Here is a 72,089-nt window from a genome sequence, read left to right on the forward strand (position 1 = left end):
CCGGTTTCAACAGGTTGAACACCCCTACGGATTCTGCAGACCGAACTGACCTTTTGTGCATTTGGCCAGCTAATTTGGTCCAAACGATGAGACAAATGAGCATCATTTAATATAGGTATCTTACATCCGTCCCGCTTTTAATAACTAAAAAGTATGGCATTTAATTCTTAATACATAAATTGTTAATATTTAATATTTTAATTATTAAAAATTATTATTTTAAATTTTTATTGTGATAAAACATTAGCACGCCTATAAAAATATTCATGTCACGTGAATGATTATTTGTCAATATTTAAATGAGTTAACTATTTTCTTATACTCGTATCAACAATTAAAAGATATAGTATTTGATTCTTAATATACAAAAAATCAAAATATCGTATCCTAACTATTAAAATTGTTTTTTTAAGTTTTTATTCTGACTAAGAGTAAACAAATTTGTTATCTACGTTATGTAGAACATACATATGAAAAGAAAATATTTTGTGTTATATAAAAATTATGTCAACAAGAGACATTAGATTAAAAATTATCTTGATGGGAAAATACTAAATTACCTATAGCTTTAAAAAAAAAAACTCTAAATTACAAATATCTTGAATCATTAACCCCCAAAATGCTATATTTTTCTATTCTCAATCACAAAATATAATAAAATTAATTTCTATTATTTCTCTTTCTTGAATTCAATTCCATCACTCTCTTGTTTATATTCTATTTTGTGTGTCAGTATAAGAATTAAAAATAAAAAATTTTAATAATTAAAATATAAAATTTTGATATTTTTGTATATTAAAAATCGAATTATTTAATTGTTGAAAGAACACAACAAACCAATCAACCTAATCAAATATTGCCAACTGGTCATTCACATGTCGTGTTATTTACAAAAATAAGAGTGTTTATACAAGTTCTAATATTTCATCATGATAAAAACTTAAAATAATAATTTTTAATAATTAATATATTAAATCTTGACATTTTACATATCATGGACTGAACATTAAATTTTTAATTGTTGAGAAGACATTGTATGTATTAAGCCTTTAATATATAACCATGAAATATTAGTTTACATACATTAATAAAAAAAATATTAGTTCAACTAAGTGAGATTTACTATGTTAGTTTTAAAATATCAAATAATATATAAAAAAAATGATAAGAGTTGAACAATTATGATTAAAATTATTTTAACATGAATAAAAGTAATTGTTTATCAAAATGTAATAAATGTACATTATTTTTAATTATAAATAATTTTATTAGTTAAATTTATATTAATATATGTCACATTAATTTTCTTAAATAGAATTTTATAAAAAATAATAGAAATTAAAATTTAATCATTTTTTAAAAAATATTATTTATATACTAACATCTAATATTATAATCTTATATTAATATATTATATTTATATCTAATTAATATAAATATATAATATATTAAAATAAAAAATATCACATCAAATATCTAAATAATATTTTTGATATGACTTATAAAAAAAATATGCTTACAAAAATCGCGTGGACCCACCAAAAGATGAGTCAAAAGTAGTGAACTTAGTTTGTCCTCCCTCTCCGTCCGCGACAATGCCATACGTCTTTAAACATGAAGAATATCAAACACATGTCGATATTATTTATGTCTACATATAGAGAGAGAGAGAGAGAGAGAGAGAATGAAGAAGAAAAAGGGTCAAAAGTAGGCCGAGGTGAGTGAGGGATGAGAAATTCCTCAGAGCTTCGTCATGCTTTCTCTAATCGTTCATGGCTCTGCATCTCCGCCGTCCTAGCTCTCATCCCGATCGCCGCCACCGGTTTGGACGCCATCACCGCAACCCAGCCACTCAAACATGGCGAAACCCTCGTCTCCGCCGGAGAGGTCTTCGAACTGGGCTTCTTCTCGCCGGGAAGTTCCGGCAAATGGTTTCTCGGGGTCTGGTACAAACAAATTCAGGCGCGAACCTATGTCTGGGTCGCTAATAGAGACAGCCCACTTTCAAATTCATCACCGGTTTTGAAGATCGGCGAAGATGGCAACCTCATCCTCACCGATGAGTCTTCAATTCCTGTTTGGTCGTCGAATTTTCAAAGAGGGGCAAGAAATTTAACTACGGTCGCACGGATTCTGGACTCTGGAAACCTTGTTGTTCGGCAAGAAAATGATGAAAATTATCTGTGGCAGAGCTTTGATCATCCGACGGACACGTTGTTGCCGGAAATGAAGCTGGGATGGGACGCTAAAACCGGCCTGAACCGGAGCTTGACATCCTGGAAAACCGCCGCCGCCGACCCATCCTCCGGCAATTTCTCTTTCAAGATGGATATCAATGGCTTTCCGGAGTTTTTTCTGTGGAACGGACAATCTCGAATCTACCGAAGCGGGCCGTGGAATGGGCTGCGATTCAGCGGCGTGCCCGAGATGAACACAAGCGACGATCTCAAGTTCCATTTTTGGATGAACTCAAATGAAACGGCCTACTCTTTTTCGTCGGGAAACAAGTCCGTCTATTCGAGGCTTGTGGTGGAGCCATCTGGGAAATTACAGCGCTATGCTTGGATTGAAACTGCCAAACAGTGGAAACCTTACTGGTTTGCGCCGAAAGATCAGTGCGATACTTACAGGGAATGCGGAATTTACGGCGTTTGCGACAACAGCGCGTCGCCAGTTTGCCAGTGCCAGGCGGGATTCGAGCCGAAGTTCCCTCGTGATTGGAACTTGAGAGATGGGTCCGCCGGGTGCGTGAGAAAGACGAAATTGAATTGCCGGGATGATAAGTTTTTGGCCTTGAAGAACATGAAGCTGCCGGACACTTCGACGGCGTTTGTCGACAAGAGGATGAGTCTGGAAGATTGCAAGAGGGCTTGCCGGAGAAACTGTTCTTGCACTGCTTATGCTAATATGTACATCGCCGGTGGCGGTTCTGGGTGTGTGATTTGGGGAGGCCATCTTCTGGATATGAGGGAGTACGCTGCCTCCGAGGGCGGCCAAGATCTCTTCGTCAGGGTGTCGGCTTCTGATTCAGGTATGTTGATTAAACTTCCTTTGGTATCATCTTCTCCTCTTTAATTTGAGCTTGAATAATATTTTTGAATTCTTATTTGACCCCTGAAATTTGGTCTCAGATTTTGGACAAGAAATCATGGTCCTTTGAGCTTGGATTTGTACATGTATAGCTTATCACATTGGATAGACTAGAAACGGACCTAAATCAAGATAATTGAGTTATTTTTGTATTCTTTTTTAGTTTCGTTTGAGTTTGGGTTCAATTTGCTTTTTTAAATTCAACCAGTGTCGATTTATGTCTAGGTCTAAACCTTCAGCTTAATGGACTTCATCTTAAGGTAATTCATGCTAGCAATGCCCCCCTATTTTCGAAGTGCATTTTTATTTTTATAAAAAAGATTTTATTATTATATCAATTATTTTTATTCTTAATCACAATTATTAATGATATTCAAAGATACTGCAACAGCAACCATAATACATGCTTCATACCCTACCATTGAAGAAAGCATTTTGACTAGTGACTACACGTTCCCAAGGTGGGGCAGCGAGAAAAGCGCCCAGCACAACAGCCTTTGTGCTTTGCACGCTATACGTTTCTGACTTTGGGTAGACTAGTTTGGTGAGGGCTATCCAATAAATAAAAGCAGCAAATACAAATACAAATACTGGAAAATTAATATTTAGTGCGTACGATGTAGTAGGGGACAACGATTATGTGGGGCACCCTGACTCAGAAATGTCAAATTCCAAGTCGTGTAATTATTAATTAGGGGCGGGTCTAACTGCATATTTGTTATCCTTAGCTCAAGAAAAAGTCTTCTTATAACCCTCTTTGAGGTGGTAGCTAGCTTATGTGTTGGTGTAGAGGCGATATGTTCTCTTATGGGTTTGAGGTTGGATATGAATTTTGTCGAGTTTTTCTTATTAATCAGGTAGTTTCATTTATATAATTAGTTGGTTTAAACAGAAGAGGTTGATGATGTTATTAAATATAACTTTTTAACAAATGTTAAAAATGAAAGAGATGAGCTAAGAGTTTATCACTGCAAAATTAACTTTAACAAGTATTACTTTTGATTGTAAGTAATAATGTAAATCAATTAGAACTGTTATTGAAGTGAGTACAGAGTGCAACTCAGAAGAATATTGTTTGTAACTGACTTAGTAATTTAGATTGATATATAACATTTTGAAAAATGATTTTGCCGCCATGCCAACCAATCAACTAATTGGGTTGGCCAAAATGGACAAAATTATAATTTTGTCCTGTTGATATTGAATATGGGGATAAAGTTGTAATTTTGTCCATATCAGTCAGCTCAATCAACTAGTTGGGTTGACACCAAAATCCTAAGAGTTCATTATACTAACTCAATCTCATGTCAACAATGGACTTGGAAGGTCATGATATATTATTTAGTTTCGTAATTAAACTTAAAAAAGAATGTTTGTAGTTTCAGTGGCTTTAGTTTTGTGCAATTAGTATCTGCCTACTCCTTCGGGCATAATGGTAGCATGAAACATTACAAATTATGGGTTGATTCTCTTTTGTTTATTTGTTTGTTCTTTACTCTCAGATGAATCAGATATCAACAGTTCCCACAAATCTAAAGGAAAAATCAAGATCCTTGGCATAGCAGTGGCAGCTGGCATTGTAATTCTACTACTACTGGGATTAAGCTTGTACTTCGTGTGGAGGAAAAAGATAAAGCAAAGGGATATACAGCCCAGAGGTACTACTTGAGCAAATATTAGCAATAAATTAGTGAGTTTTGATTGAATTTAGACATAGCGTTCATTCTTGTTTTCTTACTGAGTCAATCGCAATTGCCAGGTCCTCATGAGAGAAGTCAGGATTATATGTTGAACAAATGGAGTTTTGACAGCAAACGGGACTTTTCCGGTGAGGCTACAAGCGATGAGTTCGAGTTGCCTATGTTCGACGTTGCTGCCGTAGCAATTGCCACTAACGAATTCTCTGATGACAATAAACTGGGAGAAGGTGGCTTTGGCTGTGTTTACAAAGTGAGTTTTGGCATTGCAAATTCACACCAAATTGCCATGCATGCATACTAACTCATAATTAGATTGCAATTAAAATAATCGAGTACGTACTGGAGGCGCCTTGCCGCCTTCTTTCAAGAAATAATCTTATCATGATGGTTAATATTGTTTTTAATTGAATGGAATTACCAGGGCTTGTTGGCAGGCGGCCAGAAAATCGCAGTAAAGAGGCTGTCGAAGAACTCGGGGCAAGGAACAGAAGAATTCAGGAATGAGGTTAAACTGGTGGCAAGGCTTCAGCACAGAAATCTGGTTCGTCTACTTGGCTTCTGCATCGGCGTGGAAGAGAAGATGCTCATATATGAATACATGGAAAACAAAAGCTTGGATTTCTTTTTATTCAGTAAGTCGATCAATTGAGTTCTTTCAAGTCAAGTCACAGGGCAAATCGAGTTCATTTTCATGCTATCTAAATTAGATTTCTTTTTTGCCTCTTCCAGATGAAGAGAAGCGCTCACAATTGGACTGGCAAACGCGATTTGACATCATTTGTGGTGTTGCCCGAGGACTTCTTTATCTTCACCAAGATTCCAGATTTAGAATTATTCATAGGGATCTCAAAGCCAGTAATGTACTGCTTGATGGAGAAATGAATGCTAAAATATCAGATTTTGGCATGGCAAGAATTTTTGGAGGAGATCAAACTGAAGCAAGCACAAGGAGAATAGTTGGAACATAGTAAGTATACTATAGAGAGTAGTTGAAACTTAGTAAGTATACCATAGAGAGTAGTTGATCTCTTCTTGTAGGATTAAGACTTAATATTTAATTAGTCATTGAAATATTAATTAGTCCCAATACTAATTTGACATTTTTTTCTCTTTCTTTGTCCAAACGAAATTTTATATTTGACGGTTTTAGTGAAGTTACTAATTTAGTTATGACTTTTGTGTATCTTGTAGTGGTTATATGTCACCAGAGTATGCCATGGATGGGCTTTTCTCAGTGAAATCTGATGTATTTAGCTTCGGAGTTTTGGTGTTGGAGATAATAAGTGGCAAGAAGAACCAGGGATTTTATTATACAAACGAGGAGCTCAACCTCCTTGGATATGTAAGTAAAGCTTGAGAATTCCTTCCAAACCATTGATATTAAGCTTCCAACACTCTGCTCAAGAATTGCATTGAAATGGTGCAGGCATGGGGGCTGTGGATGGAAGGGAAGGGGCTGGAACTAATGGACTCGTCTCTGGGCGATTCATTCTCACCGGAAGAGGTGATGAGGTGTGTTCGAGTGGGACTCTTGTGCGTGCAAGAGCGAGCAGAAGATAGGCCGACCATGGCGTCGGTGGGGCTAATGTTGAGAAGCGAGAATGCATCAATGTCACAGCCGAAGCATCCTGGGTTTTGCCTTGGGAGGAAGCCTGTTGAAAATGATGCATTAGGCAAGCAAGATGAATCCTTTACTCTCAACCAAGTCACTGTTACAATTCTAGATGGACGGTAGCAAGAGGTTTGATCTCCAGCAGCCGCAAGGCTGTATATTTCATTGTTTGAATCATCAGCTCCAGAGATGTATGGTATAATATGGTGTTGCATCCCTTGGCTATGATTAGAAGCATTTACAACTATGACTTGTTCCGGTACCTTTTGGGTCTTGTAAATATATGGAGTCTCGTACAATGTTGATTCACCAAGAAGCATGGCTTTATTGGTTATTTGTAATTATATATAAGATTTTTGAGATCAAATGTTGACTCACCAATACATTTAAGATAAGATAGGGAGGTTGTCCTTAACGAAACTAGTTTCCGTGTTTTTAGTGTTACTAACAACAACAATAACAATATATCCAACTTTATTGGTTACATGAATTCTAGACTTTCATGTATTTTTGTCTTTTGTCATATCCTCATTTAGGTCCATACACTTTATATCAAACTTTAATGTCACTTCTAAAGTCTTTTTGGATCTACATCTATTTTTTTTTTGACTAAATATTTCATTTCATCAACTCTCATTGTAGGAGTATCTCTTGGTCTTCTTCTCACATGATCAAACCATCTTAATCTAATTTCTCTCATATTCTCCTTGATTAGCACTACTCATACCTTATTACAAATAATCTCATTTTTAATTTTATCTTTTCTTGTATAGCTGCACATTCATCTTAACATCCTCATCTCCATTACGCTGTTTTTTGCTTATACTAGTATTTGACTACTCAACATTCTGAGTCATACAATAAAACTGATTTTATAACTGTCCTATAAAATTTTTTTTTTAATTTTAATAATATTTTACTATCACATAATGCTCTCGATATATTTATCTATTTTAACCAATCTATCTTAATTTTATGAGTGACATTCTCATAAATTTCTCTATTTTTTTGAATTACTGATATCAAATATCGAAAATGGTCTTTTCTTTATATAATTTAGTCTTTCAATTTTATTATAATATTTTTGTGTTTTCATTGTTACTAAAAATTAGTTAGATTGAATGAGAAAACCAAATTTCTTGTAGTAATTCATATTTTTAATCTGTGGACTTTTTCCCCGAAAGAAACCACCGTACAAATCCAAAGAAACATAAACCAAATTAGATAAACATATCGTCTGGAACCAAAAAAAGAAGAGAAGAAGCACATGGGTGGAAAGAAGACCCAAGTAAACGAATATCTAAAGCCTACCAGATATTTAATTAATTCAAGTTGCAACCTGCACCAACCAAATGCAGGAGTCACCTTTATCTCACTGTCATTTGCAAGGCTGCCTACAGCTAACGACTTACTCAGTTGATAATCATACTTTAGAATGGTAAACAAAGCATTAAGAAGATATCATCATTAATTAGAGAGATCAACCACTCCTTTATTTTAGTTTCTTCTAAATTCTTTTTTTATGGTGCCAAGTCCTCTCTCATCTTTTCTAATTATAATATTCTAGAGAATCATGACATCCAAACGCCAAAATGATCAATTGAAGACCTTTAGGATACGATCCATGCATGGAAATAGGGCCGGTCCAACCCTTAAGTCATGTAATACCATGGCAATTAGGCCCTTAAAATTTGAAGTCCCAAATTTTAAAATTTTGTAATATTTATGTATATATTTTTATTTTTTTCAATTTTTATACAATTTTAAGACATTAAAATCAATAGATGAAGATATTTTAAAAGAATATTGTTTGAATCTTGAAAACGTTCTTAAATTTGATAAACTTTCTGAAATAGATGGTTTAGATTTATTTTTAGAATTAAGAGTGTTAAGAAAAAAATTTCAAAAAGAAAAAAAAAAAAGTCCAATGAAAATTCTTTATTCTATCAAAAAAGTCGATTCATTTTCGAATGCATATATTACTTATAGAATATTATTGACAATTCTAATTTCAAAATTGAAATTGATAAAATCATATTTAAGGCAAACTATGTCTTAGGAAAGATTGAATGGATTAGGTATATTATTTATTGAACATGATTTATTAGATAAACTTGATTATGGAGATTTAATTAATAATTTTGCATCTTAAAAGGCAAAAAAAATTAATTTTACATAAATGTGAACATAGTCAAATACATATTTGTAGAATGAAAAGTTACTCATCATTAATGAATTTTATCTTTTTAACGCTATCAGTTTAATGTTATGTTTTGTTTTATTTCTTTCTATAAGAGAATCATGAATATATAATTTTTTTGCTTGCATTATTTTTTTAGAGTTTCAAGAAAAATTAATTTTTATTTATTTATTTATTGTTATAAGTTGTTTGACTTTTTTTATTTTTATTTTTGAGATATTATATTTTAACTAAAAATTTATTATCATTAAGAGATTATTATATTTTATAATTGATTGAATTTTAATTTTTTTTATTTAATAAAATGATGAAATATTTATGTAAAAATATATATTATTTATTTTTTTATAAAAAGAATTAATATTCAAAGCACTCAATAAATCTTTTCGCCTAGCCCCAACTCAGTCGGGGCGGCTTTGCATGGAATTGACTCCCTTTTTGTCCTGTCCTGTGTGGACATTCATGCATCACACTCTTCGTTTTTTTCTTCAACTTTAAACGTGATCAGTTGACCGTATAGACACGAGACAGCGATGGCGTGTTTCACGATTCATTCTTTGATATTAGATTGCATGTGTATCGCACTGTGCCGCAAAAGTTTGGAAATAAATACAGCAACGGTAATGAACTTAAAAAGGCGGACTCCACACGTTTTATTAAACCCATTATTTCTAGGTTGTGACTAAAATAAAATTAAAATATTTTTTAAATTAAGATAAAATTAAAAATTAACTTAAATTTTTTATCAGATTGTTTGTTGAAATTTTTAAAATATACTAAAAGTTGTATTTTATGAGACGATGACATATAAATTATTTTTTTATCTATAAAATCTTAAATAAATTTATCTCATTCTATTTTCAAATAAATTTATTTGTAAAATTTTAAATAAGAAGTCATGTGAATTCTTTTTAGTGGGTAGACAAATAAATTTAATAAAAACACTTTTGTATAGAATATTTCTTAAATCTCACTTTTTTCTGGCGATATCTTAATTAACAAAAATTATCAAAAACAAATAAATAATTATATATTGAGTTTTAGGAATCCAAACATTTATTTTTGTTATTTAGCAAAAAAAATAAAAATTTGATGGAAGTAAGGTTGGCATTTCACTTTCACCCACTAATTAATTAACCCGAATTAGAGCACCTGTAACGCCCCGTAAATGCCAATTTAATTTAATTTTGGGGTAATTTAAATTAAAGGAAATATTAAAATAATTTGTTGTGATTTAATAAAATTTACTTATGTGATTTTAAGGAAATAAGAAATTAAAATAATTAATTAATTTGTTTTAGGAATTTCTGGAATTATAGGAAAATTAAAAGAAATTCAATAATGGGATTTTCAGAAATTTCGGGAGTTAATGTAATTAATTAAGTGGGCGTTAGTGCAATTAATGGAAGTTTAGGGGTGCTGGAGTGAATCGCGGAAGAGGCCAAAAGTCACATTAAATATAACTTAAAACATATATAGGTTAGATGCGAGCGTGGGCGCGGGCGGTTCGAGCGCGAGGCGGCCAGGCAGCGGATGAGGGATCGAATCGCGGGGGCTGCGCGCGAGGAGGGGAAATTTTGGCTGATTTAATTCAGCCATAGGCGTCAAAACGACGTCGTTTCGTCAATGGCGGTGGCTCCCAGTGGCTGGCCCGCGCGCTGCCACGTGGCCGCGCCTCAGCCGCTCGTTTTTGGCCGATTTAAGCCCGATTTCGGGCGTTCTTTTTGCATGCGAACAGTAAGGAATTACAGAAAAGAGCAGCAGCGTGCGCGAGAGAAATTTCTGAGATTTTGGGGCTTCAAAAATTGGATTAAACTCCGTTTAATCCCTGATTTAATTATCCAGGTATGTAGAGCAGTTAGTAATTAATATTCTGTACGGTCAGAATTTCGTTTTGCGTCCAATTTTATTAATTTTGGCAAATAATTGGGATATTGCAGTTTGTATAATTTTTACTACTTTTGGACCCAATGAGCCTAAGGATATCTCTGATAAGGCAAGTTCTTCTTACCTATCTCGTCGTTTCTGTCGTTGGCGATTTATTGGGCCTCCCTTCGTTTGTTTCGGCCATTAATTAATTATGAAGTTTTTAAACGGTTAGTTTAAGATTTAATTTATTAAATGGATCTCGTGGGTTTTATTCGTTGGTTGCCTGCGGGGGTTTGTGCCACCCCCCCTGCCTGTTGGGAATGATGCCGTACTCACCCGGGGCTAGGTTCTTAGCGGTTCGGGTATTAATTGGATTTTTGGTCATTTTCTGGCTGGAGCGGTTGTGCAGTGGGGGCTAGGATCGATGGTTCGGTGACGGAGTGACTGTCGTACGGACTACCTTAGGCCGCCGGCGAGTCTCTCCTACCCACTGACCGTTGACCGGTGCCAGGCACTGCTAACTTGCTTAGCCGTTATGTGATTATAGCATGCCTGCTTATATTTTATTCTCGTTGCATGGCTTGATGTGCACATGGGTACGGGCTGCATGTTGGGATTAACATGATTTGGTTATGCTTGGTCACGGGCATTTTAGCTTGATTATGATGCATCCAGCACGGGCATATGCATCGTGTGTGGCTTACTATATGGGCGGAGCATGGCCTGATGCTTGGATGTATGGGCGCCTGGTATCACGTTGATGCTCACTACGCCATTGCATTTTATGTGCATTGCATGGCTACTGATAGTATTTAGTTCTCGGACGGGAGTACCGTTCCGAGGGAGCCTATGGCTCGGTTGTCGGGAGTACCGACGTGGATACGGGTGACGGGAGTACCGCCCCGGGACAGTGCGCACAGGTTTGTTGAGGATATTGTTGCCTTCCAGGGCAGCGGCAGGTTGGTATGGGACTTGGGTGCCAAGTGTCTTGTGTGGGCCCCAAGGACCGGAATGTGCTTTCACTATACTGCACTGTTGTGTTGTAGCGTCTCATGACTTGTGTGTACTTGTGGGGCTGTGTTTGGGATGGTCTCTTCTTTTATTTATAGCCTTTCATTTCTTATAAACTTGCTGAGTCTTGCGACTCACCTTGCTTTCCATCATTCCAGGTAAGGGTAAAGCAAAGGCCGAGGGCGAGGATCGTTCCATTTAGCAGCCGGCCGTGTTGGTAAGGTGTATAGTTAGCTGCCCCCGTCATCTCTGATGTTTTGCTAGAGTCGTTGTCTTTTATTTTTGACTGTGCCAGGTTGTCATTTGTACCTCCTATTGTTGGCACAGAGTCTGTATGTATTTTTATATACTTCATGACCGCTGTATCAGCGGGGTGCTTGTGGGCATGCATGTTTACCGTTTTGCTTCCGCTGTTAAATTTCTTATTTATGCATGCCAGGGCATTTCTGTCTTTTGTCTATTCCTCTTCCCTTCTGTGAGCGCACTCGTTCGGATAGACCGGGTGGTTAGGATATCCGGGCGGGGGTGCTTACAATGTTGGTATCAGAGCGTCATTAAGTCTATTTGGGGGACAAGTAACTGTACACCAAGGCTGTTAGGTAGAGTTAGAGTGTTAGGACGTGTCTGTTATTTCGAAATGCGTTCTAATTAAATCTGGTTGTCTAGGTATCATGGACGCACGACGTGGGCGAGGTCGTGGTAGACCGTCGGCACGAGGTAGAGGACACCTTGTCCCTACTCCGGGGGTTCAGGCTACAGGTGCGGGAGAGCAGAGACAGCCAGGACCACCAGATATGCAGGAGACATTAGCGGGTATTTTACGAGCTGTAGATGTACTGGCAGCATCTCAGTTGCGACAGGAGCGCAGACATGATGATAGGACCGCTACAGCCCAGGCGTCGCATTCAGGTACGTCGGGAGCAGGGGACGGTTCAGGTGCTACAGTGCTTAGAGATTTTATGGCCTTGCGACCACCAGAGTTTAGTGGAGGCGCTGATGCGACGGTGGCTGAGGATTGGTTACTAGCGGTGGAGAAGCATTTGAGATCCATAGACTGTGCAGAGGCCCACAGAGTTCGACTGGGGACTTTCTTGTTACGAGGTGACGCCGAGCGGTGGTGGGAGACCACCAGACAGAGATATGGCGATGGAGGTCCGACATGGGCACAGTTCGTCGAGGCGTTCAATGAGACCTATGTACCAGCTTGGATCAGAGAGCAGAAGGTGTTTGAGTTCATTGAGTTACAACAGGGCAGTAAGACAGTTACGCAGTATGAGACTGAGTTCGTGGCATTATCTCGTTATGCTCCTGAGTTAGTGACCCCTGAGTCGCGTCGAGTTAGCAAGTTTCAGAGGGGGTTACGACCAGAGATCCGTCATGCCATGGCTGGTATTGAGGCCCCTGACTTCCCTACGGCTGTTCAGCGAGCCCACGCGGTGGAGAGGGATCGACTGGAGGCCCGAGCAGAGCAGTTAGTCTTGAAGGGTGCAGGGAGCAGCGGTAAGAAGAGGAAGTGGGATGCAGGCAGCCAGAGTTCGGGATTTCCACAGTGCCGGCAGTGCGGGCAGAGACACTAGGGGCAGTGTCGGGAGGTACGTCGAGATGTATGTTATCGCTGTGGTCAGCCGGGGCATTTGAAGAGAGACTGTCCACAGGCGCCTAGACCGACTACACCAGCCCCACCAGCTACACCGGCCACAGGGCAGGAGATTATTTGTTTTCGCTGTGGACAGAGGGGCCACCGAGCGAACAGGTGCACCCAGCCAGCACAGAGTGGAGGGCCACGGACTGGAGGTGTGGGGCCCAGACCAGTTCAGAGACAGTCTGCACCTAGGACGCAGGGTGCAGGAGCACCATTACCTCTTCCAGCAGCACAGCGCCCAGGACCTACAGAGAGAGTTCAGATGCAGGGACAGGCATTTGCAGTGTCAGCGACCGAGGCAGCTGAGAGCAGTGATATAGTGCAAGGTATACTTACTCTCTATGGCCATGACGCACGTGCCCTATTTGATACAGGTTCCACCCACTCTTTTATAGCACCCCATTTGTTGCATAAGATCCCAATCCCGTGTAACCCCTTACCATATGATTTATCTATTTCGACACCGGGAGGGACGGTGTTGTTGGGGAGTGAGATGGTCAGGGATTGCGAGATAGGGATTTACGACCAGGTATTTGTGGGGGATCTTGTTGTTTTGGCGATCCAGGATTTTGACTTACTGTTGGGTATGGATTGGCTCTCTCGGCACTATGCTCGGGTTGATTGTCGTCGGAAGGTAATATCATTTGAGCATCCGGGGAGACCAGTTGTTACATACCGGGGTGTGAAACCAGTGGTGACTACGCCGATGATATCGGTTATGCACGCCGAGAGACTTATTCGACGTGGGTGTGAAGCCTACTTTGCGTTCGTGACCGTGATAGCGGGGGAGAAGAAGGAGTTGGCTGCCTATCCTGTGGTGCGAGACTTTCCAGATGTGTTCCCAGATGAGTTGCCGGGACTACCACCGCACCGGGAGATTGATTTTGCAGTCGATCTGATGCCAGGTACGCAGCCTATTTCCAAGACTCCTTACCGTATGGCTGCCAATGAACTGAAAGAACTCAAGGTGCAATTGCAAGATCTTTTGGAGAAAGGTTTTATTCGGCCGAGCACATCGCCATGGGGGGCCCCAGTATTATTTGTGCGCAAGAAGGACGGGTCTATGCGACTTTGTATAGATTACCGACAGCTTAATCAGGTAACAATCAAGAACAAGTACCCCCTACCCCGTGTGGATGATTTACTGGATCAGTTGCGTGGTGCATCGATGTTTTCCAAGATAGATTTGCGGTCAGGTTATCATCAGGTGCGAGTCAGAGATGAGGATATTGCAAAGACCGCATTTCGCACGCGTTACGGCCATTATGAATTTGTGGTCATGCCGTTTGGGCTGACCAATGCACCTGCAGTATTTATGGATCTGATGAATAGGGTATTCAAGGAATATTTGGATTCTTTTGTCATAGTTTTCATTGACGACATCCTAATTTACTCACCGAGCCCTGAGACACACGAGGCGCATCTGAGCGTGGTTCTGCAGAAGCTCAGAGAGGAGCAGTTATATGCCAAGTTTTCGAAATGTGAGTTTTGGCAGACCCGAGTGGTATTCTTGGGACACGTGGTCTCAGGAGAGGGTATCTCAGTAGACCCAGAGAAGACTAGAGCCGTGATGGATTGGCCGAGACCGATGACAGTGACAGAGATTCGGAGTTTTCTTGGCCTTGCCGGATATTATCGACGGTTCATAGAGGGTTTTGCACGGCTTGCATCTCCCCTGACGAAGCTGACAAGGAAGGGCACCAGATTTATTTGGGATGAGTCTTGCGAGAGATCATTCCAGGAGTTAAAGCGGCGTTTGACTTCGGCGCCAGTACTGACGATACCCAGGTGTGGTGAGTTATTTACTGTATATAGTGATGCCTCGTATGCAGGGTTGGGATGTGTTTTGATGCAGGACGGACGAGTGAATGCTTATGCATCCAGACAGTTGAAGAGGCACGAAGAGAATTATCCCACACATGATCTGGAGTTGGCGGCTGTCGTGTTTGCCTTGAAGATTTGGAGGCATTATCTTTATGGTGAGAGAGTCCAGATATATACAGATCACAAGAGTCTCAAGTATTTATTTTCGCAAAAGGAACTCAATATGAGACAACGCCGTTGGTTAGAGCTGCTTAAAGATTATGATTGCGAGATCCTCTATCATCCAGGTAAAGCCAATGTGGTAGCAGATGCACTGAGTCGCCGTGGAGCATCAGTTGCAGCTATGATGGTGCAGGAGTGGTTCTTACTGGAGCAGATGAGCGATCTTACTATCTCTGTGGCACCAGACAATCCTACACTTTATTGCGCTGCCATGAGTATCCATTCGGATCTAGAGGGTCAGATTCGCGATCGACAGCGACAGGATGTGGAGCTTGGCGAGATTATGGCTGATATGGAGAGATTTGGGTCATTGGGGTACAGTCAGAGGGACGATGGTTTGCTATTGTTTCGTGGACGGATATGTGTGCCGAGGGACAGTGATATCAGGCAGAGGATCCTAGAGGAAGCTCATCGTTCTCCCTATACTATCCATCCTGGAGCGACGAAGATGTACCAAGGCTTACGACGTCAGTATTGGTGGAGCGGCATGAAGAGGAGCGTAGCAGAATTTGTATCGCGATGTTTAGTGTGCCAGCAGGTTAAGGCTGAGCACCAGAGGCCCGCAGGATTGTTACGACCTTTATCTGTGCCGGAGTGGAAGTGGGAACGCATAGCTATGGATTTTGTCTCAGGATTGCCACGATCCAGCCGGGGGTATGATTCGATATGGGTGATTATCGATCGGTTGACTAAATCAGCGCACTTCTTACCTGTCAAGAAGACCTATCCTATTCATCGACTGGCCAAGCTATACATTGATGAGGTGGTGAGACTGCATGGAGTCCCAGCTAGTATTGTGTCAGACAGGGATCCTCGGTTTACCTCACGATTTTGGGAGGCGTTGCAGAGTGCTATGGGGACCCAGCTGACTTTCAGTACAGCCTTCCATCCTCAGACTGACGGGCAGTCGGAGCGGACCATTCGGACTTTGGAGGATATGCTCCGCGCCTGTGTACTGGACTTTCATGGGAGCTGGGATGACCATTTGTCGTTGGTGGAGTTTGCTTACAATAATAGCTTCCAGGCCAGCATTGGGATGGCACCATTTGAGGCATTATATGGGCGGCCGTGTAGGTCACCGCTTTGCTGGACCGAGACTGGGGAGCGAGCGTTACTTGGACCGGAGTTGGTGGAGCAGACGACAGAAAAGATCCAGTTGATTCGGGCTAGGATGAAGGCAGCTCAGGATCGTCAGAAGAGTTATGCTGATAGACGACGCCGAGATTTGGAGTTTGATGTGGGTGATCATGTTTTCCTTCGAGTTATGCCGATGAGGGGTGTTCGACGCTTCGGAGTATCTGGCAAGTTGAGTCCTCGCTATGTGGGACCGTTCGAGATATTGGAGCGAGTCGGATCGTTGGCATACCGGTTAGCTTTACCCCCTCAGTTAGCCCATGTACATGATGTCTTTCATGTTTCTATGCTCCGCAAGTACGTGGCAGATCCCGGGCATGTCATTGATTATCATCCGCTCGTGGTGCAAGAGGACGCGTCGTACATCGAGTTGCCTACCAGTATCGTGGATCGAAAAGAAAAAGTGCTCCGTAGTCGCACGATTCCCTATGTGAAGGTCCAGTGGCAGCGGCATACCCCAGAGGAGGCTACGTGGGAGCTAGAGGAGGATATGATACGACTTCATCCTCAGTTGTTTGCCTAGCCAGGTACGAATTTCGGGGACGAAATTCTTTTAAGGGGGAGAGGATTTGTAACGCCCCGTAAATGCCAATTTAATTTAATTTTGGGGTAATTTAAATTAAAGGAAATATTAAAATAATTTGTTGTGATTTAATAAAATTTACTTATGTGATTTTAAGGAAATAAGAAATTAAAATAATTAATTAATTTGTTTTAGGAATTTCTGGAATTATAGGAAAATTAAAAGAAATTCAATAATGGGATTTTCAGAAATTTCGGGAGTTAATGTAATTAATTAAGTGGGCGTTAGTGCAATTAATGGAAGTTTAGGGGTGCTGGAGTGAATCGCGGAAGAGGCCAAAAGTCACATTAAATATAACTTAAAACATATATAGGTTAGATGCGAGCGTGGGCGCGGGCGGTTCGAGCGCGAGGCGGCCAGGCAGCGGATGAGGGATCGAATCGCGGGGGCTGCGCGCGAGGAGGGGAAATTTTGGCTGATTTAATTCAGCCATAGGCGTCAAAACGACGTCGTTTCGTCAATGGCGGTGGCTCCCAGTGGCTGGCCCGCGCGCTGCCACGTGGCCGCGCCTCAGCCGCTCGTTTTTGGCCGATTTAAGCCCGATTTCGGGCGTTCTTTTTGCATGCGAACAGTAAGGAATTACAGAAAAGAGCAGCAGCGTGCGCGAGAGAAATTTCTGAGATTTTGGGGCTTCAAAAATTGGATTAAACTCCGTTTAATCCCTGATTTAATTATCCAGGTATGTAGAGCAGTTAGTAATTAATATTCTGTACGGTCAGAATTTCGTTTTGCGTCCAATTTTATTAATTTTGGCAAATAATTGGGATATTGCAGTTTGTATAATTTTTACTACTTTTGGACCCAATGAGCCTAAGGATATCTCTGATAAGGCAAGTTCTTCTTACCTATCTCGTCGTTTCTGTCGTTGGCGATTTATTGGGCCTCCCTTCGTTTGTTTCGGCCATTAATTAATTATGAAGTTTTTAAACGGTTAGTTTAAGATTTAATTTATTAAATGGATCTCGTGGGTTTTATTCGTTGGTTGCCTGCGGGGGTTTGTGCCACCCCCCCTGCCTGTTGGGAATGATGCCGTACTCACCCGGGGCTAGGTTCTTAGCGGTTCGGGTATTAATTGGATTTTTGGTCATTTTCTGGCTGGAGCGGTTGTGCAGTGGGGGCTAGGATCGATGGTTCGGTGACGGAGTGACTGTCGTACGGACTACCTTAGGCCGCCGGCGAGTCTCTCCTACCCACTGACCGTTGACCGGTGCCAGGCACTGCTAACTTGCTTAGCCGTTATGTGATTATAGCATGCCTGCTTATATTTTATTCTCGTTGCATGGCTTGATGTGCACATGGGTACGGGCTGCATGTTGGGATTAACATGATTTGGTTATGCTTGGTCACGGGCATTTTAGCTTGATTATGATGCATCCAGCACGGGCATATGCATCGTGTGTGGCTTACTATATGGGCGGAGCATGGCCTGATGCTTGGATGTATGGGCGCCTGGTATCACGTTGATGCTCACTACGCCATTGCATTTTATGTGCATTGCATGGCTACTGATAGTATTTAGTTCTCGGACGGGAGTACCGTTCCGAGGGAGCCTATGGCTCGGTTGTCGGGAGTACCGACGTGGATACGGGTGACGGGAGTACCGCCCCGGGACAGTGCGCACAGGTTTGTTGAGGATATTGTTGCCTTCCAGGGCAGCGGCAGGTTGGTATGGGACTTGGGTGCCAAGTGTCTTGTGTGGGCCCCAAGGACCGGAATGTGCTTTCACTATACTGCACTGTTGTGTTGTAGCGTCTCATGACTTGTGTGTACTTGTGGGGCTGTGTTTGGGATGGTCTCTTCTTTTATTTATAGCCTTTCATTTCTTATAAACTTGCTGAGTCTTGCGACTCACCTTGCTTTCCATCATTCCAGGTAAGGGTAAAGCAAAGGCCGAGGGCGAGGATCGTTCCATTTAGCAGCCGGCCGTGTTGGTAAGGTGTATAGTTAGCTGCCCCCGTCATCTCTGATGTTTTGCTAGAGTCGTTGTCTTTTATTTTTGACTGTGCCAGGTTGTCATTTGTACCTCCTATTGTTGGCACAGAGTCTGTATGTATTTTTATATACTTCATGACCGCTGTATCAGCGGGGTGCTTGTGGGCATGCATGTTTACCGTTTTGCTTCCGCTGTTAAATTTCTTATTTATGCATGCCAGGGCATTTCTGTCTTTTGTCTATTCCTCTTCCCTTCTGTGAGCGCACTCGTTCGGATAGACCGGGTGGTTAGGATATCCGGGCGGGGGTGCTTACAGCACCTATCAATTCATGCAATGGGACACTAATCCCATTAATTAAGATCCATCTCATCTCTACCAAATCAACATAAAAAAAAACAAAAAAATAATAATAATAAAAAAAGAAACAGAAACCTCCATGGCACTTGTCTTTTTCATCAAATGTCTCATTCTTGGTGGCCTAATACTATTCTTAAGTTGTGATTCCCTTCATTTCCTTTTTCTTTGAAATCTCTATTCAATTTTTTATCATATCGTCCCTCTCTAGCTCGATTAAAATTTTATCTATACCAAATATGTAATATTTTATCGAATATTTAAACCCTAATCTTATCTTATAGATATGTACTATATAACTTTTAAAATCATGTGTATATAATAATAATTATATTAAAATTTACTTGTGCGATCAGATCAACTTAAAAAGATTTCAACTCCAATTAACAATAAATCGTCAAATGTTGAAGGTATCTCTCTAATTATTAATAGTATAAGATATATATATATATGTATATATATGTGTGTGTGTGTTTCAAAGCTATGCACAATAATTTATCAAAATTTTAATTTTTTAAGTAACGTTATTTAAGAGATTAAAATTTTAATTTATTAAATAAAAAATTTGTATACATAATTTAATCAAAATAACATAACGAACTTAAATCCTAGCTATCGCCTTAAGATGAAATTAAATACCCATCAAGATAATATATATATTTTAAAAATGCTTTGTCATTCTTCTTTAAAATAAATATGTTAGAAAATAACACTTTTCCACATTATATTATGAGAAATAATGAAATGCATCTACTGCCTAAATATTAAGCATCCATTTTCCATTTTGAGAACTGGTATGAATTTAATTTTTTTAAATAAAACAGGTATAAAGTAGATGGTAAAAAAAAACCAATGACTGAATATATATAGGTGTGACAAGTATAGGCATTCATTTTCTAATGCTTGATGATAAATACAGTTTTGATTTATTCTATACTACTAGTATTAAGCTAATGTAAACAATTCACTAACAATTAGCATAGTTGGATGAAAATGCTACTTAGGTTCGCGTTGGAGTGTGATTTGAATTGTGATGTTTATAAGATTTTTTTTTTTTTTTAGATATTGTCTCATTATGAGTGTTTTCAATTACTGATATCAAAATACGATGAATGAGGTTAATCAAAAAAATCTGATGGCCTTTTATTTCAATTTTAAAGTAACACTTTAATCATGATGAATCAGACTCTAAATAAAATGGACAAAAGTATCGAATTACGTCTATAGAGACTGTTTATAAGACTTTTGTTGTATGATTGGTTGGAGATATAATACTCATTTATAGTGACCAAATTCAAATGGCACTAAAATATGTAAAGAAAGATTTAAAATTCTCCCAACACCGACAAATGCCACTAACCCATCGCCTACGAAACGAAATGGATCGTCGTTCAGGTAGGAGTTGTTCGGAAACATTTGTGAATAAACTGACCAAAGCAGACTAATGTTGACTTCTGCATTGCACTGTTCACACCCCCTCCCCCCACCCTGTCTCTGTTTCTAAAATTTTAAATTAAAAGCCTTGCCAACTCTTCGCATTGATTCCTGCCCTTCCCCTCCTTTCTCTGGGAAGCTCGCCGGAAAACTCCTCACCCCCGGTGCCCAAACACCCACAACCCGTTGTCTCAGTATTCAGATCTCAGACTTAAGGACTGGGCTTCAAGAAGTGACCTTTTTCGTTGCCAGAAGTAACCACTGAGACCTTCTGGAAGGTGAAGCTGGAGGGCTTCTCAAATTCTGATTTGTAGGTGGTCCGAGGGAGGGAAGGAAATTTCCGTGGGTCGCCGTACTCACGGAGTCACAGGTATATAATTAATATAGTCTTCTATGTGATTGTAATATGCTTTCTGAGAGCATGATAGTGTTAGGTAGTTGAGATCCCTATGACCAAGAATCCTAGGTTATAGAGGGGAGCTAGGAAATAGGGTCTCTATCTAGTTGATGGAAGATAGATGGAAAAGGGCTTAGTCGGGATGATGAGCAAGGTGGTTTATTGTTTTTAAAATCGCACTCTAGCTCCTTAGAACTTCTGAATTTGTGGTTTCATGTGGTGTTTGATTATTTACCATTAGGCTATTTGTTTGATTCTTTGGCTGTGCCTAGTACTACTTTGTTGAATTTCTGTAAGGGGGTCTACAGGGCACGGGGCTCGTAACTTTGTGAGAGTCAGGGAGGGTAGGGTCATTTTGTATGCAATTTTAACCATTGTTTCGCAGAGAGGTCACGATCAAATCTATGACATTCCAATTACAAAGTAGCAACTTTACAGTTGCTACCAAGTCTCCTAATTCTCTTTTTTCTGGAATTATTGTATTTTCATATATTCCACACTTTGGTTTGTTGGATATGAATTTTGGTAGTGCTGGTGGAGTTCCCGGTGTTGGTGGCTCGTAGGTAGTTGTTTAGAAGAGGTGTGGATCGTACGTGTAGCGCTGGCAGATCTAAGAAGAAATTGGACGAAACTTACACGTTGTTCTTGTGTCCTAAGAAGCAATTGGAGTAACCATCATTTATTGTGCTAATCTATTGCTTGCTGGGGGGTTTTTTGCTGCTGTTTTAGACCTTGAGCTCACAGCAGTATTTAATTAGACATCTAACCCCATATCTCTAAATAGTTTGATATATCAGTTGCATGACTATAATGGGATACCTTACGGCCTGACGCTGTGATAGTCTTCTAGCAGCTGGAACTGCACATGTGGAACCATGCCCTGTGGTCTTTTCCTCTAAGGACTGGTGTGATTTTTCCACTCAACGTAGTTGGACAATTGTCTATTGATATTTTAAGATCAGCTGGGTGGTTTTTTCTCGAATAGCTTGTTAGAGACTGTCTTTTCACTTGCATACTTCTATATCTGTAATATTTGACCAATAGTCAGGTTTCAAGTTTTTCTTTCTTTGTTTTTTTTTTTTTTATTCTTCCCTGAGACCCAAGTCTTTGGTTGTATGACAATATAATCAAGAGATCATTGAAAGAATACTTCAGTCAGGGTGAAAATGCAGCACATGGAAACATGGCGGAATGACTTAAACAACAACAATATATCCAGCCTTTATCCCACTATGCGGGGTCGGCTACATGAATTCTAGACTTTCATGTATATAGTGGAATGACTTATTTTGTTATTTTTGTATGGCCAGAATTAATTGCTGATCCCAAGGAGAGAAATCTAATGTTGACAATACTTATCATCATATTGTCAACAGTTTGTGGGATGATTCTCTCTTGTCTGGTTGCCTTTTCTATTTGTCGGTTGAGGAAGGCAATTCAAGGTAAAACAGCCCTAATATTTCTACTTTTTTTTTTTTTTTTTCAGTTGCTTGGTCTAGCATATCGTGTCTCTTGCATCCACCCAACGCTTAAGTTTGATACTTTGATGAGAGAGAATACTTTATAATAGCTCTTTATGGTTCCCTCTTTTTGACATAGAGTCATGACATAATAATCCCCTGGCTGCAGTTATTGCACATAGAAACACAATTCCATGAATCTTCATTCTGTTTCACTTTAGGGTGTGTTTGATAGTATGAAAATTCCATAGAAAATGTCACATCTGAGGAATTAAATTTCATTTTTGCTGTTTGACACACTACATTTTTCATGGAATTGAATTTCATGGTACAACCATTAAAGCATGTTTTGGCCTATTTTCCATTGAAAATTCCATCTAGTGGGGGGTGATTTTTATTTTCCATGCAAGTTGAAAAATGTTTTCTTTTCCAACTAAATGCTATCAAACGAACCCTTATTTTCTAGAACCTCTGGCTGCCTTATATAGTGAAAGAAATGGATAAGGGAATGTGCTGTCCTTTTAGAATTTTCTGCCTCGTACGGGTTTGCATAGAATTAAAAGCTTATTTATGTTTTAAAGCACAAGGTCATATGTTTTTCGAAGTTCTTGGCTGCTTCATTGGCACTATTCAATTTGATAAGAAATTTCAAAGAATTATACTTGCATTATTAAGTTAGTATCAGATTAGTATATTGTACTTGATCAAAGACATTTTCTTCTTGTATTGTTGTTGTGTCACTAATGATTTAAGGAGTAAATATTAGATGGAAGTGCAATGAGCCAGTCGTAGTGAGGGTACTTCTAGTTTGTTGGACGTGGAACTTTTAATTTTCGTTGTCTAATAATTTCCTAAATGACAGCACTGCAGGAGAAGAGAACCAGAAAAGATTCTAAAGAAGAACCAGATGATGAAGACCTTGAGTTAACTGTTTTTGATTTGAGCATCATTTTTGCTGCTACTGACATATTCTCTTCTGGAAATAAAATAGGAGAAGGTGGTTTTGGCCCTGTATATAAGGTAATTCACAATTGTACAATCTTTTGAGGTGAAGAATTATATAGAAGAAGAGGTGCAACCAAGGAAGATGCTTGCTTCAATTTTTTGTCATGCTTTGCATTATTATTTGTAGGGTGAATTGGCCAGTGGACAAGAAATAGCTGTGAAGAGACTCTCGGAGAGTTCTTGTCAAGGCCTCCAGGAGTTTAAAAATGAAGTTATTATGATTTCCAAACTTCAACACCGCAACCTTGTTAGACTCCTGGGATGCTGCACTGAAGGAGAAGAAAGGATGTTAGTTTACGAGTTCCTGCCTAACAAAAGTTTGGACAACTTCATATTTGGTTTGTCCAACCTTAATGTATTCATGCATAAATTTTGAAAAGAAATGGTTTTCCCATGTGCAATGGGGGCATCGAGAAAATGACGTGTAATTTGACTATTTGAATTTGTTGCTGTTGTACCCAGATGAAACTAGAAGCAAACTGCTACCTTGGGAAAAGCGGTTCAACATTATTGCTGGAATTGCACGGGGACTACTGTATCTTCATGAAGACTCAAGATTGAGAATCATTCATAGGGATCTCAAAGCAAGTAACATCTTACTAGACAATGAAATGGACCCTAAAATTTCTGATTTTGGCATAGCAAGAATTTTTGGAGGAAAGCAGACAGAGGGCATGACAAAGAGAGTTATGGGAACTTAGTAAGTGATCTTATCATATGTTATAAAACACATTTACTTTTATAAATAGTCTGCACACTTAGAAATCTTAAAATGTTGTCTTTGCTTGCAGTGGTTATATGTCTCCTGAATATGCAATGAGTGGTTACTTCTCGGTGAAGTCAGATGTCTTCAGCTTTGGTGTCTTAGTGTTAGAGATAATAAATGGCAAGAAGAACTGGGGATTTCATCACCCTGGACATGACCTCAACCTTATAGGGCATGTAAGTATAGAAGCATAAAGCGCTGCAGCCCTTTTTCTAGTCTAAAATTTATAGATTTAAAATTCCAATGTTATTACTAATGAGACACTGAATTCCAACTGTTACAGGCATGGAAACTGTGGAATGAAGATAGGCCCCTGGGACTATTAGATGAAGTATTGAGGGAATCATTTTCTGCAAATGAAGTGATAAGGTGCATTCAAGTAGGACTGTTATGCGTACAGCAGCGTACAGAAGACCGGCCATCAATGTCATCTGTGGTTTTTATGCTGAGTAATGAAAGTGCAGAGCTACCTGTACCCAAAGAACCTGGTTTTTGTGTGGAAAGTATTTACTTGAAGATTGAATCACCGTCGGGTGAACAAATTTGTGATACTGTTAATGATGTTACAGTGACAGAGTTGGTTGGAAGATAAGAGTGTCACATTAACTTATTTTGACACTTTTTATACAGTTGTACTAGTTTGTACACTAGAAATTTCTTCAATGCATTATGATTTTGAGCTGGATGAGATTGTAGAGCAAACCTTCTTGTCTTTCTATGTATAGGGTTTCCACGTGAAAGAACACCATAGTTGAGTCTCTATTTCTTATCCCCTGCAAGCACCGGTATGAATTTTTGATCTGTAGGAAGAAAATTCTTGAACTTGCTCTCCTTTCTTTTGAGAGCTTCTTCAAAGTTCAAACAACTTCTTTGTGAGATTAAGACTTGATAAGTTATTGTTGTATACGAGCTTCCTCTTTTTTTTTTTTTGCTAGTTGTATATGAGCTTCCTCGCATTGTCTACTTTCTTCGTTTTACCATGCCATGGATCCCATTCTAATCAAGTCACCTATTGCTGATGTTTGTTTTATGGTATCTTTCTGCACATTCTGTCTTATTTTATTTTATTTTTTTCATATTTTGGCCTGGCCAGAGCTTTTACAAGAGATCAATCATCTGCAGAAACAAGATGGATGGTTGGAACTTTGTTACTAGTATCCAAAGACATTTTACATTCAGCTGTTTTAGTTCAATTCCATTGATCATCATTTCTTCGACAATTCCATGCAGTGGTTATATGACTTCAGAGTGCACTATTCTTAAAGGGCTGTTTTCAACTGAATCAGATGCCTTTAGCTTTAGAGTTCTAGTGCTGGAGATCGTGAGTGGCAGAGAGAACAGCAGATTTCGTCATCCGGATCATGAATTCAATCTTCTTGGACATGAAAGTTTGTTACCAATGCTTTCTTGGGAACTCTTCTACATGCCTTTACATTGTATGCGCTGTTGCAGGCATGGAAACTATGGATGGAAGGGAACATCTTCAATATAATAGATCCGGTTGTGGAGGATTCCTTTCTAATGCCAGTAAGTTGTGAGATACCAGTAGGACTCCTATGTGGACAGGCAGAATCGTCAACAGAAAGCCTGACCAAAAACGAGGTAACTAATACTCTTGTTAGAGGGCCGATAATAGATTATTTCTGGCCAACATTTATGTCTATGATTTAATACATCCATTGCTTTGCCAAATCTTATGATGGTTTGGTAATTGAATCTAGGCATGAACTGGCCGGATGATTAGAACCCAGGTTTCTCCTATCCTCTGTATTCCAGGTTTCTAGCTCCTCCATCACTAAATTCTCAAACCTTCCCGTGACACCATTCCCACTCCCATACAAAACCACGCAACCAACCAACCTAAATAGGTTGATCCTTTCGTTTGTTTGATACTTTGTTTGTTTGTACTTCATGCATCAACAAAGTAACAAATTTTCTATATTACTGATTAAGTATGGCAAATAATAATTAAGTAATAGAAACTAATTGCAAAAAAAAAAAAAGGAGTCTAAGATCAGATCAAAAAGGTAAGTTCAGGCATATTTTTAATTAAACAACAACATATCCAACCTTTATCCCACTATGTGAGGTTAGCTACATGAATTTTAGACTTCTATGTAAAATTAAAAATAATAATAATAAAAAATTCAACAGGACAGAACAAAAGCTTTCTAGTTGAAGGCCTATTGTGGAGACAATGACGAAGCTTCAATACTATTATCTTATTATGCACCTTTCTCTCTATAAAATCAGCCATCTGGAGCGACTATTATCTTATTATGCACCTTACTCTCTACAAAATCAGCCATCTGGAGCGAGGAATAATGCAGGTTATCTTCAAAATAGCCACCATTCATCTCTCGCAGTTGCCACCGGCCATATACCACTGTTGCAAAAGTTATCTTGTAATAACAAGCGTTCGAAAGATTTGGTCACATCAGGGGTGGATCCAAAGAAATCCAAGGGAGGGCCGGAGCTTCAATTTGAGAGATTATATATATATATATATATAATGTTTTGATTGGGGCACGCCAGAATCGGCCTTGAAATTATAGGGGCCCTAAGCTAAATTTTTTATGGGACCCTTTACGATTATATTTAAAAATAAAATTAATATAAATATAAAAATTATTATATAAAATTTACAATATTTTACTTTAAATTTATTTTTTTAGTAGTTTTAGATGAAAAATTAATAATTAAACTATTATAATTAATTTGTTCTAACATATGTTTTTCAATAGACATAATCGTCAATCCGTTAGTGTAGATTCACTAATAAGAGAGAGATCACAAATACTGAAATATAAACACAAAATTAATTAGTAATTTAAGGGCTAATAAAAAAAATTAAAAGACATAACTGATAAATCACACAACGGGATGATGAGGATGAAAATGGAATCACAAAAAAGAATGCATAATTATGAAATCAATTGGATTGAGGATCTACACTTGTGTAAATTGATAGTAGATGCAATGATAATGGATGGATAAAAAATTGAGAAGAAATGGAACTGAGCAAGACGATGGAGTTGCAACCACTGCCAGATGCATGAAAATGGTTGTGATACAATCATATAAGGGGGAGATTGAGATTAATTAAAAATGCATGGAATAGTTGTGAGGGGATGGGTGCTACTACTGGACGCATAGAAATGGAATTGATTATTAATAAAAGAATGTGAGAAATTGAGATTAATTAAAAATTATATTGATATTCATGGGATTAATTATTGATAAAAGAAAGGTGAGAGATTAAGATTAATTAAAATTTTATAATGGTTTAAAATAGGCATGGCCCTTGATGTCTCTTTTATTTTTAAATTTATTATTTTTAATTAACTTTATTTTATTAATTAATTTAAAATCTGAAAATTAAAATGGGCATGGGCCTCCTGCTGGCTAAAAATGGGCATGGGCCCTAGGCTGCTGCCTAGGCAGCCTATGCCCAAGGCCGGCCCTGGCTGGCACGGGCTAAAGCCCGTGCCAACCCCCCTGGATCCGCCACTGGGTCAGATATTACACAATGATTCTTCAACTTAAAGTTTTCTCTCTTTATATTTATATTTGACTGTCTTACATAAAGAGGAATGATATGTTATCCACCTCGGGCACATGCTAGCATGGGGAGCACCCCCCAATGGGCCCACACCCTTCTCTCAATTTGTTTGCGTAAGACAAATGTTATGTTGCTCCACGTAGGGAACATAACAAAATCGCTTATATAATGATAGAAGTGTAAATTTACTATCTTTCACATTGCTTATTGTTAGTGAATTCCATTTTCTATTTTCTTACAGTTAGTTGGCTGGTGTAATAGCCCCACTTAGTTGTTCCCTGTTTTGTGGAACAAGTTTCCTTGATTGTTGCAACTGCTCATTGGTAGTGACTATGAGGCATTACAACAAGAGGAATAAAACTTATGGAAATTATAAGCTGAAACTCTCTAATCTCTTCTCTTTTTTCTCTCATTCCTCTCTGTTCATATCATTGGTATCAGAGCCGGTTCCCAATATGGAGACCCACAACAAAAGCAACACTAAATTCCGCAATGAAGTGTCAGAAATGCTCACTCATCATGAGTCAAGTTTTGATACTTTAACCCATAACTACAACCAAATGAACACTACTCCTCAAAACGTTATGACTGAACTTTAAGCTCTTTGTATTAACCCATCCACACGTTTACCCCATCCGGAAGTAAATCCATTTGCTCTCGGAGAAATGTCCAACAACCAAAACCATGTCCCATAATCGAAATTCCTCTAGTTCTTCACACGATCGAACCCAAACACAACCTCAATTTGAATTTCCCTACATTTTGGAGGAGAGGATCCAATGGGGTGGATATACAAGGCAGAATAGTATTTCGAATTCAAGGAGGTTGCCGCTTATCAACAGGTCTAGTTATCTTCTTTTCACCTTGAAGGAATAGCCTTGCAGTGGCATAGATGGTTTACCAAGTTTAAAGGACCTTTGACTTGGGAAGAATTCACCAAAGCATTACTCCATCGATTTGGTCCAATTGATTATGAGGACCTTTCAGAAGCTCTCTCCAGACTTAAGAAAATTGGTACGGTTCAAACATACTGTAATACCCCAAGAGCCCAAGGTCAGGTTTAAGAAGGGACTCTGGAGAAGTTAGTATATATCTTGAGGATAGTAAGGAAGGAAACAATATTAGTTGTATACTTTTTGGGCTGAATATGGATAAAGAACTCCTAGATTAAGCGTGCTTGAGCTAGGGTAGCTCAAGGATGGGTGACCCTTGAGAAGTTTGTGTAGGCCTATCAAGATAAGTTGACCTGATCCTTTTTATTGCTCGATGTAGGATGTTAGAAGTGGTATTAGAGTCGACCCTTGGAGAAGACGATCCGATGAGGGCGGGGAGTGGCGTCGGGGAGTGAGGGTCTGAACAAGGAGCGACTCTTGACAGGCTTCTAGGATGGTAGCCCCCAAAGGGGAGAAGATATGAGACCAGTTGTAAGGTCAAGGGGGGAGAATATAATACCCCGAGAGCCCAAAGTCAGGTCTAAGAAGAAACTCTAGGGAAATTAGTATATATATTGATGATAGTAAGGAAGGAAACAACATTAGCTGGATACCTTTTGGACTGAATTTGGATAAAGAACTCGTGGCTTAAGCGTGCTTGAGTTGGGGTAGCTCAAGGATGGGTGACCCTTGGAAAGTTCGAGTAGGCCCATCATGGTAAGTTGATCTGGTCCTTTCTATCGCTTGATGCGGGATGTTACACATACCAAGATGCCTTTAAGATTATCTCATTGTGTGGATGATCTTCCAAAAAATTATCTGATGGGATGCTTCATTGTTGGGCTTAAGGATGAAATTCAACTAGACATGAAGGTCAAGAAACCCAAAACTCTAGCTAATATTATTGGGGTGGCACGTTTGATTGAAGAAAAGAATTTTCTCCAAAGGAAAACCATGAGCAGTTATCGACCCTCACCATTTTTCACAACTTCAAGAAATACTCTAACATCAACTACTTATCTCCTTGGACCACCACCAAACTAGAAATCTACCATAAACGCCAATACCCTCCCATTCGAAGGATTACGGGTTAAGAAGCTAGAGAATGACGAGAGAATGGATTATAGAGAACAATAAAAGAAGGGATTATGCTATTACTGTGATGAGAAGTACCAACTTGGACACAAATGCCAACATCCCCAACTCTTTATGATTGAGGATTATTCTCTTGGACTAAAACCAGATAGAACATATGGCGATTCGAAACCCAAGGTGACGGAGCCTCTATTGGAAATATCGTTTCACACCATGTTAGGGACCACTAATCCTTAAACTATTCGGGTTATAGGGAAGTTAAAGAACAAGAAGGTGATGGTACTAATAGATGGGGGGAAGTATTTGTTAGTGTTGTGTGTCCTAATGCTAGATTTAGATGACATTTAACAGACTTATTTTAATGCATTAATTGTATTTTTGTATAAATTTATTAAGGCAATGTTTTCTTCATTCATATTTTCTCTAATCATTTAAATGAATGAGTCCATAGATCTTCTGTGTGAGAATCTTATTCTCAAAGTGTTGAGGCTGTGTGACAAGATTCTCTAGTAATAGAACTTCTTAAACTATTCATAATCCTTAGATTCTTTGAATAGGGACTCCGATTAATCGAGTATGAACTAGCACAGAGGTTACTATCTCGTTTGGTATGGGAATACTGATGGGAGGATGGTGTGTCACGCACCATATGACATGAGATGTCGTTAGTAGATTTGCGGGTGGTCGTTGGGGAACAATCAGCCGAATGTAACGCCAATGACTAACAACATGGCATGTTGGATAATGGTCAAGTCATCAGGTTGCGATAGTGTGTTGATTCTTAGACTTAAATCAACATGGTTGTTTTGTGTATTAGTGTGCGGGATTTGCTAATGAGTCGAATCATCCAATCGGGAGATAGGAACGCTAATTTATTTGGTTCCATATTATTAGTATATGGAGACAAGTGTTGAGAATAGGATTCGTCGTCCTCATTGGTATTTAATGGGGTGAACATCTTATGTGATCTACTATTGATGTAACGGAACAATCCCTGCCCAGGGCAGATTGAAAGTCAAGAAAGGTGTTTCCTGAGGTGTCATCTAGTCACATTAATGAGATTTGACACATGTTTACTGAGTTTATGAGTTTGTTACTCCATGACTCTAGCTCAGTTAGGACATTAGGTGATGGAAGGATTATAGCACATGGTAATCGTCAACTCTCGGAACATTGTCGGGATTTGGAGAAGTTCCGATGATGGGTCAAGGGGTTAATGGATATCAAAAAGGGTTTCGATGTTATTTGATTGTTAGTGGGTAATGAATCTAGAAAGTCACACACCATATAGTATTGCGTTTGATATCGACATCGTGTGTCCAATATGTCTCTAGAAATGGTTGGTCAAAAGTTGACACTTGGCCCCCCTTGCCAATGGTGTATAGTAATAATGCATAGTGCATAGTGTGAAATCAATTATTGATTGTAGTGGCGGATTGCAAATAGTGCACATTGCATGGTAATAATGCATAGTGCATAATATGTAACACCCCATATTTTTGGTAAGTTGCAACGTATTTTAAATGAATTTAAAATACCAAAAATGGTTTGATAGCAAAATAAATCGCCGAATCGACTACAGGGAATGTCCCAGAGTGAAATTGTCTAAAGAAAATGGTATGATCTTAATGAGCGTTCCGAGATAGGATTTATGGAAGTAAAAGAAAAATTAATTGAAATGATTTTCAATACAGCTAAAATACAGCTGTGATTTGAGGTTGAAATACCGAATATTCATAGAGGACTTTCGGGAAGTCAACGGAAGGCTAAAGGGGCTGTGTTTCTTTATAACGACCAACCCTTCAGTGATTTCAGAATGAATTAAGGGCTCGGTGAGGACCCAGTGGCGAAATTAATTTTATCGAGTAAACCCGAAGTAATTAATTTTGGTTTTAAAGCATTGTAATGCAAATTAATTGGTCATTAAAGGGTGTAATTGCAATTTAAGGAAGTCCTAAGTGTAATTTAGGTGGAAAATGGGGATTATATGTAAATTATCCTATAATTATATTTGTATAAAATATATATATATAGGTATTATATGTGCATGCGCAGTGGGCGTGGGAGCTTTCTGAAGCTCGATTAAGTGGGTTCTTCATTAGAGGGCGTGAGCAGAGAGATTGAGGAGAATGTCGTGGCTGGTGGCCAAGGCTGTCGGGGCAGTGGAGAAGCGTCGTTGGCTCGCCTATATGGAGAGAGAGAGAGAGAGAGAGAGAGAGAGAGATCGAAGGAGAGAAGAAGAAAGATGGCCGAATCGGCCATTGCAGTAAGCTCGGCCATGGCAGCGAGCTCGTGTGAGCTGGCCGAAGCAGAGAAAAGCCGAGAGCGAGAGGAAGAGATCGAGAGTGAGAGGGGCCGAAAGGAAGAGAGTTTGTGTGAGGGAGAGAAACGGCTGGAAGCAGCGAAGCAGTGGCCTTAAGAAGCTGCCTTGTGCGGCCATGGCAGTGAGCTCCAAGCGAGCGAGTGGAGGCAGCGGGCAGAGCTGGTTCGTTGAGCTGCGACCAAGGAGATGGCCGGCGAAGCAAGCGGGTGGCGGCTGGTCCGTGCGGCCATGGAAGGAAGAACCAGCAGCTTTGCTGCTATGCGCGAGGCGGGCAGCCGAGCTGCTGTGCGTGCTCGCGGGAAGGCTGGTTTCGGGCTGGTCGGGGTCGCGTGAGGAAGCTGGTAGCTGGTGCGCGGGCTGCTCGAAGAGTTGCACGAGCTGGTTGCGGTTGTGGCAAGGCGCAGCAACGGCTGGGCGAACAGCAAGCCGCGATGGAGGCTGGTTGCGCGGAGGCTCGCGTTGGGGTCGGTTTGGCGGCGACCAGCGACGTCGAGGATGGCCGAGGCGGTGGCTGGGCTGTGCGCAAGGCTAGTTTGTGCGTTGCAGGTTGCGGCAGTTGCAGGAAGAAAGGTTGAAGAAGATGAACAGTGAAGAGAATAAGAAAATAAAAGAAAAGGAAAAAGAAAAGAAAAAGAAAGAATGGAAAGAAAAATGGGAAAATTGGAAAATAAATATGAGGAAGCTCTCTAAGAATCCCAAAAAATAGGAAATGGTGTTGTATTAATATTCTGGAATCTTTGGCAAGAAAAATGGTTCGAGCACGTTTTTCGAGGTCAATGTGCGTGCTTCAAGGAGGCTTGGAAAGATAAGCCTAGGTAAGTTTTAGAATTTTTAATATTCTTAGAAATATATTTGATGAATTTCCATGGATAAATATTTTGTGGAATATTTAAGTAGATATTTATTTTAGAATATTTATGAGGAAAATGAGAGAAAAATATAGAATAATGTAAGGAAATTATGGAAAAATAGGTTTTGAGGTTTATTGGAATAAAATGATGAATCGGGTGCTTTGATGATTTAGGTGAAGTGATTTGCACGCGAATCGAGGTCATAAACGCGAATCGAGGTCGGGCACGCGAATCGAGGCATCTTAGAAATTGTCAAGGCAAGTATTCCACCCTCTCTTATCTTTATTTCCATTAGCTATCCTTCATACCTCTCTAATGCCAGATGATAGCATGTGATAGATGCTTCCATTCTCAGATTTGGTTTATCTTCCTTATTGTCGGTCGGTTATTTCCTTATTGTTACGTCCTTATTCCAATGTTGATTGGCTGGGTGTTGAACTGGAGGTTTCATATAGGGATTTCAGGCTTGACGATTGCTAGCGTTCTCCATGTTGGCTGGGTCTGTTTGAGATGGCGAGTTTATTCTTGATAATGGTTTATTTTCCTTACTATGGAGTTGCATTGGAGGTTTTCCTTACTGTTATTTCCTTATCGTGTGTTGATTTAGAGGTAACAATTGGAGTCTTTAGATAAGTTTGTATATGAGAATTTATTGAGGAACACTGTAAGCTTGTCATTGTGGTTGTATGTGAGGATTTACTCACTGTGAGTCATTGATGGTTTTTATTATAAGCTTGTCTATTGCTAGTTTCTCAATTTTCCTTTCTATGAGATTTTAGATGTTTATTTTGAGGACTTTAGGTTCTTTATTGGAGGATTATAGGCGTGACTTATTTTCTTACCGTATGTGATTTACTGGTTGTTATAAGTCGGACTTCTCACATAATCTTTTTGTTTGAGGATTTACTCTGTTGAGTTGGGGATGCTTTCATTCGAGGATATTAGGCCTGTTTATGGTTAGTTTCTCCATCTTGGTTTGATCCTTGCCAGATGGTGGGTCTTTCCTTGTGAGCTTTGAAGGGTTTGGTTCTTCCTTCTGTTTTGTTGTTGGAATGAAGTTAGGAACCTGTGGGTAGGTTCTTGTTAGAGGTTGTTGTGGCCAAGAATAGTTGCATGTGTTTCTCTTATTTCCAGTATCTTGTCAGTTCATATGCATGCATGGGCTTGGGATATGCATATGGGGGTTTCATGTGACTGGTGTGCTTGGCCATGGGCATATTGTTGTATATTTGTCTTCCTTTCAGGGCGAGCAGGGCATGATGCATGGCTTATGGGGGCTATGTATCATCGTTCGTGCTTATTATGCCTCTGCATGACATGAGCACTGCATTGTATGTGATTTCCTATATGGGTGAGTAGGGCTTGATGCATGGCTTATAGGGGCTATGTATCATCGTTTATGCTAATTATGCCACTACATTATATTTGTGCATTTCATGGTTACTGGCGCCGTGTGTGTGTGTGTGTTGTGATGGGTTTACAAACGCGGATTAGTGTGCTGGATTATTGGGTTTACAGACACGGGTTTGCGTGCTGGATTATTGGGTTTATAGACGCGGATTTGCATGTTGGATTTTACGGATGGTTATGCCATGCCGGGTTTACGGACCTTATTAGCGTACCGGTTCTTGGGTTCCAGTGGTGTAGGCCCGAGGGAGCTTCGGCTCGGGATGTTACTTATACATTACCTTTCAGGGCAGTGACAGGTTTGTGATAGGGACTTAGGTGCCGTGTGTCTTATGTGGGCCCCAAGGACCAGTATGTGCATATTTTATTATGCGGCATTTTGTTTATCTGTCATGTGATTCATGGGCATGTGATGTATGGTTGGTTGTCATGCTTTGCATGGGTATAGCACGTGGGGTGTGGATTTATCTTTAGCTTCCATACTCTTATCAGCCTTTCATTTCTTATATGCTTGCTGAGTCTCATGACTTACTCTTGCTTCTCTTCATTCCACGCAAGGCTAAGTATGGGGACGAGGCTAACAATCCTTGAGGTATCCCCATAGGTGGTGTACAGGGCAGTCCTAATAGATCTTGGTTTGGTGTATCTTGTGATTTTGTGCCATAGATGTTAGCACTTGAGTGCTTGGCACGGTCTTGTATATGTATATACCATGTAACCCTGTGACCGATTATCTTATTATGCATGCTTAGGATGTGTGAGTATTACTTCCACTGTTATTTCTTCTGCATGAGTTCAGGTGATCCTAGTTGAGCATGCATGGCAGGTCAGGGTGGTTTTATATTTTTCATTTTCTTTTCCTTTCGTGCGGGCCCTCGCCCGAGTTCTTCGGCTTGGCCGGGGTATCCGGGAAGGGGGTCTCACACAATATATTGAATTATTACATGCATAATTGAGGTGGGGGTGGTGGCAGCATCCAAATTGAATTGGATTTGGAGAAGAGAAAATTAAGTGAGGGGGGAAGATTGGATAAAAGGATTGAGGCAAGGCCTTTGCCTTTTCTCTTTCCTCTCTTTCAATGCTGCTCTCTTCTTCTTCTTCTTCTTTTTGCTTACTCTAAAAATCATAGAAATTATATGTGTAATTGTTACGCGTATAGTTTTGAGACACAGGCACCGGTGATATATAGATCCTCTGTGTCTAGCAGGGGAAGAGGTGATCAGAACGGTACCTTACTGCATACTAGGTGTGGACAGACTAATACCACCACAACGTAAGGTGGACATAGTCTCAATATAGAAATAGTTTATATACCCCAACCTTACATCAGACAACAAGTATGCATTTATTTATGTATTCAATTGTTGAATATGCGTGTTGCTTAAATACCTAAGCTATGTATGACGTGATATTATATTTCGTTGTGTGTATCTGATACACGGTAAAAATTTTATTTTTGCTTATACCGCCGTAGTAGTGATTCCCTTTAGTGTTATCAATGCTTCAGCTTGGTATTTAATGCATATACGCAGATGTATGTGTCAAATATTGCATTTAATCAACATGCCAGTTCCGACAGCCAAACAACATGTTCTAATTGCTTCGTTTTTATGGTTATGCAATAATTCACATTGGATATTAATACGGGGATTTATATATGCATGTTTGGGTATCAGATTGTATTATTTGACATATGCAGGATAAATGTTTTTCAAAATTTTTTGAAATAGTGGAAACGGATGTATGTTCAAGATGAGCATAGGCTTGATATGTATGAATGAATGAATGTTATAGGGTTTCATTTGATTTAATTCAAATATATAATAATTATTTCATTTAGATATGCATTGAGGTATAAGCCTCAAGTAGCTTCTTTTAGTCTTTATTTTACAAAAGTTGTAAATTAAAAACGACGTCAAAGAGTTGATTACAGTAGAAGCAGTGAAGTAGTAGTCCATCAAAGAGTTGATGTGTGGCATGGTTTAAACCCAAGAGACTCGATCGGGTTTATTCTATGTGCAAGCCCATGGTCATCCTGGTTAATTTATTATTTATTTTATTATGCAATAGTTGTGTGATGAAATGAATAAAGGAATCTGATGAGACCTTAAAATAAGAAGTCCAAAAATCTTCCCATAAAATTAATATTAGATCTAAACTGTAAATTTGATTTATTGTGGTTTTCTACTGTCGTAGGGGTTCATTAGTTTGATTGGGTGTATCCAAAAATTAAAAATGTGAGGGTGCATTTCATGAAAGATTGTTTGATTTCTCTTATTAACCATGAGATGGGGTGGTATTCAATAGGTTTCACCTAACCAAGTAACTTAAATGTGAGGGAGGGTGATGTTCAACTCATTGCACTTAGCTAGACAATGTGTAGGATCTAACTAGTCTATTAGGCTAAAAAATTGTAAGTGTAAGGTTTATAATGGGTTAAAAGGCAAACGTCGAGCTCCACATATGATGTGGTAGCAAGTGTTGCATACTCAATTATGAGACTACTTCAAGTAACTAAAATGTGAGGGGCATTCTTATAAAAAAGAATTCGATCACCCGTTATTGAATTCTATATAAGGATCACGTTTTCTGCCTGTGAAGTACAGGATTCAAAAAATTTAGTGGGAGTATTCATTTAATAAAAAATCCTTAATAAAATAGAGTTTTACAAAGATATAATCTAATATATCTTTTTTTTTTTACAAATAAAATGGCAAGTTTAAATCCGTCAACTCGTATTCTAGAAATCAATAGGCTAATTGGCGTTAATTTTTTTGACTGGTTTCAAAATCTAAAAATTGTACTTAATATGGAAAAGATAGATAAAACTTTGTCCTATATACCACCTATTGAAATTCCTCTGATTGCGATTGAGGAGGAGATTATCATTTGGGAAATTTTGAAAAAACATGACATGAGAGCCCATAACTATATTTTCCACTACAAGAAATTTAGGATATTGTGACAAAAATAATTGTGATGAATTAAATTTTGTCACGAAAAATATCTTTTTTGTGACAAAATCGATTTTTTTCATGCAAAATTCAAAAAGTAAGTAAAGTTGTGACAAACAATATTTTGACGTAATATTTTGTCATTATATAGTGATGTAAATAATTTATAATGATAAAATAATTTTTGTCACAAAATTATCACATCAAGTTGGCGCCAATTCAACTTATATAATATGACAAAATAATTTTGTCACAATAAGTAATAATTTTTATAACAAAAATAGTTTGTCACAACATAGTATTATAAAAAAACATATGACAAAAATATGTACGTTGCAAGAAATTTAATTTTTTGTGACAAAAATAATTTTAATGACAAAAATAATTTTATTAAATTTAATTTTTCATAAAAATACATCATATTAGGCATAAAAATAATAATCTGGTGACAAAAAAAAAATTTAAAATATTTTGTCATAATAAAAAAATAAAGACATGTAGTGACAAAAATATTTTATTATAATATCTTGTCATAAATTTTTAGCCCCAATATTAATTAGATATCTAATAAAATATTAATAAATTATAAAAGAAACACTAGAAAAATAAAACATATGATTTGTATTTAAAGTTTAGATTTATTGTCACTAAATAATATCTATTGTGACAAAAATATTTTATTTTATAACAAAATAATTTTTCATAACAAACTAATTTAAGTGACAAAATACTCTTTGTCACAATAAAACTGATGATATTGTGACAAAATTCAATTTTGTCACAATTTACTTATTAAGACAAGCTTGTTATGACTAATCTGTGACAAACTAATTTCGTCCCAATAAGTATGTTGTGACAATTTTCATAGTTATTGTGAGAAATTAATTTTTCACAAGAAGTAAAAATTCTTGTAGTGCTCGTATCAATGTCCAACGATTTGCAGCTTGAGGTTGAGCACTTCATGAGTGCTGCGAGCATGATACAACATCTCAAGGACCTCTTTGGCGAGCATAGTCAAATAGCTAGGTGTGAGATATCGAAGAAGCTGTTTCAGGCATGGATGTTTGAGGGTTTAGATGTTGGAGACCATGTCATCAGCTTGATAAATATGATTGGTTAGCCTGATGCCTTGGAATTCCCAACGAACACTCATCTCTGGACTGATCTTGTCCTACAATCGTTGTTGAATTTTTTCTATTTCTTTGTTACTTATTTCTATATGAATAAGATGAGTGTTCTCTCATTGAGTTATTAAATATGTTAATAACCGCCCAATCAAAAATGAAAGGAAAAGGTAGAAAAAAAGTTCTTGTTGTTGCCTCATTTTCTTCCCAGAAGAAACCTAAATCTAGGAAGAGGAAGAGAAATATTCTCCAGGGTAACAGGGGTGGAAGTTCAGTAGTAATAAAGGGTAAGGAGGTTCAGGGCAAGGGTAACTGTTACTTTTGCGGACAGAAGGGACACTGGAAGAGGAACTGCCTAGACTATTTGAGCAGCTTTAAGGGAAAGGGTCTGGAATCAAGGTATTTTTCCTTCCATGTATGTTATTGAGATTGATCTTTTGATTGGTCGATGCCTTGCTTCATAGATTGTGAATTCTGGCTCTACTTCTCATATTTGTTTGTCTGCACAAGATCTCAATCAAAGTAGGGCGCTTGGAAAGCGCGAAGTGGTTTTACGTGTTGGTAATGGAGTAAGCGTTGCTGCATTAGCCATAGGAACTACTTTTGTATCTTTACCTTCTGGGCATGTACTGGTTTTGTATGACTGTTTACATATTACTGAATGTGATTCAAAATGTTGTTTCAATTCCACAGTGTTAAGCTCAAGGGTAAGTAAATATGATTTTGATGATAAAAAAAATATTTTTATGATATAGATATATTTTTATTTATGAAAAATATAAATTTATTTTGAATTAAAAGCAGGTACAAAGAGTAAATTTATTTTGAATTAAAGGTGGATTATCTTTAGACATGTTTCCTTGTTTTGATAATTTATGTTTCAAAAGTTTATGTTTAAATTTTCATATCTTGATAAATGCATTTCTTACTTATGTATAAAGTAAATTTATTTTGAGACATGTTTTCTATTTTTTTTTATTTGAGACATGTTTTTTCTTACTCATGCAAAAAGTAAATTTATTTTGAATTAAAGAAGAATTGCTTTTAGACATGTTTTCTTGTTTTAATTATTTATGTTTAAAAAATTTATATTTGAATTTTCAAATATTGAATTAAAGGAGAATTATTTTTAGACATATTTTCTCTTACTCATACAAAAAGTAAATTTATTTTGAATTAGTTCTTAATCAAAAGAAAGAACCGATTGGGAATCTCTTAACCCATGAGTTAGTTCTTAATCAAATGAAAGAACTCATAAAGAAGATGAAAAATATAGCTTTAAAAGCTAAATTTTCAACTAAAAGTGAAAGTGAGTCTTCTAGTGAACATGATAAAGATGTAATTTCCTTAGAAAATACTGTAAATAGTTTAATGAAAAAGCAAGGTAAGGATAGCAAGAAATCGCTTCCTACTTGCTATAATTGTCAAGAAGTTGGGTATTATAAAAATGAATGTCCAAAGAAAGAGGAAGAAAATAAATATAAGAAGAAGAAACATTTAAAATATCCAAAAGGCATGTTTTCAATGCATGAGATGGAAGTGAATCAAGTGAATCTTCCCAATCCTAAAAAGAAAAGGCAATGGTATGTTTCATGGCCTTTGAGGATGGACAAGAAGATAATGTAGGAGTTGATGAACTCCAAGAGTCATTTAAGGAGTTATTTGTTAAATTTAAGTATCTTAAGAAGGAGTTTAAGAATGCAAATAAATTATTTGCTAAGGAAAAAGAAGATCTTGATGATGAGAATGAGTCTTTGAAAAATGAAGTAGAGATCTTAAAGGAAAGATTCTAGAACTCAAAGAAGAAAATGAAGTCTTAGAAGGAAAGCTTGAAAAGAAAAATGAAGCAAAAATAGATGATAAAGTGGTTGAAAAATTCCCCATCTTGGAGAAAGAAATATTGGTTTTAAAATCTCAAAACGCCAAGCTCACATTAAAAAAGAATGCAATAGAGAAAAGTTTGGCCATGTTAATTTCAAAGAAAAATTCAAAACTCAAACAAAGGTACAAAGCACCTAAGAGAAAATGGAAACAACCTAGATAAAGACCCCAACCTGAGAGAAATAACATAGTACAAATGTGGATACCCAAAGGGGTAATACAAATAATAAATGAGTTAGATCATAAAATTTTAAATGTTGTTCCTCATCCACATACATCAAGAATAATTAAATCATTTGCTCCCAATGAAGAAAGATTCAAGGGAACCGTTTATAGATGGGTATCCAAACCTAAAACATGATCTCATCAAATATGTAAATGAACGTGAGGACCACAATGTGAAGCAAATTGTATATGGATAGTGGATGCTCATCGTATATGACTAGTGGGAGAGATCTATAGATCTCACTCCCAAAGAAAGAAGGTACGTAACCTTCTAGAAACAATGCCTAATAGTAAAGAATGATGATATTCCTTTTGTGGCATAAAAGATATATTAGGTTATGCAAATCCAAACCTAATCAAGAAAATTTTGATCTAGTTGTCGAGCTTCCTAAGAATACAAATTTATAATCATCCTATGGATTAAAATAATTGGAGAAGCAATTCAAGGTGACCTCATATCTAATGATTGAGCCAACTTGCATGGATCAAGCCTTAGAAGATGAATTTTGGATCAATGTTGTGCAAGAAATATGAAGATTGGAAATTGTTCCAAAACCAAAAGATTTTTCTATATTTGGAAAACAATGAATTTTCAAGAATAAATTAGAAATGAATTAGAGATAATGAATTCCTTTGTGTAGCTTAGAATATTGAAATAGAAAAATTTCTTGTGCAAATTTCGTTTTTGTTCTTAAAGTATATAATAATAATAAAAAAATAAAAAAATAAAGGCCTGACCCAAATAAGGTCGAACCCTTATCCTGTTTGTGCCTCGGCACTCCTCTCCCTCAAATCTCTCTATTTTCTCTGGTATCAGCCTGCCGGTTATCGCCGTTGTTCTCTCACTCTCATTTCACCCAAATACCCCCCTCTCTCTCACTCTTCCTTTCCCTCTCTCGTTATCAGCATTGTTTTTGTCAATTGTCGCCACCATCATCACCTCTATTCTTCCCGTGTTGTTCCATCTTTGATCTCCCTCTTCTGGCTCAGTGGTTCACCGTATTTTAAACGCCTCTCTGTCGTCCCGCCGATCAGATCCACAGTGAGTTTCTATTTTCAATGCCTTTTGTTTGTTTATTTTCTTTCTTAGTATCTTGATTGGACATCTATTTGCTTTCCCTCTATGATCTTCCTCTTTCATCCGAAGTTACCGTAACTCAGGTTCATCATGCTATTCTCACGGGGAAATAAAAATGAGCAGTTTATGCTTTAGTAGCTACCATTTCACGTCTTATATTCGGTGGATTTCTCCAAAGTTTCATTCTGGTCTTTGAAGTAAGTTTAAATCAGCACCTATCTAGTTTTTCGAGGTAGGTTTGATTCACCTAGAGCGATTTGTCTGATTCTTTCGTGGTTACTCAGATATACAATCTGAACAATAATATCAGATCTAGTTGAATAAGATGCTAATCTGAACGACAAAGGTCATATTTGGAAGTCCGTTGGTCCATCTATCAGTCCGTCTGTTTGTCCGTTTGTCCATCTGTTTGTCCATCTAATCGTATGTTTGTTCGTCTGTTTATCTAGCCCAATCTACTCAGATCCAGCTAGATCTACCAAGATCTACCCAACCCCAACATCCAGCTAGATCTATCCAAATCTGGTCAGATCTACCCAATACCCAAATCTAGCTAAATCTATCCAGATCTACCCAATACCCAGATCTGGCTAGATCTAACTAGTCTTAAAAAAAAAAAACTAGAAGATCATGTCAAGACCCAGTTCTCTGTGCGGTGTTTGCAAAGTATTAAGAAGAAAATGTACCCAATCATGCGTCTTTTCCCATTTCTTTTTCCATGAAGAAGGACCTACTAATTTTGTAGCTATTCATAAGGTTTTTGGTGCCACTAATGCGTCAAAGCTCCTAGCCCAGCTTCCAGTTAGGGATCGTTATGGGGCTGTCGCTACTCTCTTGTATGATGCTCAAGATAGGCTTCGAGATCCTATTTACGGTTGTGTATCCTACATTTTTGCCCTACAATAGTAAGTCGTCGATCTTCAATTTCATCTAGCTTTATTGGAGGAATTGGTATTTACAAACTCTTATGAAAACCCTCACAATGTTCAAAATTGGTTTCACCTAGAAACTACTTTAAACCCATATTCTAACAATGGATCTTTCTTTGTGGATGATCCAAACCCTATTCGAAATTTTGAAAACCCAATCATCTCAGAAGAAAATGTGTTGTTTCCTTGTTTCCAAGAGGTTAGTTCGCAACATTACCCAATCGAAAGCAGTAGCCAGTGGTCATTCTTAGGTGATGTGGATGAACTTGGATCTGTCGTGTTCTGGAACCATCATCAGCACTGAGCATCAGTGAAATCCAAAACTATCAACATGGGTGAATTAGATTATTACTTTGTAGATTTTGTAATGATGTTGTACTATTTGAATATTATATGATTACTCTCTTTGATATTGTGTAATCTTGGATCTATGGTTAGAATAGTTAGTGTGTAATTCTATGATAGGTAGACGTACTATTCTTAGTACTTAACATTGCATCTATATTTTCAACACTCTTTATTCATTATCCATCATATTCTGGATTATGCTTAATATATTTTTCTCATGGGCTGTATTGTTTATATATCTTTATTCTCTCAACTCACAATACCTTTTTGATTTATGACAAAAATAGGGAGAAATGACCTAATGTTTTATTTATTGTCTTGATCTTATGTATTCCCATATTTGTCTGTCTTATTAGTCAACTATTTTATCAATTTTTTTTGCATAAATTTAGGGGGAGCATATCCTTAGGGGGAGTTATGTTTATATATGATAAAATATTAAATTTTTGTCATCATAAAAAATGGGGAGATTGTTAAATTCAAGAGTAAGTAAATATGATTTTGATGATAACAAAAAGGGGGAGATTGTTAAGCTCAAGGGTAAGTAAATATGATTTTGATGATAAAAAATATTTTTATGATATAAATATATATTTTATTCATGAAAAATGTAAATTTATTTTGAATTAAAAGTGGGTATAAAGAGTAAATTTATTTTGAATTAAAGGTGGATTGTCTTTAGATACATTTTCTTATTTTGATCATTTATGTCTCAAAAGTTTATGTTTAAATTTTCATATCTTGATAAATGCATTTCTTACTCATGCATAAAATAAATTTATTTTGAATTAAAGGAGAATTATTTTGAGACATGTTTTCTCTTACTCATGCAAAAAGTAAATTTATTTTGAATTAAAGGAGAATTGCTTTTAGACATGTTTTCTTGTTTTAATTATTTATGTTTCAAAAACTTATATTTGAATTTTCAAATCTTGAATTAAAAGAGAATTGTTCTTACACATGTTTTCTTTTACTCATGCAAAAAAGTAAATTTATTTTAAGTTAAAGGAGATTTGTTTTTAGACATATTTTCTTGTTATAATTATCTATGTCTCAAAAGCTCATATGTGAATTTTCAAATCTTGATTTCTAATGCAAAAAGTAAATTTATTTTGAATTAAAGGTGATACATATTTTTTTATTTTTTGAGAAAGCCTAAACATGTTTTGAATTTCAAATTTCCTACTAACCATTTCTTGAATGGCTAGTGTGTTTGGAAGATGTACATATATAGGGTAAGTATGAAGGCTCAAAGGAGAACAAACTTGATAGAGCATTCAAACAAGAGTGAGAAGGTTTGAAGTGACAAGAGTGAGAAGAATCGAAGTGCTGGAGGTGTGCTGGCTAGTGAAATTCTCAACCGTTGGTGACTTGTTTGTAATTGCCTCTGGTTGTAAGTTTGTTATTTTTACTCATTTATTGTGTGAGGGGATTACTTTATTCACTTGTTGTGTGAGGGGATAATAATTGCTAGTAGTATACTAGTGGTTCTTGCTTAGGCAAGGGATTGTATGTTGGTTTTAGCTCTAATTAAAAGGTAATGTTGATTCTCCTTAGTGGAACGTTAAGTTAAATCTTGAGAGCCTTAAGCTAAGTCTTGAGAGAGAGGATTAGGCTCTTTAAAGCCAAACCTTTATAAATTTCTCTTGTTCCTTGTGGTTGTGTGATTTTATTGTTATTAATCTTACTGCAATCACCACATATTGAAATAACAAATTTAAGAGTTTTTAAAAGAGTTAAAAATTATTAATTAATTTTTAAAAACTCAATTCACCCCCCATCTTGGGTATTTTTCTGGGTAACCACGGCTTGTAAGTCACAGTTATACATTTTCTTTTGCATGTAATAAATGTTTGATTATGTTTGATAACATGTGTGTGGGCAAATGTGTGATGATAAACGATCTATTTGTAATAAATGTTTGGTTATGTTTGTTTCGCACCACCTATTGGGTTACCACCTTCGAGTTTGCAGGACCATCATGTTTGTTTCGCACCACCTACTGGGTTACCACCTTCGAGTTTGCATGACCATCATATTCCCCTCAAAGAAAACCAAGGGCCGATCAGCGTACGCCCATATCACTATCCACATTACCAAAAGACTGAGATTGAAACAATGGTAAGGGAATTCTTGGAAGCGGGGTCATTCGGCCAAGCTCAAGTCCATTATCTTCTCCTGTTTTGCTAGTTCAAAAGACTGATTCAATGTGGAGATTATGTGTTGATTATTGGTCATTGAACGGAGTGACTATTAAGGATAAATACCCTATTCTGGTAATAGATGAGTTACTAAATGAACTCTTTGGAGCCAAGTATTTTTCTAAGATTGACCTTCACGCTGGATACCATCAAATAAGGGTGAAAGAGGAAGATATTCACAAGACTGCATTTAGGACCCATGAAAGCCATTATGAGTTCATAGTTATGCCATTCAGTTTAACAAATGCTCCCTCTACTTTTTAGAATTTAATGAATGACATATTTAGACCTCACTTGATGAGAAAATTTGTATTTTTTTTTATGATATTCTAGTTTACAGTAAGACATGGGAGGACCACCTACACCATCATCCAATCACTTGGTAGCAAAGCACTCAAAATGTAGGTTTGGAGTCCTTCAGGTGGTTTACTTGGGGCATCTCATCTCTTTTGAAAGTGTAGCTGTGGATCCTACTAAGGTGGAAATAGTCCAAAATTAGCCAAGGCTGTTTACTGTAAAGGGAGTTAGGGGCTTCTTAGGGCTCGCAAGATACTATAGGAAGTTTCTATATGGGTTTAGAGGGATCGCAACTCTGCTTACTCGATTAACAACCAAAGAAGGGTTCCATTGGAACCAAGAATTGGAGGTAGCCTTTTAGAAGTTGAAGTATACGCTAATCTCCCCTCCCATATTACGCCTACCTAATTTTACTCAATCATTTATGGTGGAGTGTGATGCCTGAGGAATCAGTATTGGGGCCATCCCTTCTCAACAAAATCATCCCATCGCCTTTTTTAGTGAGGCTCTTAAAGGTATTGCCCTAATTTTATCCTCTTATGATAAAGAAATGTTAGCCATTGTTAAGGCTATTAGGAAGTGGAGACCTTATATGTTGGGAAGGCCTTTCATTGTACGGATAGATCAGAGAAGTTTAAAATACTTGCTTGAGCAAAGGATTTCTACACCTACACAAATTCATTGGTTGCCAAAAATATTGGGATATGATTATGAAATACAGTATAAGAAAAGGGGAGAAAATCAAGGTGTGAATGCAGTGCCACGCATAACAGAATTCTAGTGTTAAGCAATTTCAATGCCGAAGGCCAATTGGTGGACCACTGTTTAGTAATAGGTGCAATCTGATCATTTTTATTACAAGCTGAATTCTACTCCAACCCCAGAACGTGGCTACTTGTTGAGAGGTGGAATTTGGACCAAACATGGTAGGATATTACTATTAGTCTCTTAAGGTATGGCCACTCAATAAGGGGGGTGAATTGAGTGTTAAATTTTTTTTTTCTCTTTTAATGAATATTCTTGATTAATAATTATTTAAGAATATTTATTTGATAAATATAATAAATTATATTTGAGATTAATAATTAATGCAAGCCATAAAATATAACAAGAATAAATAATATGAGGCACAACACAATTTATAGTGGTTCGGTGTTTCCACACACACCTAATCCACTATCCCAAGATCTAACCACCCTTGGGGTTCCACTAAATCAAAATCACCAAGGATTCCACACTAGCTCATCTTGAAAACTAGATACACACCTAGATTACAACAGGGTCTAGGCAACCACTACACCAAAATTTTCTTTCTAACTTACCTTAGAAACTAGATTCACCTAAATTTTAATGGTTCTAGGAAACCTATACAATTCACAATGATAATTTAAATGTTAAAAATAATTTTTCCACACTTGGACACAAATAAGGAATTAAGAATAAATTATACAAGGCAATAATATTTAAATAAATAAATAAATTTGTAATCTCAAATGGAGAAGTTCGAATTTGTCGTAGAAGATTTGAAGAACTTTTCTCCTCTTACAAGGATCTTCAGTGGATGTGCAATAATACTTTGAGAGTCTCGAATTGTTTAGATGTTTTGCTTGAGAATGTTTAAGAGCTTTCAGATGCTTTGGATATGCAATAGAAGCACTTGAATACTCAAAAAATGAGTTTATGGGGTATTTATAGGCATTTTAGTCACTTTTTCAATGATAAAAAATCTGACCATTATAGTAGAAAAAGTTTAGAAGTTTAACTTAAAATTAATATGTGTACTCAAATACCCAACATGGCTTGTAGGTTAGCTGGCAAAGGAAGGCTTGGAACTTGCTAGAGGTTTAGGGTTCAAGACACGGGGGGTGCAACTAGTTTGTTATATTCTTTGAGTTATACATGCTATAAAAATATTATAAAAATTAATCTAAAATATATTTAAAAAATAATTTTAATAGAAAATAATATTTTTGATAATACATATGATATAAAAAAAATTAATAAATTAATATTAAAATATATTTAAATTTTTTTTTGATAGAAAATAATATTTTTAATAATGCATATGCTATGAAAATATTTTATAAATTAATCTAAAAAATATTTAAAAATATTTTTAATAAGGAATAATATTTTTGGTAATACATATGCTATGAAAAAATATTTTATAAATTAATAAAAAAATAATTTGGTACTACAATTAATATATTTAAGAAAAATACTCTTTTTGTTAATTATCAAAACTTAATTAATATGAGCAAGTTGGCTCAACAATTACTCAGTCCAAACTCTTCTTCAATTCTCGAAGTATTAAAAGACAATCATTGGTCTCCCATTGGTGGACATTTTGGTTTCCATAAGACTCTTTACCTAATTCAAAGTAACTTTGTATGGCTGGGAATGAGTACATCAGTGAAAAACTTCATCAAGGAGTGTGCAACTTGTCAAAAGTGTAAGTCTGAATGTTTGAAACTAGCAGGGTTGCTTCAATCCTAATCCTTATCCTCACCAAAGAGAATATGGCTTGAAGTCTCCATGGACTTTATTGAAGGGTTGCCACATTCGTAAGGGTATAACGTCTTTATTGGTGGTGGTTGATCAGTTGAGTAAGTACACTCATTTTATTCCCCTCAAACATCCTTATTCGACAATGATTGTAGCTAAGGCAATTGTGAATTATGTGGTCCGATTACATGGAGTGCCAATTCAATTGTTAGTGATGTTGATAAATTTTTTACAAGTGCATTTTGGCAGAGTTTGTTCCAATTGCAAGGGATAACACTATGTATGAACTCAAGCTATCATCCTCAGTTTGATGGCTAAACTAAGGTGGTGAACCGAACTTTAGAACAATACCTATGTTGTTTTGCACATGACTCTCCAAGGAGATGGATTGATTGGCTTGCTTAGGTTGAGTTTAGTTACACTACCGTCATGCATTCAACCACCAAAACCTCACCATTTGAGGCTATATATGGCGTGCCTCCTCCGAAGTTAATTCCCTTTCTTCCAGGAACCACCAAGTTATAAAGTGATGTATGTTGATACAATTTGCAAAGATCCTGGAGTTTCTAACCTACATACTCAACTGCGAAACCAATTGCCTTCATATAATGGTGGTAATCAGGATTTAAGTGTTGCCATTCCACTTGCATCCGCATGTAGTTCACTATGGAACGATGATTTTGGTATATATGAAATGGTTGGTTTGTCAAATAACGCTCCACACACGGATGATGATGGTGATAATGAAACAGATGATAATGGTGGTAATAGTGGTGGTGATGATGAAGGAGTAAGTCTGGAGTACTTGGAAGTAAGATTTTCAAGTTCATAATTTGAGAATAACCTTTTACGAGGGAACTAGATCATTCCTGGTGTAGAAAATTGTGTAATTGAGTTAACCCGACTCAAAGTGTCGACTCTCTACTAGGGTGATATTTTTTACTAGGGAGCACTCTTTAAAAGTAAACATGAACTAATTTTGGTTTTTAGACACTATTGTGTTAATGTGAAGATGGACTATCGAATCAGACATTTGTGCACAATTAGATTTGAGATTAGTTGCAAGGATGTGAACTGTAAGTTTCTGCTTCGTGCAAGATGCAGACCTGGCTGTTCGTTTTAGCATGGGGTGAAGTTTATGCCAGGTCACACATGCACTCCGAATGTCTTTGATTCACATTTTCAGAGTGTAACGACTATTGTCATCGGAAGTTTGTTCTCAGAAAGAGTGGCGAGTGATGAATATACACCTGAAATGCTAATGGGGAGCTGCTTAAACAACATGGTGTGAAAATCATGTACACTAAAACTTGGAGGTCTTTACAATATGCAAAGAGACTCGCTTATAACAATGCGAATAAGTCATTTCAACAGCTACCATCATATTTTCACATGTTAAAAGAAACAAATCTCGGTAGTATCATGACAATAGAGATGCATGAAAACAATCATTTCTTAAATTTATTTTTATGATTGGAGCTTCTCTTTAAGGTTTTTGGTCTTACATAAGACCACTTGTTGTCATTCATGCCACCCATTTGAAAGGTGAATACAAAGGGGTGATTTTTATTACCAGTTATAAAGATGGGGAGGAGATTATTTATCCCATCACTTTTGGATTTAGAGATGGTGAGTCTAATAGATCATGATTTTGGTTTTTGACGAAATTGAGAGAGGCTATCGGCGTGCGGGGGGATTTGGTCAAAGTATTCGATTGTCACCAAAGCATTGCGAACATGATAAGCCGTGTCTTCCCTTTTATTCAACATGTGTTTTGTTTCTTTCATGTTAAGCAAAACCTGAAGAGACGTAGATAGTGAAAGGATGTGATGGATGAATTCTATCATGCAACATACAACTACATACTTGGCATAAATTTAGTTGATACATCCTCAAACGCATCTGACATTGGTGGAAGCAAGACTGAAAAAGTGGTCACATGAATATTGTTCGAGAAGAAGATATTCCATGATGACCACTAATATTACCGAGTCTCAATAAATGCATGATGAAAGCACGTTGATTGTCTATAACAAGTGCACATGAATTTTTGAGACATACTTGAGAAATGGTTTAGCGATAGGCGTGTTGCTACTGCCAGACTCGAAACTAATGTTACCTCTATTATAGCGGCACACATCAACCTTTCCCATAGTAAAACATTAGACCGAGGATGTTGCATAGTTCCTATAATACATGGAAATAATTACCTCTTGAAACATGTCAAGAGAGCTAATGGGATAGTTGACAATACTGCAAGGACATGTAGTTGTTGTAAGTGGGACCTTGATTAATTGTTGTGTCTTCATGAAGTTGTTGTTGAAAGGTATCATGGTTTGACTTTGTTTTGCTCATTACGTTCATTATTTAATATGATATATCACTACAAAAAATTCATCTTTTAGTGATAAAAAAATCTGACACTAAAACTAAAAATTATGTCGCTAAATTATTTAGCGACGGACAAATTCCATCTGTCGCTAAAATTGGCATTGCTAAATTTTAGCAATGGAATTTAGCGACGGATGGTTTCAGCGACGAGTAATTTTTCTGTCATTTGTAACATCCCACATCAAGCAATAGGAAGGACCGAAACAATTTACGTTGATGGGCCTATGCGAACTTCCCAAGGGGTCACCCATCCTTAAGCTTCCCTAACTCAAACATACTTAACCCAGGAGTTCTTTGCCTATATTCAGCCTAAAAGGTATCTAGTTGGTGTTGTTTCCTTCCATACTATTCTCGATATATATACTAGCTTCTCTACAGTCTTTTCTTGGACCTGAAATTGGCCTCTTGGGGCATTACATTCTCCCCCCCTTAAGCACATGACGTCCTCGTCATGTAACCTTACAACTGGTCCCAAATCTTCTCCTCTTTGGGGGCTGTTATCCTAGAAACCTTCCAGGAGCCGCTCCTTGTTCAGGTCCTCGCACCCCGGCACCACTCCTCGCCCTCATCGAACCGTTTTCTCCAAGGATCGGCTTGATACCACCTGTAACATCCCGCATCAAGTGATAGAAAGAACTGAAACAACTTACCCAAATAGGGCCTATGCGAAGTTCCCAGGAGTCACCCATCCTTAAGTTTCCCCAACTGAAGTACGCTTAATCCAAGAGTTCTTTACTTACATTCAACCCAAAATGTATGCAGTTGGTGTTGTTTCATTTCTTACTATTCTCGATATATATACTATCTTCTATAGAGTCCCTTTTTGGACTTGATCTTGGACTCTCGGGGTATTACATCGTTGATCAGCGACTGGATTGTTCCACCGCTAATTCTGTTGCTGATTAAAAATAATAATAAAAAAAATTTAAATGCAAATAAAATAATAATAATAATAATAATAATAATAATAATAATAATAATAATAATAATAATAATAATAATAATAATAAAATATATAAAAATATAAATTATATAAATTAAAATTTGAACGCAAATTTTTATATTTATTTAATATAAATATATGTAAATAAAATTTTGATAATTAAGCTTTTATTTTAGTTAATTGAATAGAAACTAAAAAATTATTTATATAATCATTAATTTAGAGACAAAAATAAATATTAAAAAATTTCAAATTTAAATTCATATAAATATGTAAAATAAAAAAATAAATATAAAATTTAACTCAATTAATTTAGCTAATGAATCATAAATATTCGATTACAATTAACAATTATCACTACTGATATATGCATTTTGTTCATCACCCTCGTTGCCCTCATTACTTTAATCTAGTTGCCCTCATTACTTAAATCTAATTACTTTTTAAATCGTCGTAATGAAAATAATTTATAATTTATTTTTTAACTATTGAAGTTTATAAATATTATTTTTTATTGTAAACATAGATAGATTTACATTTTTTCTCAAATAAATTAAATTTTTTATTAAAATTTATAACATTATCTTTGTATTTTTAATTTTAAAACTTGTATTTAATAAATAACTAACTCACCAACAATATTTATAATATTATATTTATACTTCTAATTTTAAAATACAAATGAGAACTAATTAAAATACAAAGCTTTTTATTTAAAATCATTATAATATATTTAATAAATACTACTTAAAATCAATTTTTAAAAATAAATTTATATTCATTTTATTTTTTTATATATAATTAATATTTCATAAAGAAAAGACATAATATTTTTTTATTTCTAGTTTACCCATTTTATAATGATTTCTCGTTTAAATCATTAATAATATATACACAATACACAATAATATATACATATATATAACTATAAATGTAAAATAAACAATAATATATATGCAATAAATATAAATAACAGAGAAATTAAAATTAACATTTAATCATTAAAAAGTAACTAACAAAGATATTAATAAAGTAATATTAATTAACTATTAACAATGATATGTTGCAACTATTTTATTTGTTTAACATATCAGTTAAAACGAAATGATCTATAATTAATATAGATATTTTTCATCTAAAAAATATTCAAATATGTATTTAAAAATTAAAATAAAAAATACTAAAAATATACTGCATAAATAAAAATAAGAAAATACCTTATCAATTTTGGCGATACTCGTATCTTCTAAATGAAGACTTTACAATAAAAAAAATATTAGACAATTTTGAAAGTGGGACAGGGAGTGAAAGGGGGTGAAAGGGGAGAGGGGAGACAGAGAGTGGAAAGGGAGGGGGATTCAGAAAAGGAGAGAGGATTTCTGAGAGGGAGAGGGGGAAATTCAAAAAGAGAAAGGGGGCCCGAGGGGGAATTCGTGTGGATTGGGGGGAGGGGGTAGGGAGGTTTAGCGATAGGCAGATACTCGTCGCTAATCCCCCGTCACCACGAAATTTTCTCCCTTATTTATTTTAAAATTTTAAAAAATATATTTTAAATATTTAAAAAACATTACAAAATATAAATAATATATATACATAAAATTTTAAAATATTTTAAAATAATATATATTTTTAAATTAAAAAAGGCAAGGGATAGGGGAAAATTGGTGGGGAGGGGGGCTTAGCGAAGGGTAGATGCCCGTCACTAAACTTTCCCTATCCCTTGAATTTTTTTTCCCTTATTTATTTTAAAAGTTTTAAAAAATATTTTAAATATTTTAAAAATTATAAATATAAATAATATATATTTTTAAATTCAAAAAGGTAAAGAGACGCAGAGGGGGAATTGGTGGGGATTGGGGGGGGGGGGGTTAGCGATGGGCATCTAATGTCGTTAAACAACAACAGGCCCATCGCTAAACCCGACCCCCCCCAATCCCTCGAATTTTCCCCCTATTTATTTTAAAATTTTAAAAAATTAAAAAGAATATATTTCAAATATTTTTTTAAAAATTATAAAATATGAATAATATATTATACTCAATAATAAACATAAAATAATATATATAAATAATAAATAAAATCTTGAATTTGGAGTATCCTACTTTCACGCAATTCATAGGGTTCAACAAGTAATCAATATTTCACAATCAAAGATATAATACTTTTTGTAGTAACAGTTCTTATATATCATATTAACAATCGAAATATGATCTAAAGAAAAAAATCTATATTTCATAGTGCTTCTTCCTATACTTATGAATTCCATTAGACCCATAAATAATACATTAGAAGACTCCTTTAACTCTTCCAATATCAAAAGATTAATTGTTTCACTTTTGTATATTTCAAAAAGAAAGAAGATCTCTAAGAGTTGTTTCTTGAATTCGAAAGAAAGTACTTGGGATCTCATAATAACTAAAAAGTATAAATGCTTGAATTTAAACGGGGATTTGCGGCGGCATGGTGGAGGAACTGAATCAAAAAAAGAAAAATTATAATTGTAAGACATCTAATGAAACCGTCCCTGGAATTGAGACCTTATTCAAATAGAAGAATTAATTCATATATAAATAATATACTAAACAAAAAAATAATATATCAAAAATATTATATAAGGTAATATTTATACCAAATAAACAAAAATATATATATAAATAATATTTTTAAACTCCAACTTAATGTTAAAGTAGCAGGAAAAAAAAAATGATTCACAATTTATATGTTAGAGAAATAATTTTGTAAGTAAATAATTCTAAATATTTGATAGAAAATATCTTCAAAATCTAACAAATTTTGTAAGTAACTCTAAGAGTGTTTGATTGCACACATTTTTCATGAAAAATATGTAATTATTACACATTTTCTATGGAAAACGATCAAATACTCTTAATTTTTTCATGAAAAAATATGTATAGTACAACCATTTAAAGCTTATTTCCATGGAATTCATTTTCCAAGGGGGTGAGATGGTTTTTGTTTTCTAGGTAATATTACCTAGAAAGCAAAAATCACCCCACCCCTTTGGAAAATGAATTCCATGAAAAAAAGATTTAAATGCTTGTACCATATATATTTTTCCATAGAAAAGTTAAGAGTGTTTGATTGTTTTTCATAGAAAATATGTAATAATTACATATTTTCCATGGTAAATATGTGCAATCAAACACACTCTAAGGGTGCGTTTGATTGCAAGCATGGAACTTGCATGGAAATAAAATAAGTTCTAGGCAATTCAATTGCCTAGAAATTATTTACATGAAAAATATCAATTGAGGGCGTTTGATTACAATTTTATTTTCTATGGAATTCCCTCCCCAAACCCACCCCATCTTCTCCTTGCCTCCCCTAATCTCTCTCTCTCCCCCTTTCCTTCCCAAACCCACTTCTCTTTTCTTCCTCCTTCCATCATCGCCATCGCCGCTGCCATTCTCTGTGGTAGATTCACCGTTGCTCTCATTTGTTGCCTTTCTCTCGCTCGCTCGGCCTCTTTCTCGCTCACTCCGTCTTGGCCTCTCCTTCGCTCTTTGTCCCTCTCTAGCTACAGATCTACTTCTAGGGGAAGGGAATATCGAAAATGAGAACATAAAATGGTTGAAACCTTACCTTGAATGAAGATAAAGATCAACCCTCGGAGCTGTTCTTCGGCAGAGATGGAGACGAACACTGAGCTGTTCTTCGATAGAGATGGCAAAGAAGATGAAGATCAACCATCGCTGGCCGTAGATTGCTCGCTCGCTTTCTTTCTCTCACTTGCACTCGTTTTCAGCCATGGTTTCCGATTGAGCTCCAGTTGCTGCCCCTCACCCTATCGCTGCAAATCGAAGGTTGCCTGTCTAGAAAACAATTTCTCTCCCCACCCTAAGAATTCATTTTCCACCTAAAGTGAGAAAAGAGGGTCACATGACCCTCAATTGAGAATTTAATTTACTTGAAAAATTAAGCAATCAAACACTACAAAAGCTAGAATTGATGTGGAAAATAGTCATTTTCTATGGAAAATGTGGCCAATCAAACATGCCCTAAGTTTATTTGTACTAATAATTTTTGTACAAACAAACAATGATCGAGTGCTTTCCATGATATCTGAATATACAAATATATGTTTGTGACTTGTATCTAGATATGTTTCTTTTTTGTGTCTTATATCCGGATATGTTTTATTTATATTTCTCTTATATCCAAATATATATATATATATATTTGGATTTTTGCCTTGTATTTGAATATAGGCTTTTTTGTTGCTAATTCAAACGAGTATTAATTTTAATTTTAATATTAATTAATTTTATTTCGTTGCTAATTCAAATAGAAGTTTTATAAATTATTACATTAGCGGCAAAAAATTAAATCCCTATTTGATTTTAATTTTTAATTTTATTTTTTTTATTAATTTTGTAACTTAATGATGGAATATTCTATCATTAATTTGAATTTTTATAAATTTTACATTTAAATATGAAAAATTTCTTTGTCAAATGAGATTTTAAATTTAATTTAAATATTTTATAAATTTCACATTTTAGTAACTGTATAATTCGACCGTTAAAACTTATAATTTAATTTTTAATTTTAGCAACAGATTTGTTCCATCGCTAAATAATTTTAAATTAAATTTTAATTTAAATAATTTTAATTTTAATTTAATTTTTTTCTCATTTAGTGACGGGATTATTTTGTCGCTACAACATTTTAATTTTAATTTAAATTTTTTCCCATTTAGCGATCGGATTATTCTTTCGCCAAATTATCTTAAATTAAGTTTTAGTTTTATTTTCTTTTAGCAACAGAATTATTTCGTCGCTAAAAGATTTTAATTTTAATTTTAATTTTTTTCCATTTAGCGACGGAATTATTCCATGGCTAAAAGATTTTAATTTAAATTTAAATTTTTTTCCATTTAGTGACGGAATTATTCTGTCACTAAATTATTTTCAATTAAGTTTTAATTTTATTTTCTTTTAGGGGCAGAATAATTACATCAATAAATTAGCAAATTTAATAAAATTTTTAATTTTAAATTATATTTTAAAATTAAAATCACGAAAATTATTGAGTGACGGGCGTATCCGTCGCTAATTTTTAAAAATATTAAAAATTATTTAATGGTGGGTCTTTCCGTTGATAAATTAAAAAAATTTAGTAACGTAATAAATTATCGCTAATCCGTCGCAAAAATTTAGTGACGACTATTCTGTCACTAAATTTCGTGGCTAAAAAGTGTTTTTCTTGTAGTGTATTAACACTTTGTCTTTTTTTGTCGTATGTGACAGTTTAATACGGGTGTACTACCATACGCTTTGTTATCAATGTTACACTGTAGACTGGGTTAAACACGCATATGCACCTTCCATCAATTCTCTTCCTAATAAATCTGCTTGGATTATTCATGTGTACGTCAGAGGTGTGGTTGTACTCCCACCCGTATAAAGAAGACAATCGAGTAGACTGAGAGAGGGTCGGATTCGTTATGCTAGGGAAGCTTGTCGAAGGAAAGAATGTGAAAAATGGGGTGCACAAGGACACAAGTCTTAGTTGCCCTAATAAATGGACTTCCTCCATCGAACAGTTGAGCACAACCTCTACTCGAGAATCCAAGGTCACTGATAGGGTCATTGTAAGGGTAAGTCGAAAATGCAACATTTGCAAAGAGACTGGTCATACTCATCGTTGGTGCCCTATACGATTGTTCATTTTAGGTGATGATAATATTAAAAACCATGCAGATAATCAATAGACATGGAGTCATTCACGTATGATATAATGTCATAATTTATGTTATTAATAGTTGTTAGATCTTTTGAACAATAATATGATTTCTTACTTGTATTTTCAATTTTAATGGATTTTTTATTGACCATATGATCTTTCGTGTTTCAGCAATGCTCAAAAATCACTATCACAACAGAAAATGGATGACCAAAAGGTTTATGACACAACATCAATCATATATATTTTTATCAAGTATAAAAAATGAATGTTGTTTTTTACATTATTATTTAAATTGAGATTTATTCATATTTTAGCAACTGTCATCTTTCGATTTTCTTCACCTAAACTTTAATTGATGATTGAAAGGTTGTCTGGTAGTATGTTGTTAGATAGAGAGATTGAATCTGTAACGCAGGTTCAATGGTCCGAAAACAGGAGAGAATCTAGTGAAATGTTTTGAAATTTTAATTAACTAAATGTAAAGAAAGAGAAGAAAGAAAGATAACTCAAAAAGATGAATTATTGTATGGCTAAAAAAATGAGAGGAATTCATAATTATCCTAAAAATGTGTGGTCTCTAATTACATTATTCAGTTTAATTGAATGTAAAATGCACAACAAACAACAAAATCGATCACTTGGTGCGTGGGATGCCATTACTATCAATCAATACATGATCAAACACTTTCTAACTACTAACCATGAATATTGGACCAACATGATGTTATGATATTTTTTATTTTATCCAAATAAAAGTGTAATTCTTAAACAATAATTTCATTTTTGAGCCTATTAGGTAACTAGGAAAACCTCATGGCCAAAAAAATAAATAAATAAGCAAAAAAATGATTTAAATTTAGTTGCGAGTTTAGTTGGCCTTTAAACTCGGTCAACCCAAGTTTAGTGGCCCATACTAAACCAATTATTCTTTTTTTTTTCTTTTTTTTTTTATATTTTCATTTCAATTCATGGGTTCAAGTATCACTAAAATGATTTCTAGTTATATTATCCAATTTAATTGAACGTAAAATGCACAACAAACAACAAAATCAGTCACTTGGTGTGTGGGATGTTATTAGGTGACTATCAACCAATACATAATCAAGTGTTCTAACTACTAACCATGAATATTGGACCAAGATGATGTGATGATATTTTTTATTTTATCCAAATAAAAGTGCAATTCTTAAACAATAATTTTATTTTGGACCTATTAGGTAACTGGAAAACCCCATGGTAAAAAAAAAAAAAGTTTAATTTTAGTTTCAGGTTTAGTTGGCCATTAAACCCAGTCAACTGGGTTTAGTGGCTCACTAAACTCGGTGATTCAATTTTTAAAATTTTTTAATGATATTTTATTACCCAAGAAATAGAAGTGTAATTTTTAAAATATAATTTAATTTTGGGCCTATTGGGTTACTAGGAACCCCTCATCCAAAAAAAAAAAAAAAAAGAATAATAAATAGTAAAAATTGAACCATCGGGTTTAGTGGCTCTCGCAGCTGAGTTTTGTGGGCTACTAAACTTGGGGATACAATTTATTTTACTTTTTAAATTTTTTTATAGGATTATAACTCAATATGCATAGTTGAAGAAGTTATACTATATAATATGAAAAACAAAAATCAATGTTGGTTAATACCCTCTAATATTTTATTTAAAAAATAAAAATAAATTTTGTTAATGAATTTAAAATTTACCATCTTTTTTAACTGCAATAACTAAAACTAATCCGTTCTCAAATACAAAATTCAATTATAGCCACATATTTTGCGGGATATATTTCTTTATTCTCTAGAGTTTACATTTAGATAATTAAAGTTTTAAAAAATTTCGATAGAATCTGCCCTGTTTCCAGCCATTGAACTTGCATTAGAGATCCATTACCTCACAACCACTTATCCCTTATCCTCAATAATAACACAAACCACATCATATATGCAAAATTGTCAATTGAGCAATTTATATACAAAATAAACATCATTTGAACTAGATGGAAAATCCTAATTACACAACAAACGTCCTAATCCATCACTATTATAATGCTATGTGATGTTTTACACTTGTGTTTAGCTTTGATGATAAAAAATAACATTTGGTTTTGATCCCTAAGTCATGAGTCAAGCTTATGGTTTTCAACATAAATCAATTTCAATGTTAAGTATTATTTTGTTCAAATGAAAACCAAATTAATTTCATTCTTATACATATGGAGATTTGCAAAAACAAGTATTAAGATTTAAAAGAATCTCCTAAAGTGTTTTTCAAAATTAGCCTTGAAATCGTTGGTCAAAATAAAGCTAAAATTGTTTTAAGGCAAAAGACCAATTATAACATATTTTTGAAAATATTTTCATTTTGAAAAACTATCTTCTGGTATTTTGATAGCTAATATCCATTGGTGATAAAATGGTTTTTAATGAATTTTTCAAAAAATAGAAGGTATGTATTTTGAGAGTGGTAAAATTGTTAAATCCTGAATTTGTATTAAAATCAAAACTCTATTTTCTTATTGTTATGGATTTTGATTTTTTTAATATTTTTATTGAATTCAAATGGAGGGTACTTTCTTATTTACATTTATGTATTAAAGTAAATTGAAGGTAAAATATAAATAAGTTGTAATGTATTCATGCTATGAATTGTTTCATCAAACAAATCTATATATAATCTGTTGAACAACTGTCTCCTATCTATTGACCGTCTTGTTATTTTTAGCCCATTTGTTGACCGATGTTCTTGCATTTGTCGATTGGCAGAATGTCATTTCGTAGTGTTTCGATAGTGTGCAAGCCATTTATCGACTGATGCCTATGCATCTATTGACCGTCAGAATACTTGCACAAGGAACTGTCAACAGTTACAAAGGAACTGTCGACCGATGCTTTGAATCTGTCAACCGTTTATGTCGCAGAAACACCCAACGACTAGTTTTTCCACTCACCCAAAGTGGCTTTTCCACTACCAATTGAAAGATTCATGAATGGGCTCTCAAGGCACTATAAATACAAGTCAAATGGATGATTCAAATCAACTAAGAGATTACATTACAAGCTCCCAAGTGCTAAGATCATTGTTGTGCTTCATTGGTAAATTCGTTCTCTTTTCAAGGCATTGTATTTATTTTCTAAATTCATTATCAAACATTGTCTTTATTTTTGAGAGAATTTGTAACTGAGAATATTGTTTCTCATATCCTCTCTTATCTTGTATCTCTTTGTATTTTTCCTAGCTTCTTTTGTTAGAGGGCTTACATTGCTTGTAAAAGGATTTTGATTCCTAGCTTATTGTTAGAAGGCTTGCTTGTCTAAGCAAGATGTTGTAATTTCCTAACTTGTTGCTAAAGGGCCTATTTGGAGAGATAGGAGGTTTTTAGTGGATTGATTGAAAAATCCTTAGTGAGGAGCTAAGGTAGTGGATTAGGCTTGGTTTAAGCCGAACCAATATATATCACCGTGTCTCTTATTTGCTTGTGCTCTTTGTTTCATTTATTGTTCCAAGCATTTTATTAATCCCCACTTACACTAAAATCTCATTTTTCATCAAAAGGATTTTCAAGTTCAATCAATTTTTAAAAACAACCCAATTCACCCCCTCTTGGTGTTGGTGTCATTGCTATTCAAACCTAACACTATATCTATACAAAAATAATCTGCCTACGGAGGGTACAGACATACGGAGTTGGCAATATCTGCCAATGATCCTCATTATGCCTAAGGATGTCCTTGACGTATTTTATAATGAAGCACTCCCAGCTGGCCTTGTATTAGACATAACACTTACTTAATATAATTTTCATTTCAACTGACAACGTAACCATATTTTCAATTTAATTGACTATATTTTAGTTAATTTATTAGTCCTTTTGCTGAGGCACTATAACGGCCCACCTCCCAGAACTTCCGCTAGCATAAAAGGTCCATGAGAGGGTCGCCATAAGGAGGCACCGAAACAAAAATCCACAAGATATCCACTTCATTTCCATTCCAAAAGAAGCTTACATAATAATGAAACATTACATCAATCTTTTAATCAGGCACATCAACCCATACGTAATAAAATAATGAGAAAGGCACAAAAAATTTAAAATATCTCAAATAAAACTTTTAGCCCTTCACCCTCAAAACAACCCCTAAGGACCATAGGCTTGGAGTGGCTCTGTAAAGATATCTACACCGGCTCAAGCATGGCTAGACTCACCACCCTCATTTGCCTTTCCCTTGTCTTTACCTGGAATGACGCAAAGAAGCAATATGAGCCACAAGGGTTAACAAGTTTATATAGCAAATAAAAACATAATGAATGAATCAAGATAAACAAAACATGATATCTCAACCGCAAACATAAGAAACTCCCTTACCACGAGGGACTAGCAATGGAAACGAGATAAATAAGATTAGGTTGAGAAGTTTTCACCATGGCTAATTATTAATCATCATGCTCGATGCCATGCTCTATGTCAATGTATATGTAAACCCATGCAAGATGCATAAATGATGTGAATCTTCATCCACCCACGCTCTGGTTCGTACCAGACGACAATCCATATTCTTGTGGATTGTCATCCACCTATACACTAGTTTAACACCAGACGACATTATGTGTGTTGAGCCAACTTGTTCATATTAATTAAGTTTTGATGATTAATAAAAATATTTTTATGATGTAAATGTTTCCTCTTACTCATACAAAAAGTAAATTTATTTTGAATTAAAAGAGAATTATTTTTAGATATGTTTTCTTGTTTTAATCATTTATGTCTCAAAAGTTTATATTTGAATTTTCAAATTTTGAATTAAAGGAGAATTATTTTTAGACATATTTTCTTTTACTCATATAAAAAGTAAATTTATTTTGAATTAAAAGATATTACTTTTAGACATGTTTTCTTGTTTTAATCATTTATGTCTCAAAAGCTTATATTTGAATTTTCAAATCTTGATTTCTTATTCAAAAAGTAAATTTATTTTTAATTAAAGATGAGACATGTTTTCTCATTGTTTGAGAAAATATAAATATTTTTTGAATTTCAAACTTCATATTAACCATTTTTTTAATGGCTAAAATGCTTATAAATACCCCACAAACTCTTTTTTTGAGCATCCAAGTACTTTCATTGCATATCCAAAACACCTGAAAGCTCTCAAACACTTTAAAGCAAAGCATCCAAGCAATCCGAGACTCTCAAAATATTATTACACATCCACCGAAGAGCCACAAGACAAGAGGAGAAAAGTTTTTCAAGTCTTCTACGACAAATCTGAACTTCTCCATTTGAGGTTACAAATTTATTTACTTATTTAAATATTAGTGCATTGTATAATTTGTTCTTAATTACTTATTTATATCCAAGTGTGGAAAAATTATTTGTAATATTTAAATTACTATTGTGAATTGTATAGGTTTCCTAGAACCATTAAAATTTAGGTGAATCTAGTTTTCAAAGTAAGTTAGGAAGAAAACCTTGGTGTAGTGGTTGCCTAGAACCCGTTGTAATCTAGGTGTGTATCTAGTTCCAAGGTGAAATTATTTTAGTGGAACCCTAAGGGTGGTTAGACCTTGGAAGAATGGACTAAGTGTGTGTGAAGACACTGAACCACTATAAATTGTGTTGTGCCTCATTGTATTTCTTTTTGTTATATCTTGTGGCTTACATTTATTATTAATCTCAACTATAATTTATTATATTTATCAAATATATATTTTTCAATAAAATCATTAATCAAGAATATTTATTAAAATTGAAAAAAAAAATAATCACTCAATTCACTCCTCTCTTGAGTGGCCATACCCTAAGGGACCAACAATGTGTAATGACCCATTAGGGGGTCCAAGAGTTTTTGAGAATTTTATTTTGAGCTCAATTTTTTTTCTTTAGTTAATTGAAGATTGAATATATATATATATATATTTGGAATAAAGTGTAAGTGGAAATAAGAATTTGGGAGCCCATTCAAATGTGATTTAAAAATTTGGGAAAAGTTCAAATGAATTGGACCATTGAGATGTGTTAGAATTTTAATTGTGAATGAAGGGGATTGGTTTTTGGAATTGAGTTAGGCCCAAGTGTAAAGTTGATACAAATAAGTGAAAGTTGAAAGAAGAACCATTGGGCCTAGTTTATTTGAGATAGATAAATGGGTTGGGCTTGAACCTATTTATAATTAATGATTGAAATTTAATATGAATTTGAAATAAAATGTAAAATGTATAAAATGGGTCAATGAATGGTTATGCATGGTAAAAAGATAAGGGCAGGTGTGTAATTCCAATTGGGTTGAATAAAGAATATGAGAAAAGAAATAAAGAAAATGACAAATGTCAATAGTGCCCTTGGACCTTCGTTTGATCGTTGTTAGGTGAGGGACAGTCAAGTAATTTTCCATGGGATGCAGTATGCAATTCTGCAGCCCTATCTTTATTCCACTATTTGCACCGAGGCTTTCCTCTCTCGTGTATCCTTGCCAATGTCCAACTTTTTTCACCTGTCCTCTTCCCTTCTTTGTCTATGTCTTCTCATTCAGCATTCTTCTTCTTCTTCTTCACTATTCATTATTACTACTGTGTTGATATGGCCGAGTAAGTTTAGTGGAAAGAGCACTGGTGGTGTTCTTCTTGGATTTATTTTTCTCTCTAGGCAAGTTCTCCTTCTTGCACCACTCTTTTATTTTCATGCAAGTTTTATTTCCCTTCATTCTTCCATTCAAGAGTTCTTTTGATCATAAGAGTTATGCCTTACATGTTCAGTTGAAGCTATTCTTTTTCTTTTGTCTCTGTGAATATTCTATTTATATATATATATATACATATATACACTTAGTTATATTCCCTTCACAACTAGCGTTTGATCACCCCAGATTTTTATTCTCTTTAATTGGGATTGTTCCCCCAATCTTTCTTTCGGAATGGTGTAACCCCACAGGTATTGCTTGTGTTATATATATACGTATGTATCACTGTTTTCATAAACGAGTTGCAAAATTTTTTTTACAGTCATCCGAATGGCTAAGGGCTTATCCGAATGAGTCTTGAGAAGTCATGTGAGTAACATCTAGATGAGTGTGTGACTCATCCGAATGAGTTTTTAAAAAGGTAAAAGAATGTGCATAACCTCATCCAAATATATATAAAACCCATCCGAATGCTACACTCAAAAGATAGCCATATCCGAATAAATCACAATGGAAACAACTTTGAGTAAGAGTTTATTGGGCTAATTAGGAATGTAATGGTAAAGTGCTTTTGTGACTGTAACTTTTGGAAGATGCATGTGTGTAAGATGTGACTGACTATGATGTGGAATAGGAAGTTTAAGTGGCTGACCCGGGAAAATTTAATTGGCGTTCATTATTTTGATTCACATAAATATATGTATGTGTACAAAAGGAGAACAAATGACATGGAAACAAGTTGCATTGCAATTCTAAGGAGTTTAAATTACAGGAAATTTAAGGAATGGCTGTAACTTTGAAATTGGGTATTGTGTATTGTTGAACTTAAGATAAGTGTTCAAGTTAGTTAAATGAAAGAAAGACAAGCCAATAGGTTTAAGGATGCACGGTGAGGAAGTCGTCGTAAAATACAATGGAGATAAAACTCGAAAGTTGTCTATATACGGAGTTTAGGGACGTGCGATGTTGATAACAGATAAGGGAGAAGCCTTGAGCGAAGGCGATAAATGGTTAAATAGCTAAGAAAGCTATATGGAAAAGGGGTATAGGACCCCAGGTGGACCAAAAAAAAAAAACCAAGGAAGCTAAAGGAGGAAATTGATGGGAGCGAGCTGCTAGAACCTAAAATGTGAGCATCCAAGGCTTAATAGTTAAGGGTTTAAGCCGCCTAAGGGATTCTTTTTGGGGGATGGTATTGATGTATTTTCGACGTAAGCTTTTCCCGTGATGTTGGATTGGATAGATTATATTGTTGATTGATTGGTATGTATTGGAGCAAGAACAACCTAAGGGTGACATGTTAATTCTCGAGGCCTTAAAAAGAAAATGACCACTCTCATGAGAAAGGGGGCTTGAGGAATTGAATGTCATTAAATTATTATCATGGGCTAATGGACACGACATATGGACAGTATAACTGTAATCAATGAGAAGTGTACATACTTGTGAAGCATGTGAGCTGGGGATATTTCGGTAATGAATGATGAAATTTTGAGGGATGTATAGTACCCATAAGTGAACTACCAGGGCGAGTATGTAGCTGTATCAATAAAGAGCTAGGTTGGGATCCTAGGAGTGGCCCGTGTAATTACTCATAGAAATAACTAGTGGGATTTTGGATCGAGAGTACGTACGCATACAATTATGTATATATGTAAAATATAGGTTAGCCTGTAATATGAGGAAAAATGTAATATGAACATGGTATGCCAGTGCGTGGCTAGGGGCAAAGAAGAAATGAGGTGAGAGCCTTATTTAGCATAGCAACTATCAACAGATGGTAAGGAGCTGTCAACCGGTCGTGAACGGTCGCCAGTGTTTCTTTCGTTTGGTGACTGTGTTGATGCTGGACTTGGTTTTCTAATGCCACTGGAAATAATAATAATTATAATAAAAAAGTTATATATATATATATATACGAATTTATGTGGCTCGCGATATTGTAATATACCAATTTTGCATGGGCAAGCATATAGTGATGCGTAATTAAGAAGAAGTCAACCATTGTTAACTTAGGGAAAGGGAAATAAGATGTCGAACGACGACCTATAGTGATCGAGGAAGTGAAGGATCTACGATCAAATTGGATAAATAAACGTGTCAAATGAGAAGGATATGTTCGAAGAAATGAAGCTGCAGGAGCTCACAATGAAATTTTAAGATTTCTAAACAAGGATAATGCTCGCTTAAGTGTATTCATTAGGGGAGAGTCCTGATGTTCTATGAGGAGGAAACATGGGAGATTTAGAACATGCATAGACTATAACACTTGAAATAAATAACTATAACAAGTAAGAACCTCCACCATAAGTGGATAATTTGTTGGATTGGGTGTTGAGGCGATGTATCTTTTAAGATTGATATGTGGTTAAGATGGTTTCAGTGGATGGTAAGATGGGAAAATAAGTCATCTCAAAAAGGGTATTATAATGCTATTAATGGAATGGAAATATACTTACTGAGTGAAGAGACTCACTGAGAGTACTTAAGGGTTACTTGTACAAATTGAAAAATTACAGAATGTATGCTATGGCTAACAAATGCGAATTTGGTTGAAGGAAATGGTTTTTTTGTGGACCCTATATGAGGCCTAAGGTACATTATATTATTCACCTGGAACGATTTAAGGAGAGACGTGGCGAGATTTGTTTTGCAATGTCTAGTTTGTTAGCAAGTAAGGCCAAACATTAGAAACTCACAGATTCATTGCAATTATGATCAGCTCAGAATGGAAGTGGGATAATGCTCCCATGGACCTTGTATAGGGATTGCCTAGGATGGCAAAGAGAACGAGGCTCTTTGGGGTATTAGTAGTCGAGATGACTAAATTAACCTCTCTTGGCTAATTAAGAAAACATTTTCTTTAAATCGTTGGGTAGAGATGTATATTGAAGAAATAGTAAGACTGCATGGTATTCTGTCAAGTATTTTGTGAAGTGTTGCATGTTGCCTCGGGGATCAGGTGGAAGTTCAATACTACATTTCATTTGCAGACTAGCAAATAGACAGAGAGAACTCTTCAGGCATTGGAGGAGATGCTACTGGCACGTGTGTTGGATTTCCTTGGTAGTTAGGGCGATCATCTTCCATTAGTGAAGTTCGCTTACGACATCAATTACCATGCCAGTATTGGGACGCCACCCTATGAGGCATTTTTTTTATATATGTAGTACTCCATGTAGGACGCCAGTGTGTTGGGAGGAGGATGGATATTGGGCCTTGTTGGGACCCCAAGTTATTGAGAAAACATTTGAGAAATCAGAACCGTTAGGGCCTGGGTGAAGACGACCCAAGATAGATAGGAAAGTTAGGTAGACCGGAAATGCCGGGATTCAGAAATTGAGATGTGAGACCATGTATGAATGATGCCATGAGGTGCATGTGATGTTTGGAGCTCAGGGAAACTCAACCCTCGTCTTATTCACTCTTTTGAGAATCCTTGTGCGAATTGGACCTTTGACGTATAAATTAGCCTTGTTTGGCCAATATGCATTTGGTGTGGCAAGTATCAATGTTAAGAAAGTATGTGCTAGATCCTTAGCATGTGATTGATTTTTCTTTAGACCATAAAGGTCATGGGCAATGTGTGACATGAGAAAATGTCATTGAACACTTCGGAATGATATGTAACGCCCCGCTTTCCCAGGCACGTTATAACTTGGGGCAATTCTAGAACAATGATTTTTTTCTTTCAAACTAATGTTAAACCACATCATTCCTCGAAACCGTCCCAGAATTCCCATCTGTTAATCTCGAAAGAGAATCACTATACACATCGAATGCGGAAGCAAATATCGAAACTTGATATCTTAACATTAATTATAAATAATTCTTACATCTTCAACATTCCTCAAAACGTTCAGAATCTAAAGTAGCAGAACTTAAATACAGGGGCTACGTGACATACATTTCATTCTTCATGCACTCTGCTAAGTGTCATTTCATGCATCATTTATCCTTGAATATGATACAATCTCTATCTGGAACGTTTGAATATTCCAGGGGCAAAACCCAAGTTAGATGATGAATCATTAAGTAAGGGTACATAATGCTATGTCATGTGTGTATGTAATGTCTTTCCTCGTAAGTGTCAACTACACCCCTCATGCTACTTACCATTTTTGCGGCCACCTCTTTCGAAGCCGGGGTGTATGGGTGCACCCTTGGTAAAGCAGCGGTGCTAGTTCGTACTCCCTACGGCCACAAATGCGCGTGATCAATGATATCAACGTGTATTTATGCATTTCATAGTCATGTCATGTATGCAGTCTACGTGATGGATACATATCAGGGCATGTCAATATGATGAAAACATTCCCGAGGATCAGGTTTCTTAAACATAAATCACTTACAATCAAACATTTTTCGTAAAACTAACTTTAATTAGGAAGTACCACTTACCTTCTCAAACTTATCGGGCTACCTCGATTTGCGTGCCAACCTCAAAATTTGCACAAGTCACTTCAACTTAAGCCTCAAAGCATCCTAATAACCATAATTATTTAAATAAACATTAAAACCTATTTTTCCATAATTTCTTTCATTTTCTTTATTTTTCTCTTTATTTCTTCCTACTTTTCCTCAATAAATCCAAACTAAATATTTTAAAAATATTTTCTCGAATATTTCACTACGAAAATTCATAAAATAATATTCTTAAATTTTTAAAATTTTCTATGAAATTTTACTCACCTTGATTTAGCCTCTCAAGCTTCCTCGGTATGCGTGCCCTGATCTCGAAATACGTGCTCGAACAATTTTCTTGTCTAAAATCTCTGGAATAATCATAAACCTCTATTTCCTATTTTTCAGAATTTTTTTCCACATTTCCTCTATTTTTCCTATTTTTTCTTCCATTTTCTTTTCTTTTTCTTTTCTATTTCTTTTTCTTTTTTTATTTTTTATTTTTTATTTCTCCTCTTCTTCTCCACATTCTTCTTTCTCCTCCCGCCTGCAACTCCATCTTCTCTTTTCTTTTTCTTTTTTTTCTTTCTTTTCTTTCTTTCTTTCTTCTTCTTCTTCTTCTTCCCCTCATTCTCTTCTTCTTCTTCTTCTTCCCCTCATTCTCTTCTTCTTCTGCTTCTTCTTTCTTCGCACAGCACCCCCGCGAACAGAGCACCGCGGCTACCTGCCTTGCCGTCGCCCACGCTGGCCGCGTCTGCCGCCTCCCTCGCTGCCCGCTAGCTCCTCCGTCGGCCGCCACACCGGCTACACCGCGCTCGCCGCCGCGAGCTGCCATCGCTGCAACTCCCTTGCCTTGCGTCTAGCCGCAAAGCTCGCGGCCATGGCTGGCTGCAGCTTTCCCTCGAACGGTCACCCCCCTTGCCTCAGCCTCTATCGAGCCCACCGGTCACCGTTGCACACCCCCAGCGGAACCGCGGCTGCCCCTGCTCGTTGGCTGGCCTCCTTCCGTGCGGCCATGACTGCCGAACAGCAGCTTGGCTGCTGCTGCCATGGCCGATTTCGGCCCTTCCAGGTGGCTTTCTCGACTCCAGCTCTTTCTCTCTCGCGCGAGCTTCCTCTACCTCTCTCTCAGCCAGTTGCTTCCATTCCTTCATCTCTTCTCAAACTCTTCATCTTTATTTATAGCCAACGCCAACCCTCTGCCCATTTCTCTTAGCGTCTAAGACACTCAATTGCCATCACGATTGCAGGGAATGGGCTATATCTTGCAAAGGCGTGGCCATTTTCTTCGCGTGAAAATCTTTCTAAATGTTGCTGAGACGTCGCTGATTGCAGTAGGGCATGGGGTGTTAGAGATATGGAGTTGTAGAGGAATGGGTTGCTGTCATCTGACCGGCTGTCGAACCACTCCAGAATTAGAGATCTATGTTTGTATCTCTTCTCTAGTTTGCAGCAAAGTGCACCCTAGGTCATCTCTCACAAGGAGCCTCACTTTCTTCTACCAACAAAGAGAACCAATTATAAAGAACAGTTTGTTTAGGGGGGGGGGGTTTGACAAAAAACTAATTAACAAAACAGAAAAACAAGGATGGATGAAAAATTAGTATAAGAAATGCAACCAGCTGTGTATTTGTCCCCTCTATGAAATCTTCCTCGTCCACTCTATAAATCTTAGCTTGTTAGGTGTTTTAATCTCTGGATATCAAACTTAAAGCATCCCCAACAACCGTCCAAGGATTAGAATGATTGGAATAACAAAATGAATATAGAAACCTCGTATAAACAAAATGCAACCATCCACTCTCTATTCAACCTATCCGGACCTATGCAAGAACAACCGTTCAAGCACATAATATTCATTTCCGAGATGTTATACCAACCGGCTATAACATTCTGTTCTCTTAAGCATTTAACAGAAAATGAAACCATGCAAATTCACACAAACCTGCCATGAACTCCATGCATTCACAAATCTGCTCAAACTAAACCAATGGAAATGAACAAGATTAAAACAAACAAACCAGGTTTTTGTAGCTCATCTGGGACTCAGATTCCACATGGATTCAAGATACACAACCGGTTACAATTGCTCTAGCCTATCATTACAGCAAGGAAAAACAAAGTGGAACACAAGATGAATGAAACAGAAAAATGCTAACAATCAAAAACGGCCAGAATCCTCTCTCTTTTCACTTCCCTCCTCCATAAATATGAGTGCTAAGAGGCCTCAAATACATGGCTAAGAAATGAAGAGCTAGGAAGGCTAGGGTTGGGCCTAGCCCAACAGAAAATAAGTGAGCCCAAAAACAGCAAAATTGAGCAACCCAAGTCTGCTCCTTGAAAGTGAGCCCAAGCTCCTTTAGTTGAGCCACTTCTCTAGCCCATCCAGTGTTCCCTAAAGCCTGGATCCATAGAAGTAAGATAGAAAATAGTGTAAGGATGGTTTGAAGTATAATAAAATAGAAACAATGAAAGATTAGCAAAAATTACTTCAAATGGTGTAATAAGATTGAGGTGAAATGCCAAAATATAGCATAAATATGCATGCTATCACCATCCCACGCACACACAGCACATCCATATTTATATATATATATATATACTATATATCACAATAATAAATATAGAAAATTACATATTAATCTTCAATTTTCTCATAATATCACTAGGAAAATTCTTTTATTACAATTATGCCCTTAAACCTCAAATATTTGTATTACAATACCGAAAATACAAAATTAATAACTTCAAAGTTACTCGATAATGACGATTTTGCCCCAGTGTCCTCACCAGGCTGTCGTTTCATCCCGAAACCACCGAAGGGTTGCTTATTATGAAAAATCGGAGCCCCCTAGGGTTTCGTTAATTTTTCGAGAGCCTCCTACAACGATTCATTTTTTTTAGCCTAAATGGTAGCTGTTTTTTAACTATACCGAAAATCGTTCCCGATCTGATTTCTTTTGATACCATAAATCCTATCTCGAAACGATCAAAGAGACCATATCATTTTTCTTAGATAATTTCACTCCAAGACACTCCCTGCAGTTGATTCGGTACTTATAACTGCTATCAAATCAATTTTTCGGTATTCTAAACTTATCGAAATTACGTGGCAACCTTATCTAAACATGGGGTATTACACGATAAGAGAAGGAATGGGAGTATAGATCAATTCTGTTTATAACAGCCAGTGGCAATGTCACAATCAGGGCGAGGTTGCTCGGGACATTGAGGATGAGCTGAGGCATTTCTTTCCCAAGGTTCGTGAGGTCAAATGCAAATTTGGGGACCAAATTCTTTGAAGTGGGGAGAAACTGTAACAACCTGTTAGGGGGTCTAGGCGTTTTCAAGAATTTTATTTTGAGTTCAATTTTTTTTTTCTTTAGTTAATTGAAGATTGAATATATATATATATATATATTTGGAATAAAGTGTAAGCGGAAATAAGAGTTTAGGAGCCCATTAAAATGAAATTTAAGAATGTGGGAAAAGTTTAAATGAATTAGGCCATTGAGATGTGTTAGAATTTTAATTGTGAAAGAAGGGGATTGGGATAGTGAATGAAGGGGATTTGGCTTTGGAATTGAGTTAGGCCCAAGTGTAAAGTTGATACAAATAAGTGAAAGTCCTGTTGGGCCTAGTTTATTTGAGATAGATAAATGGGTTGGGCTTGAGCCCATTTACAATTAATGATTGAAATTGAATATGAATTTGAAATAAAATGTAAAATGTTTAAAATGGGTTAAGGAATGGTTATGCATGGTAAAAGGTAAGGGCAGGTGTGTAATTCCAATTGGGTTGAATAAAGAATATGAGAAAACAAATAAAGAAAATGACAAATGTTAATAGTGCCCTTGGACCTTCGTTTGATCGTTGTTAGGTGAGGGACAGTCAAGTAATTTTCCATGGGATGCAGTATGCAGACCTACAACCCTATCTTTATTCCACTGTTTGTGCCGAGGCTTTCCTCTCTAGTGTATCCTTGCCAACGTCCAACTTTCTTCACCTGTCCTCTTCCCTTC

General features: G+C 36.2%; 2 protein-coding genes across 5 annotated transcripts; both read left to right on the forward strand.

Moving 5' to 3' along the window:
- Nucleotides 1-1,652: 1,652 nt before the first annotated feature.
- On the forward strand, nt 1,653-6,822 carry LOC127794215 (receptor-like serine/threonine-protein kinase SD1-8). Its single transcript, XM_052325156.1, has 7 exons — nt 1,653-3,031; nt 4,593-4,748; nt 4,850-5,040; nt 5,212-5,422; nt 5,520-5,757; nt 5,982-6,132; nt 6,217-6,822. Exons 1-7 carry the CDS (start codon nt 1,729-1,731, stop codon nt 6,523-6,525), a joined length of 2,559 nt encoding a protein of 852 aa, XP_052181116.1. The 5' UTR covers nt 1,653-1,728; the 3' UTR covers nt 6,526-6,822.
- Nucleotides 6,823-20,693: 13,871 nt separating this feature from the next.
- On the forward strand, nt 20,694-24,922 carry LOC127794217 (G-type lectin S-receptor-like serine/threonine-protein kinase SD1-1). 4 transcript variants are annotated; one of them, XM_052325159.1, is made up of 7 exons: nt 20,694-20,979; nt 22,317-22,448; nt 23,329-23,486; nt 23,599-23,809; nt 23,934-24,171; nt 24,263-24,413; nt 24,521-24,922. In XM_052325159.1, exons 2-7 carry the CDS (start codon nt 22,349-22,351, stop codon nt 24,827-24,829), a joined length of 1,167 nt encoding a protein of 388 aa, XP_052181119.1. In that variant the 5' UTR covers nt 20,694-20,979; nt 22,317-22,348; the 3' UTR covers nt 24,830-24,922. The 4 variants fall into 4 exon arrangements, with proteins under 4 accessions (XP_052181119.1, XP_052181120.1, XP_052181118.1 ...); XM_052325160.1 differs by lacking the exon at nt 22,317-22,448 and having other exon boundaries at nt 20,696-20,979; XM_052325158.1 differs by lacking the exon at nt 20,694-20,979 and having other exon boundaries at nt 20,989-22,448.
- Nucleotides 24,923-72,089: the final 47,167 nt, after the last annotated feature.

The sequence above is a fragment of the Diospyros lotus genome, chromosome 2 (assembly GCF_014633365.1).
Source record: "Diospyros lotus cultivar Yz01 chromosome 2, ASM1463336v1, whole genome shotgun sequence".
In the NCBI taxonomy this organism is placed as follows: Eukaryota; Viridiplantae; Streptophyta; class Magnoliopsida; order Ericales; family Ebenaceae; genus Diospyros; species Diospyros lotus.

Excerpts from the sequence above, each read along its gene's own strand:
- LOC127794215 (XM_052325156.1), top strand. The coding sequence starts at position 1,729 with ATGAGAAATTCCTCAGAGCTTCGTCATGCTTTCTCTAATCGTTCATGG. Across the intron at positions 5,758-5,981 it reads AGGAGAATAGTTGGAACATA|TGGTTATATGTCACCAGAGT; the intron begins GTAAGTATACTA and ends TGTATCTTGTAG. Across the intron at positions 6,133-6,216 it reads AGCTCAACCTCCTTGGATAT|GCATGGGGGCTGTGGATGGA; the intron begins GTAAGTAAAGCT and ends GAAATGGTGCAG.
- LOC127794217 (XM_052325158.1), top strand. The coding sequence starts at position 22,286 with ATGACTTATTTTGTTATTTTTGTATGGCCAGAATTAATTGCTGATCCC. Across the intron at positions 22,449-23,328 it reads GTTGAGGAAGGCAATTCAAG|CACTGCAGGAGAAGAGAACC; the intron begins GTAAAACAGCCC and ends CCTAAATGACAG. Across the intron at positions 24,414-24,520 it reads ACCTCAACCTTATAGGGCAT|GCATGGAAACTGTGGAATGA; the intron begins GTAAGTATAGAA and ends CAACTGTTACAG.